Genomic DNA, 72,089 nt, shown 5'->3' with positions numbered 1-72,089 from the left:
ACTAAGATCTTTTTTGTATAGTTCTTCTGTGTATTCTTGCCACCTCTTCTTAACATCTTCTGCTTCTGTTAGGTCCATACTGTTTCTATCCTTTATTGAGCCCATCTTTGCATGAAATGTTCCCTTGGTATCTCTAATTTTCTTGAGATCTCTAGTCTTTCCCATGCTATTCATTTCCTCTATTTCTTTGCATTGATCACTGAGAAAGGCTTTCTTATCTCTCCTTGCTATTCTTTGGAACTCTGCATTCAGATGGATATATCTTTCCTTTTCTTTTTTGCCTTTAACTTCTGTTCTCTTCTCAGCTATTTGTAAGGCCTCCTCAGACAACCATTTTGCCTTTTTGCATTTCTTTTTCTAGGGGATGGTTTTGATCACTGCCTCCTGTACAATGTTATGAACCTCCGTCCATAGTTCTTCAGGCGCTCTGCCTATCAGAACTAATCCCTTGAATCTATTTGTCACTTCCACTGTATAATTGTAAGGGATTTGATTTAGGTCATACCTGAATGGTCTAGTGGTTTAAAGGAGTTTAGAAATCTTTTAATCTACCTCTCAATGCAGGAATCCTTTTAAGAATTCCAGACAGGTTGTCTTTTAGCTTTAGTTTAAAATCTTGTGATTTCAAAGTGATTGACTGAATCCCTCACAGGCCAGCCAGTTCATTCTATTGATGGACAGTTCTTGGTATTAGAAAGTTCTTATATTAAAGAGGGGTGTGGGGTTAGAATTTGTATCTCAGTGGCCTGTTTCACTGGCTCTTTAGAATTGAGGCAAATCAAATGAGCTATTAAAAGCACATGAGTTAAGATTCTAATTCTGCATTAATCTTTGTTCCTGCTCCCTGAATTATTAGTACTCCCACTACAGCATATTTAATCTCGTCTTCTAAATGAATTTTTAAAATTCACCTGGAAGCAACTATATATAAATATCCATGATGAAAATGCATGTATGGTACTTTGGATATCTATGGAGAAAACTAATTACAATTTGCCTGAAGTGTTTTTAAATATTTTAAATCTTAGAAAGTTGAGCTTGAAGAATCTATCATATACATAGACTTCACTCTCAGATAGTTGAAATTCTGCATTTTAAAAAGGCAAGAGAATAATAAGTTACTCTGGTGAAAAGGTAGCTTTCTTTCCCTTAAGTTCCATGATATCTCACAGATTTCTTAAAATGTGCTTCTTAACCTGAAAGTAAATAAGATTAATTTTTCCAAATGTCCATAAGGTATAGGTGAAAAGAGTCACACATCATATAGAATGCTGGAAACTTGCTCAACTTTCTTAATAGTGGGAGACATAGTCTCTCAGAAGAAATGTGTTAAATTGATACAGTTATTAACTGAATCCTATAAATTGACCAATAAGCTATAGTATGAAATTGGAGATCTCTGTGGCATTACTGACAAAAAAGTAAATTGATAACACTGGTTCACATCAGCCTTTTAGTTGACTGACCAGTCTACATTATTAGTGAGCACAGGAGTCAGAAAGCCTGACTTGTAGCTCCAGCTCTGTCACTGGCACTGTATGACTTTGGGCAGGTCACATCACCTCTCCGTGTTTCATATTTCCAATCTGTAAAACAGAGCTGGGCTAGGTATTTCTAAGATCCCTTCTGCATCTTAAAATTTTACTGATTCTGTAAAAACATCTGCCTTCATCTTTGCTAGCATGACAGTGAAAGTCATGATGACATTAAACTCCAAAAGGCTTCAAGAAAATATTTAAGAAATTAAGACAGCTTTCTATCTAATATTTTGATTCTTTCTGGCAATAAGAAATTCATTCTGTTTAGCCTCATCAATAGTTTCTTCTCTTCTATGAATTATGCATGCTTTATGATGAAATGTGGAAAGCTAATTCCCCCCTGGTTTCTTGTTTTGTGTGGAAAAATGATCCTCTCAGGAGTTCCATATTAATAACAAGTTCCACTGACAAAACACTCACCATAAAGTTTTCTTTCTACTATAACTACAGCTTGAGACAAAAAGAGAGATATAGTTTGTCTATTTGTTTCAGAGTAGCAAAGGAGACAGGGCCAAAAGCAACATCAACTATAAAAATTCTATCCCAATACACATTTGGAAGTGCTCAACAAGTACTAGAAAGCAGATAAACAGCAAAATAGCCTTTTCTTTTTCCTTGATAAGTACTGTATGGCTATGAGAAAAAATTTCTTCCTCTATTGCAGTTTAGTTGATTTCTTAGCATGATTCGTGTTTGATAACTCTCCACTGAACACAAATGAAAAAGGACATACCTGAAAGTCGCAAACAGCTGGTCCGTGACTTTGTGCTGAGGAAAGAAATATTTTGAAATCACATTATCCAGCAGAGGAACCTCACTGTAGTTTTCATTTCTAGTCCCGCTTTTCTGAGAGGAAAGGTTTAGTTTGCTTTCTTTATTTTTTTAAATTTAGTGGAGGAAAATTGATTTACCCTAGGTGTCCATCAATAGTTTGCTTTCTTAACTAGACATATTAAACTCTGCAGTGGTTTACATTGTCATATTCTTCTATAGTATTTTTATAAGTGTGAGGTCTTTGGAGAGAAAATTGCTAAGGCTAGCATGTTAGGGCTGTCAAGGGACGTTCAGCTAAAATTCCCTTAAACTTGATTTAGAATACATCCTCATGCCACATTGATTATCCAAGGTTTTAAAAACTTGTGTAATAAACAAAGCTGTTGAGAGCATGGGGAAAGTGGTATATGAATTCACTGCGGTGGATTCTTAATGTCCTTTCTGGAGGAAGTTTGAACAAATGAATGAATGAACGTGAAGTCTCTCAGTCATGTCCAACTCTTTGCGACCCCATGGACTGTAGCCTACCAGGCTCCTCCGTCCATGAGATTTTCCAGGCAAGAGTACTGGAGTGGGTTGCCATTTCCTTCTCCAGGAGATCTTCCTGACCCAGGGATTGAACCTGGGTCTCCCACATTGTAGGCAGACGCTTTACCATCTGAGTTCTGAAGGAAGTTTAGTATGTATCAAAAACCTTCAAAATGTGTACATCTTTTAAAACTTCTTTTATTTTTTTGGCTCTGCTGGGTCTTTGTTGCTGCACAGGCTTTTCTCTAGTTGTGGTAAGTGGTGGCTGTTCTCTAGTTGCAGTGCACGGGCTTCTCATTGTGGTGACTTCTCTCGTTGCTGAGCACAGGCTCTAGGGCATTCAGGCTTCAGTAGCTGTAGCCTGTGGGCTCAGTAGTTGCAGCTCCTGGGCTCTGTAGTATGGGCTCAGTAGTTGTGGTGCACAGACTTAGTTGTCCTGTGGCACGTGGGATATTCCTGGACCAGGGATCGAACCTGTATCTCTTGCATTGGCAAGCAGATTCTTTACCACTGAGCCACCAGGGAAGCCCCCAAATGTGTACATCTTTTGATATAGCAACTCTTCTAGGGATTTTTCTTAGGAGAAAATATAGGACAAGTTGAAATAGATGTAACATTACTGTAACATTATTTGTCACTTTGGAAAACCTAACATTTTTGACAAATTGGGCTGGGACAACTGAATATCCATGTGCAAAACAATGAAATTCGACTCCTACCTTATACCGTATACAAAAATTAACTCAAAATGGATCAATGACCTAAATATTAACACCTAAAGATCTTTTCAAGAAAATTGGAAATACCAAGGGAACATTTCATGCAAAGATGGGCACAATAAAGGACAGAAATGGTATGGACCTAACAGAAGCAGAAGATATTAAGAAGAGGTAGCAAGAATACACAGAAGAGCTGTACAAAAAAGGTCTTCACAACCCAGATAATCACGATGGTGTGGTCACTGACCTAGAGCCAGATATCTTGGAATGTGAAATCAGGTGGGCCTTAGGAAGCAATACTATGAACAAAGCTAGTGGAGGTGATGGAATTCCAGCTGAGCAATTTCAAATCCTAAAAGATGATACTGTTAAAGTGTTGCACTCAATATGCCAGCGAATTTGGAAAACTCACCAGCGGCCACAGGACTGGAAAATGTCAGTTTTCACTCCAATCCCAAATAAGGGCAATGTCAAAGAATGTTCAAACTACTGTATAATTTCACATGCTAGCAAGGTAATGTTCAAAATCCTTCAAGTTAGGCTTCAACAGTACATAAACTGAGAACTTCCAAATGTAGAAGCTGGATTTAGAAAAGGCAGAGGAACCAAAGATCAAATTGCCAACATCTGTTGTATCATGCAGAAAACAAGGAAATTCCAGAAAAACATCTGCTTCTGCTTTATTGATTATGCTAAAGCCTTTGACTGTGGATGACAGAAAAATGCAAAAGTATTAAAGAGATGGGAATACCAGACAACCATACCTGCCTCCTGAGAGACCTGTATGCAGGTCTAGAAGCAACAGTGAGAAATGGACACAGAACAACGGACTGGTTCCAAATTGGGAAAGGAGTATGGCAAGGCTGTATATTGTCACCCTGCTTATTTAACTTACATGCAGAGTACACCATTTGAAGTGCCAGGCTGGATGAAACAGAAGCTGGAATCAAGATTGCCGGGAGAAATATCAACAACTTCAGATACACAGATGATACCACTCTAATGGCAGAAAGTGAAGAGAAACTAAAGAGCCTGTTAATGAGGGTGAAAGAGTAGAGTGAAAAAGCTGGCTTAAAATTCAACATTCAAAAAATGAAGACCATGGCATCCGGTCCCATCACTTCATGGCAAATAGAAGGGGAAAAAATTGAAACAGTGCCAAATTTTATTTTCTTGGGCTCCAAAATCACTGTGGATGGCAACTGCAAGCCATGAAATTAAAAGATGCTTGTTCCTTGGAAGAAAAGCTATGACAAACCTAGACAACATATTAGAAAGCAGAGACATCACTTTACTGACAAAGATCCATATAGTTAAAGCTATGATTTTTCTAGTAGTCAGGTACATATGTGAGAGTTGGACCATAAATAAGCCTGAACACTGAAGAATTGCTGCTTTTGGACTGTGGTGCTGGAGAAGACTCTTGAAAGTTCCTTGGACAGCAAGGAGATCAAACCAGTCAATCCTAAAGGAAATCAACCCTGAGTATTCATTGGAAGGACTGATGGTGAAGTTGATGCTCCAACACTTTGGCCACCTGATGTGAAGAGTTAACTCATTGGAAAATACCTTGGTGCTGGGAAAGATTGAGGGCAGGAGAACTGGGCAACAGAGAATGAAATGGTTGGATGGCATCATTGACTCAATGGACATGAGTTTGAGCTAACTCAGATGATGAAGGACAGGGAAGCCTTGCACGCTGCAGTCCATGGGGTCATAAAGAGTCGAACACAACTTAGTGACTGAACAACAACAAAACCATTAAATTCTTAGAAAAAGAAGAGGGTAAATATTTATGACCCTGGATTTAGCAATGGATTCTTAGATATAGCACCAAAAGTATAAGCAACAAAAGGAAAAATAAATTGAACTTTATATAAATTAAGAACTTTTGTGAATCAAAGAACATTATCAAGGCAGTGAAAAGGCAACCTATAGTGTAAAAAAAATTTGTAAATCATATCTGATCAGGGTTTAATTCTGAATATGTAAGCAATTCTGATAGCTCAACAACAAAAATCCCAATTAAAATATGGGCAAAAGACTTCATGAATACACATTTCTCTGAAGAAGATATATAGATGGTCAATAAGCACATGAAAAGATGTTCAGCATTATTAGTTATTAGGGAAATGCAAATCAAAACCACAAAGAGATGCCATTTCATACATGAGGATGGCTCTAATAAAAAAGACAGAAAGTAGCAAGTATTGGTGGAGATGCAGAGAAATGGGACTCTTACACCTTTCTCACTGGAATGTAAAATGACACAGCAACTGTGGAAAACAGTTTATCAGTTCCTCAAAATATTAAACACATAGTTATCATACGATCCAATAATTCCACTCCTTTAAAACAAAGCCTTGAACAGGTACTTGTATGCCAGTGTTCCTTGCAGCATTATTCATTCATAAAAGCCAAAAGGTTGAAACAACTTGCGTCCATCACCAGATGAATGGATAAAATGTGGTATGTCCATACCAAGAACTATTATCCAGCCACAAAAAGGAATGAAGTTCTGACACATGCTACAACATGGGTGAACCTTGGAAACATTATAAGTGAAATAAGCCAGACACAAAAGGATAAATATTGCATGTCACCACTTACACAAATTCGTAGAAGCAGAAAGTAGATTACCAGGTTACCAGAGGGGGGATGGGGATTCTTAATGCATACAGAATATCTGTTTGAGATGATGAAAAACCTTTGGAAATATAGAGTGGGAATGTAATTGTGAATATAAACTTCCCAGGTAACACTGTTGGTAAAGAATCCGCCTGCCAGTGCAGGAAACACAAGAGATGCGGGTTTGATCCCTGGGCTGGGAACATCCCCTGGGGTAGGAAATGGTAACCCACTTCAGTATTCTTGCTGAAATATTCCATGCACAGAGGAGCCTGGTAGGCTACAGTCCATGGGGTCACAAAGAGTTGGACACGACTGAGCACACATGCACGCAATGTGCTGAATTGTATACTTCAATATGGTTAAAATGGCAAGTTTTATGTAAAAAACTAGAAACCTAATGTCTAACACTAAAGTATCAGTTAAGCCAGCACTTATCAGAGTGTTTTATAAAATATAAGTAAGTGTCCTGGAGAATTGATGAAGGGAGAGGCCATGGACAATCTCTGGTCATGTAAGTTTGGGGAACTCAGTTAATTCATTTCTTTAACATGTGGAAGCCCAAGAAAGGGAATATGGTATGGGGCATTTTAAACTATTTAACCTAAGTCCTATTTTTTTGAGGGTCATCTTGTAGAACTGATGTTATATAGAATGCCCTCTGGGAAACTTCGGGTAAACAAATTACAGTATAGTCATTCCATGGAAATGTCTGTACCTGTTAAGAATGATGTACCTGTTAAGAATGTTTATACTGTATTGTAAAGTAAAAAAGTAGTGTTATTAATGATATCTCATTTATGTTTTTTAAAAGTATATTTATATATTTTATAGTGATCTATAACAGAAAAAAGTCTGTAAGGCTATATGCCAAAATGTTTACATTTCTAGGAGGTGGAAGATGCATAATTTTGTTTTCATTTGTGTTTCTCTTTGCTTGTCTGTATTTTCATTTTTTTCACATAGCAAATCTGTTACTTGTATAATCAAGTAATAATAGAAGATAAATATGTTTTAGAAACTCATATGCAGCTCTGACTAATGTGAGGGAAAGGGTAAGAGCATCAGTGCTCCCTTACCACTATTGGATTCTTCACTTGTGTGTGTGCGTGTTAAGTCACTTCAGTCCTGTCCAGTCAACTCTTTGCGACCCTATGGACTGTAACCTGCCAGGCTCCTCTGTCCATGGGATTCTCCAGGCATGAATACTGGAGTGGGTTGCTGTGCCCTCCTCCAGGGGATCTTCCCAACCCTGGGATGAAACACACATCTCTTACATCTCCTGCATTGGCAGGTGTAAGAGGTGTAAGGTGCTTTACCTTTAGCACCACCTGGGAAGCCCCCATGCATTGGCAGGAGGGTTCTTTACCACTAGCACCACCTGGGACTCTTCACTTACTTCTATTTTAATTTTCATTGAAGGAGAGTCAAAGAGTCTTTCAACTGTTAGAATGTTCTGCTCATTAAAAAATTCCCCCAGATATTGAACTGAAATCTATCTTCCATTCTTTGGTCTTAATTTGTCATAGGGAATGCCACAAAAATAGGCAAAGTCTATCTATCACCTCTACCCTAGTGGCTCAGATGGTAAAGAATCAGCCTGCAATGCAGGAGACTCGGGTTCAATCCCTGGGTCGGGAAGATCCCCTGGAGAAGGTCATGGCAACCCACTCCAGTGTTCTTGCCTGGAGAATCCCATGGACAAAAGAGCCTGGTGGGCTACAGTTCCATAGGATCGCACAGAGTTGGACATGACTGAGTGACTTAGTAGCAGCATCACCTCTCTCCTAGGTGTAGACTTTCAGATATTTGGCAACAGCTACCATGTCCAGACAGATCTTTTCTACTTTATGTTTCCATTCTAGTCTTTTTTCTCTGAGATGGTTTCCAGGCCTTGTTACCATCCTGGCCATTAGCCTCCAATCTGTCAATATCCTTCAAGTGTGGCACCCACAAATGACTACAACAGTCCACTCTTGTTTTTCACATTTCATTATCAGTTCCTAAAAATTTGTGATATTATTAGATCCCTCTGATTAAAAAAATAACTTCAGATTATTTCCCAGTGCGATATGACTGTACTCTGAATCCTATCCTAAGACTGTATGTGAGAGATACTCAATTATCTATTTTTTCCCATCTTTTAATTTCTAAAGCTATATAGATGAATAAAATATTCCAGGTCAGTTCCTCATCAGATCTCTTGCATTTATTATAACCTTAATAGAATGTTTGCCAAACACCAAGAGGATAATGAGAGAGCTTCCACACTGATGGTGAGGGCAAGAGGTGCCCTGTAGTCTGGCCAAGGAATCTGAAGAACCTCTTGTCCTATACCATTTTCTACTCTTTGTCTCAGTCATTTGATATCAGCTTTTGGATTAGTCAAGCTTCATCCAGATTAATTGGCCTCTCTATTGAGATGCATTTCATAAGATGACAGTGACAAGCCAGGGTTCACAGTGATGTAGAACATCATATCTTGTCCTTAATCTGATCCCAGATCTCCCAACCATGGCAACCTACTCCAGTATTCTTGCCTGGAGAACCCAATGGACAGAGGAGCCTAGTGGCTACATTCTATAGGGTCACAAAGAGTCTGACACGACTGAGGGACTGAGCACGCATGAGCACTCCCAACCAACCTAGTACATATTGGTCTCCTTTCCAGCCTAGTGAATCCTTTGCCTTTTATTCCTTTTGCCATTCTCCCATATGGTAGGCACTATTTAAAAGAACCTGTTAAACTGTATATACCAGCTCCAAATAGCATTGGCTCTATGCCTTCTACCATGCATATGTTCCTTGCGCTTAGTTTTTTCAAGAGAGCGGTTTCCTAATTGTAGAGACTGACTCTTGGTCCACAGTTTACACAGGATACATATTACTTACACTTGCTAAGCAGATGTATCTTTAAATTTTCAACTTTTGAAGAGTTTTTATTTAAACAGTGTATGGTACAGTGAACTCTAGTCAATATTCTGTAATAACCTCAATGGGAAAAGAATTTGAAAAAGAAAAAAATCAACTCAGTTGAGATATAATTTACACACTTACTATAAATTTCACCTATTTTAAGCTTTCGGTCAAGATATAGACCCCTTCCATGGAAATGTCCACTGACCTTTCATCATTAATCTTCCTCTACTCCTACCACTGGCTCCAGGTTACCACTGATCTCCTTTTTTCATCACCACAGATTAGAGTTCTCTTTTATAGAATTTCATACATATGTATAAAATCATACAGTATATACTCTTTTGTGTCTAGTTGCTTTTGTTTAGAATGTCCTTGAAATCCATTCATGTTGTTTCCTGGATCAGTACTTCATCTCTTTTATTGCTGAGTTGTGTTTTGTTGTATGTATATGGCACAATTTTTGCTTATCCATTCACATTTTGATGGATAGCTGGGTTGTTTCCAGTTATGGGTTATTACAAATAAAGCTGCTATGAATATTTGTGTTTAAGCTTTTGTGTAGATGTGTATTTTAATTTCTCTTGAGTAAATACCTAGTAGGATTGCTATGCTATGTTATGTGAGTGCATGTTTAACTTTGTAAGAAATTGCTGATCTGTTTTCCAAAGTAATTTTACCATTTTATATTCCCACCAGCAATGCATGTTCATTTATGTGGCCCATGTATGTAGTTTGTTTAAATGATAGTTTGATTTTGAAATCCTAATTTTCAAAAGGATTTGTTGTGTTAAATGTTGCTTGAGATAGGAAAGCCATCAATGAGAGTGAGGAAATATGTTTACCTATGTTTATTTTATCAAAAATGCTCATCAGATTATATTTGCTTTCAAAGAATTTACCTTGTTTATCTTGGGTTTGGATATTTAGCCAAATACAATTATTCATTACTGTTAAGATGATCAGCTGAAGGAAATACTTCCTTCAAAAGATAATCCTATTTGACTTAGAAAATAAACTGACTTAACTTTCTCCAGAGGCTTCTAAGTCTCTTTAGGAATAGCTTCATATGACTTCTCGCTTTTAGTTAACTTCAATATAAATTCATAGATAAATCATAGTCAGTTAAAGAGAAGCTATGACTTGCTAAAGTCCCAGTGACATACTTAAGTGTATGTAGCCTCCCAAACTCACTCACTTACTGACAGGAGAAGAGTCTGACTTTCATAGGTATTTGCCAGTGTCCTGTTGGTCAGGGGGCTGTGGGTACTGGGAAAGCCATGAAGCATGGTATCAGCCTTTGGATCTTGATGAAAGAAAGAAAGAAAGAAAAAAAAGCAAACCAAATAGATGTACTTGGTCTATTTCATCATCTCTAAGATCCAAGGGTTTAATAGAGCACATGTTACCAAGCAACACGCTTTGCTAATTTCACTTTACCAAATAGGAACTCCAACAGAAGTGCCAGGATTGTCTGAGTCTTGTCTGGGACTCCTCAAATGTTGAGCAGGAGAAGGAAACTATTTGTGTACTAGAAATGTAGTACCACATTTGGCCATCAACTAAAGGGTTTTGTTCTCTCTTTTACTACATTGTGAAAGCAGAGGTAGTGTACTTACTTACCTTTAGGGATGTCTATTCCATTGTAGATGTAGTGGTCTGCACCAAGCAGATCAAACATTGTTTTCCTCTGTGACTCAGGACTCACACAATATCACATTTGGGGGTCATTAGGCAATGCTTGCTCGATGTCAGAGATAAAACCATTCTGCTCCTAGGTTTTTTTTTTATTTGTTTCCATGACAAGCTTTTCTTCAGTCTCTAATTTTCTCTAAACTATTTAAAAATATTGTTCACTCCATTCAAAGGCTTACTTTCCCTTTATAAACCAATACTGAAGGACTACATTACTACATTATCTTGAACTTTTCTTGCTTGTAAGCCTTTCAGAGAACCTGGGTTCATCTGTGTGATTTTATGGGAATCTCACTATAAAAAGAGAACTGAAACTAGGGAAAGAGCTCTCGGGTTCAGATTCTTAGGTTGAGTGATTCAAAGTCCCATATTATTTTTCATGAATGAAAATGGCTTTTTTTTTTTTTTGGGTGTACTGGGTCTTAGTTGTAGCATATGGGATGTATTTCCCTGATCAGGGATCAAACCCCAGGTCCCCTGCATTGGGAGTGTGGAGCTTTAGCCACTGGACTACCAGAGAAGTCCTGAAAATGGCCTTTTTTAAGAAACAAAGCTCATTTCTCAGGAAGTTGAATAGCAGTATTATGCTTTCAGAGACTAATCATGTTAACGGAAACTAGGCACTGTCTCTCTGCTGATGTATTATTTATCATGTTTATATTCTGTTTCTTCCCCCAAAGGACTTGAATTAGAGACAACTGAAGTTGAGAGTTTGTCTTTAGTTTTCTCCTACCTTGCTTTCTGTTGCCTCTTTCCCTCCAGCGACCCAAGTGCCAGTCTTCCCTCCCGGTGCTCCCAGAGGTTCATTTTCTTACCATCTTCTAATCAAAACTCCCATCCTAGCAAGTCTATAATCAATTTGGAAATTCTGATTAAAGTTCTTCGCAGGAAAATTAAAACGACCAATAAATTTAACTCTGAGGGAAGGTGTTTGTATTTTAAAGCAATAATCTAGCTCTAACCTCAGTCATTGGATTTTGGGGGTTAGTGGTCAGGGGATGATGTAGCTGGGAGCTTCTATTCCCTTCTATTCCTGTCCCCTCTCCCCATCTCTCCCAAGCATGACATGGAGTAAGCAGAAGCCATGGGCCCTTCTGTCCTATATTGCCTTTTTTATTTTTAAAAATTTCCCTTTAATGGTAAATACTCATAGAAAACTTGGGAAATCCAAAGAACTACAAGATTAAAAATTTACTAACAGTCTTTACTCTCAAAGATAATCAATAATATTTTGATGTACTTCCAGCCTTTTCTCCTATTTATATTTTTGAAATATTTTTGTGATCATGCAATATATATAATTTCATAGTTTTTGTTTTACTTATTAAAAAATTTAACAGTTTTTTATATCAATATAAATTCTGACCAGAGGCTATAAGTACATAGTACATGTGTATGTTTGCTTACTATCTTACCCTGACTATGATTTCTTCAATTAGATCCTTATTTGGGGGCATTTAGGTTATTTTCCCTTTAAAAAAAATGAAGTATTATTGACCAGAACACTATGTTAGTTGACTGTGACTCATTTATTTGTAACTGGAAGTCTGTACCTCTTAGTCTCCTTTACCTATTTTACTCATCCTCCCAATCCACCTTCCCCTCTGGCAACCACGTGTTTGTGCTCTGTATCTATGACTCTTTTCTGTTTTGTTGTGATTGTTCATTTGTTTTTGAGATTCCACATCTAAGTGAAATCGTACAGTAGTCCTTATCTGACTTATTTCACTTAGTACAATACCCTCTAGGTCCATCCATGTTTTCGATAAATGGCAAAATTTCATTCTTTTTTTTTTATAGCTGAGTAATATTCCATTGTGTATATATATCACATCTTCTTTATCAACTCATCTATTGATGAACACTTAGGTTGCCTCCATATCTTGGCTGTGTGAATAACATTGCATTGAACATGGAGATGCACATATTTTTGAATCAGTATTTTTGTTTTCTTTGGGGAAAATATCCAGAAGTGGAATTGCTGAATTGTAGGGTAGTTCTAGTTTTAATTTTTTGAGGAGCCTCCATACTGTTTCCCACAATGGCTGCACCAATTTAGATTCCCACAACAGTGCATGAGGATTCCATTTTCTCCACATCTTCACCAATGCTTATTATTTGTTGTCTCTTTTTTTTTTTTTGTTTCTTTTGATAATAGCCATTCTGACAGGTGTGAGGTGATATCCCATTGTGGTTTTGATTTGCATTTCCCTGGTAATTAGTGCTGCTGAGCAAATTTTCATGTACTTGTTGGCCTTCTGTATGTCTTCTTTGGAAAAATGTCTATTCAGATCCTCTGCTCATTTTTAAATTAGGTTGTTTGTTTTTTTGATGTTGAATTGTATGAGTTCGGTGTATATATCCTCATTATTGTCTCCATTTATTTAGGAGGAAGCTGAGGCTTGGGAGAGTTAATTGCTTGCCCAAATTTCAAATAGGTACCATAATGGTACCTGTGGCATAGAATTACTGTGAAGATAAAATTAATTATATGCAGCATGTAAAAATACCAAGTTAGCTGTCAAATAATAAGCACGCAGTTTTAAAAGTGCTGGTTGTTATTGTTCTCATATACTAACTAGTCTCTGTAATGAAGGGAAGAGGCCAGCCAGAGATATCATCCAGTATCCCCTTCTAGACTTTTGTGGCATGTAATACTGAGTTTCCATTTATGTTGGTGTTATAGACCTTCACTTAAAATAAATTTAGATAGGGAAAGGTAAGTTAATTTAAAGAAACCATTAGGTATCAGGTAGTATGCGGATATGGCACAGATGATGATAAATATATATGAATGCTAACCTCAGTGATTCCTCATTCCTAGAATACATTTAAACTCTGTAGTGCAGCAGTCACTCTATTTAATAGTGCACTGTGCAATATTAATATTAATTATTGATATTTAAGAACAACATATTATTATAGTACTATAATATCATAATTTCACTCATCCCCTTTAGCCTACTCTATCTTTCCTTTTTTCTTATTAACTTCTAACATTCTCTGTAGTTTGTTTATTACTTTTATTGTTTGTATCTCTTCGCTAGAATGTAAACTCCCCCAGGGCAGGAATGTTTTTCTGTTTTTGTTCACTAAGTGAATAAACTGCCTAAACAGTGCATGGCCTGTAATAGATAGTCACTGAATATTTAGTGACTGATTAGATGAATAAATGTGAAATTCACAGTCTTTTACAATCTGGTCCCAATCTATTTACAGGCTCACCTCTTGTCCTTCAACCCTCTGAGTATCACTGATACTAGCAGTTTCCAGTGCACACCATTTGCTCCCACATCTCTGTACATTTACTTATACTCTCTCCTTTGGCCTGAATAAATAATCATGAATTCAAGCAGATATTTAGTTATAAGAATGTTCTTCACCATCTATCAATGAAAAATTTGAAAACAGCCTCAATATTCATCAATAAGGGATAACTTAGAGAAATCACGGTAACTCCCACTTGAGGAAGGGCAATTTGGCAATATCTATCAAAATTACAAATGTGCAGAGCCTCTGAACCAGCAGTTGTGCTTTAGGCAGTTTATCCCACAGATATACTTGCTTGTATGTCAAATGAATATGTGTTGGTGAGTCACTGCAGTGCTTTAGTCACTCCTGTTAGACATAGCACTGACAGAGCTCATTACATTATTATGTAGAGCTATATTTATTGACGTGGGAAGATTATAATAGGTAACATTAATTCAACTTGCTATGTGTCAGGCACTGTGATAAGTGTTTTTATATATTTTTGTCTCACTGAATCCTCACAACAGCCCTGTGAGGTAGTTACTATAATAGTCCTCATTTTACACAGGAGGAAATGGACTCAGATGTTAATTTACTTACCCAGGGTCAGACAACTAAGAAATAGCAAACCTAAGATGTCTGTGCATGATGTGTGCTCAGTTGTATGCGACTGAGACCCCATGGACTTTATCTAGTCAGGATTCTCTGTCCATGGGGTTTCTCAGGCAAGAATGCTGGAGTGGGTTGCCATTCCCTTCTCTAGGGGCTCTTCCCAACCCAGGGACTGAACCTGCGTCTCTTGTGTCTCCTGCATTGGCAGGCAGATTCTTTACCACTAGCACCATCTGGGAAGCCCATGATGTCTGAAATACCGTATGACAGTACTTTGTGTATGATGATCCACTTTTGTAAGAAGAAATACATATAGATATCTAAACTTATATATGTGCATATAAAATGATTGGAAAGAAACACACCAAAATATTAACAGTTACATGGTGAATTATGGGTGGTTTTTATTTTCTCCTTTTTGCTTATCATTATTTTCTGAGTTTTCTGTTAAATTTTGGGGCTGACTTGGAAGAAGTGAAGCCAGGAGGCATGCATTACTTGTGTAATTTTAAAGATGGCTAAATTTTTAAAGTTTGTTGGTAGTGTGGAATAGTGACACAGATATGAGGGAAGTGTTTTTAGGCTGAGAGAGGAAAAACTAGCCAGGAGGGAGAGCTTGCCCAAAGGGAAAGAGGATGGCCAAGTGTAGGAGAAGGCAACAGAACCTAGTGTCAAGGACACAGGTGGAAGAGGAAACCTTGAGGAGGGAGTCCCTTGTTCTCTGGAGGCTGAGGAGTGGGGGATGAGCAGGCAGATGTGAAAATGCAGTGATCCAAGGACACGCAAGGTCAAGTACCAAGAGAATCGAGAGAATCAAGGGAGTTCCTGCTTGATGACCTATGTCCTGTCATTGAAACTCAAAGCTTGGCCCTCAGCTGAGGGGTTGGGGTCGGGGTGAGGTTGGGGTAAGGAATCTGAGAGGGAGAGGATTTGAAACAATCGCTGAGAGAAATTTGACACAGATATTTAAAAGGACTACCCTGTAGCCCTTGGGGCCCTGCTGAGGCTGGCTGGCCTGGCTTTGTAACAGAGCCAATCTCATGACCTTCTCCAGCAATAGTTAGCAGGCTGGGAGTGGGAGGTGGAGAGAATGGATGGTGGGGTTTTCACAGGGTTGAGGATTGGCAGAGCAGGTGCTACAGAAGGTCATGGGGAGAGTGAGTCCAGAGATCAGTGCTAGCATGGCTAAGATGGATGATCACAGCACCAGCTTGGAAGGAGGAAAGGAAGCCAGCAAGCTACTGATGCCTCTGGGCAAGGAGTGGGAAGGAAGGACAGCTGGTGGTCCCGGCAGCAGAGTGGTAGATGGAGACCCATACGAGGCTGAGGTCAGAGAGGGTGTTTCTGAGTTTGATACTGTATGTTGAAATGGTCCCCTTATAGTGCCACTTGGAGTAAGTGGAAAGGAGCAGAAAGTAAACTGCACGTGATACAAGGGTGAAGACAGCATTAAAATAACTACAACCTGATGAAGGGCCATTTGGCAATATCTATCAAAATTATGTGTGCCTTCCTTTTCATCCAGCAATTCAGCTTTGAGGCATTTCTCTTACAGATAGATACACTTACTTTGGCGTAAGATGAATGCATAAGGTTGAGTCATTCCAACACTGTATGTAACCTCAACGGATTGGAAACAGCCTAAAAGTCCCCCAAGAGTGATTTGGTTCCTTAAATGAACTGTAGTTCTTCAGTGGAATGCTAGGTAGCTGGGAAAGGGAGGAAGCTCTTTGTGTGCTGATACAGAATGATCTCAAATATTTTGTTAGCTGAAAGAAGCAAGGTACAAATCAGTGGGAATAGTTCTCAATCTCTTTTCTAACATGAGTAAAACATCCCAGAAAGGATACATAAAAAACTGTTAATGTTGATTGCCTCTGAGGAGGGGGAGCTGTTGGCTAGGTGACAGGGTTTGGAAGGCGACTTTTCACTTGTCCTTTTATTTCATACTCTTTCTATTTTTTTGCTTTATGGAAGTGTAACTACAAAATAAAAATTGTGTATATTAAAATAATACAACAGTATGTACCTTTTGAATTTTGAACCACAAGGACATATTACTGAGAAAATTAACTAAAAACATTATTTTATATATATATATATAATTTGAATCTCTTTTATAGATACTAAATCATTTTTTTAAAGCACAAAAAAGTCCCACTAGAGATTTGCTTCAAATTAGTCACTTTGCCAGGGTCATGGGTGGGAATTTGAATGAAATTAAATTATGTGTTGATAATCACTGAAGCTGGGTGTTGGGTATATGGGGGTTCATTTTCTTTTGAAACATGAACTTGTCATTTTTGTAGGTCAAAAATTGTCACATTTTGACAGTTTTATGTGCTGTTAAAGCCATAAAATGTTCTCATTATTAAGCTAATGCTGTTCTCATTATTTTTATAAATTTTCCATAATATAAAAGTTTTCAGCGAAAGGAAAAAAAAAAAAAAGAGCTCCAACCAGGCCCTTGGTAGGAACATTCAGGTACTTTCTCATCCTGGCCCCTGTATCTAATTATTGAGTGGAAATTCCCATTCCCCCATTGACATCTGAAACAGCAGTACTGCCTTGTTGATTTCCCTTTATTATGGAACCTGGTACTGTTCTCAGGATTTTTCCTATTAACAACAATCTCTCCCCATCCTGTTGTGTGTTAATTGGGTACTACCTTATCCTTATTGCTGGTAAAGTTCATCCTGTTCTTCAAAAATCACTTCTTTAGTTTCTTATGATCACTTAACATCCTCTTCCTGCCTCACAGTCTATTATTAGCAATCCTAACTAATTTGGGGCCATGCCTGTATGTATCCAGGCTACTTATATTAATCAATCTAGGGGCTGATGTCTCTAGGACATTCAGTATACCGCACCATAAAGTTCATCCTTGTGTTCAAGTGGGCTTTCAGCTTCTAGTGTTTTTGCTTATGCCTGCACTTCTTATGTTACCTCAGAGGCTATGGTGATTTGGGCCTGGTCCCTAACATCTGCTAATCCAGGCCTTTTTGTCTGCCCTCAGAAGGCAGGTGGCTTTCTCTTGCTGTCTACAGGTATCTCTTCTCTATAACCCACAGTCTATTGGTTAACTCTGCTTACATGTCCCATTGCCATCCCCAAACCTAATTAGTTCCCCCAACATTAAGCTTCTCCTTTACCTCCTCTGTAAAGAGCCTCCTCTGACCATCTCATCCTAGGAAGTCTGGTTTTAGCATACCTCCTCTGTGCCACCCTTTACCACACTGAATTGTTCTGGCCTCTTTTTTTGTCCTGCCAGCCCCAGACTGTGAATTTCTGGATTAAAGATGGAGACCATGTCTTGTTCTCCCTTGAATATCATACCTATCACAGCATCAGACACAATGGTTAAATGCCCGAAATAATATTTTTTAAATTTTAATGTGAAATATTACCAACTTAAAGAAAGTTGTCTGCAAAGAGAGTAAAAAGAAATTTCACATACTCTTGATGAAGATTTATCTATTGTTAGCATCTTGTTACATTTATCATTCTCTCTCTCTCTTTCTACACACACACACACCTTTCTGAAACACTGCAAAGTTGCAGACATGTCCCATCACCCCCTAATACTTGAATGTATTTCCTAAGAACATTCTTATATAAACACAGTTAAGTTAGTAAATTCAAGAAATATAACATTGATACAGTATACCATTACAGTTAGTTGTCCCAAGAATGTTCTTTTTTGCTATATTTGATAACCTTTTGAATTCTGTGGTAATAAGCCTGTAAGTCTGCAACTGATATTTTTCATGCTTCACACCTGATAAACTGATCAAAAAGCCACTTTGTCAAGACACTTAGTCACTGACATTAATTTTACTTGAGCTACATAATATTTGTCTAAAATTCTATTTGCACTAAATGTGGGCCTGTCTAAAATTGTATTTGCACTAAATGTGGGCCTGTTTTACTAGAACGGTGTATCAGGGAAGTAAAGAATCCAGCTGTTCCTTTCATACTGAAATGGAATGTTGATACACCTGGAAACTATAAACATGTAAATCAACTATACCTCAATTAAAAATATTTTTTTAAGTGAAAAAAAAAGCAGCAGTGGAGTGTTGATGTTCCCTTGTGCCTGCCCATTTTTGGGTCTCCATCAGTAGTCTCACTGAGGCAGCCAGGAAGGCACCATTTAACAATAGGGACTCATTAACAGTGTGCTCAAATAAAGGAGCTCTCCCAAGGAGCTTCCAGGCTAGGAAGTAATGTGGTAGCCACATAGGGAACAATGAGCAGAGCAAAGAGAAGGCTAGCATTTGCTAGGCACCTGTTAGGTGCCAGACACTTCAGAAACCCTGTAATGCAGGTATTATCCCCATTTGCCCAAGATCACAAAACTAGGAAACAGTAGAATTAGGATATGAACCCAGGCCCCTATGACTCAAAATAAGAGAATATGAGGCAGCTTATAGTCATGTGCTCTGGGCCAGATGAGATGAATTAAATAAGTCTCAGTGAGATGCATGGAACCTACAAAGGCCACGCTGGGGACTTTCTGGGAGATAGAGTGTGTTGGGATGCTGACAACCAGCAGCAGGTGCTCCCATCCCAAACCCCCTTAAAACCTGCCTGTTACGACTGCCTGTTCTCACTGAAGGGCTCAGGCTCTGTCCACCTCCACTTCTGGTGGACTTGGGGAGATGGGGAGGGGAAGCTGGTTCACATTTCTACATTCAACTCCAATGGCCCCCTCTCCAAGGCTAGTTGAACCGTTTCTCTTCCAAGTGCCTTGACCTCCTGGGGGCAATTTCTCTACACTTCTCAACATCAGAAGCACAGCTCCCTCTGAGCCGAGAGGAGCCTCTTGCTTTACCACAGGACCCCACACCCTCCTGACCTGTCCTCTCCCACCCACCTACCCTTATGCTTCTTTTTGCATGGAAGGTATGACAGGAATTTAACATGTTTGTGCTTTTTTTTCCATGACAGGGAGAAGAGCTGGCTTAGACAGATGTAGAACCGCCCAGTCTGCTTAAGGCATTACCAACTGAATAGCTTAGGCCAAAACATCAGTTCTGTAGATTAAAATTTGAAAAGGGACATATGCATTCTGACATTTTTTTCCCCAATGAAGAAACTAAGATGGAAAAGGAAAAGTTTGTTCCTAAGTCTGTAGTTCTAATCCTCAACAACCAAGGAATTATGGTGTGTGGGGGTGGGGTTCTCTTAAAAGAAAAATTGGATAAACGAAGGGTTTTGTAGGGTACTTAAAAGAAATGCAGGATTGTGCTTGGTTTGTTAACTTTTTTATTTTGAAATAATTATACTCATAGGAAGTTGCCCTTCACCGTCTGCCCCAATGATTACATCGCACATAATTATAGTTTCATATAAAGGCCAGAAAATTGACACAGGTACAATGTCTGTGTATAATTCTATGCTCTTTTGTTACATGTATAGATTCACCACAATCAAGACACAAAACTATTCTGTCACGACGAAGGTCTCCCTGGTGTACCCCTTTATAGTCACACCTACCCTGTCACCCTCCACCATCCCTAATGTCTGGTAACCATTAATTTGTTCTCCATCTCTATAATTGTGTGCTTTTAAAAGTACAGTTTCCTTTAGGAAATGGATTTGCACTCTAGTTTTCACAGAATCTTAGGTTTGAAGGAATAATGTCTCCAGGCCAGTCTCCCTTCCCATGCCCAAATTTTGTCTACCACCTCTCTAAGTGTCCAGCCAGCCCCTATGACATACAAACCAGAACCTTCTCCAGGATTTTAGAATGTTGAGATATTTCATATAAATATTTAGAGCAAGGATATTGTTTCTTTCCACAAATTTATTCAATTAGCAAAACTCTTACCTTTAGGTTAAATATTACAAAATGCCCTCTCACCTGCCAATTTTCCCATCACACACTGAAAGGAATGAAACACTGGAAGCCTGAAAGGCTCACAGAAAATTCCAGAACTCCTTTAACTACAGGTTAGCCTGGCTTCCAGCAATTGGGGCCGTTCCAATGTATGTGGTTCATGTGTGGAATTTGGGCTGATTGTGTGTTATCTCCATGGTATCTACAAGTGTCATTCTGTGAGAGAATCTTACTGTAGCCCAACTCCCCAGGACTCCCTTGTGGGGAACAGAGTTTTACAGGGCACCATATAGCTTGTTTTAAGAACATTAGAAAATAAGGACTCAAAGTAATGGTAAAACCAGAAGGGGCTGGCAGAAGTGAGGCCATGGGGATTCCACAGTTAGGATTAATTTGGATCCCCCACCTCCTCTCCCCTGGACAGTTTTGAAATCTTTTCACAAGTTTAACTTATTTCTTATAAAGAGCACTGTGCTCTCCTTAACTGGACAGTAGCACGTATATAAATCTAGACTCAGCCCCATTAGGATGTGCCTTTTGGAATAAATGACTTCAAACTACTGGTTCCCTCCATAGCAGCCCCAGAGGCAGGGGTGGGAGGGCATCTGACTTTGGCCCAGGAGACATCACAGTCTAGTGAATGTCCTCTTCTTGAAGCTGGAACAACAGTGGCCCAGTTCCCTATTCTCTTAATAGGGGCCCCTGCCTCCCACAACATTCCTGACTTCCCCTTGGGTGGGGAGAGTACAAACAGTGAGAAAAGAAAGGAGAGAATGCAGCTAGCTATGTGCTCCACCTCAAGTGCCATTCCTCTGGGTCCGCATCATAACTCACAACCCAAAGACCTTCAATACTCATGTCTCCATGTTTTCCCCTCATCAAATAACCCATGGGGGTAACTTGTAATTTCCAAAGTGAAAAGATATTTCCAATTAACTTAATAATCCTGGCATGTTCTCTGCTGCCTTAGTTTCTTTGGGGGGTAATTTTGTAGCTACTCTTCTGCTATCTTTTTCTTCAACCTGTGTTAAGAGAAGAGAAGACAAGGCCAGGTCATGGTCAGGATGCTGACTTTGGCAGTGCCCCTTCCTCCCTGTGGCTCAGATGGTAAAGTGTCTACCTACAATGCGGGAGACCTGGGTTCAATCCCTGGGTCAGGAAGATCTCCTGGAGAAGGAAATGGCAACCCACTCCATTATTCTTGCCTGGAAAATCCCATGGATGGAGGAGCCTGGTAGGCTACAGTCCATGGGGTCACAAAGAGTCAGACACGACTAAGGGACTTCACTTCCTCCCTGAGAGGCCTTCTTGTGGAAGGCAATTAACTTCAACTGCCAGAGCCTCAGTTTCCTCATCTACAAAAGTGAGATAAATAACTGCCCTCCTAACCTTACAAAGGTGGTCATTTAGATAAACAGATCTTAGAAACATCTTTGTGAAATTTTCAGAGGGGAAAATATAGTGATCAAAATCTTCAAATACAGGGCTTCCCTGGTGGTCCAGTAGTTAAGAATCTGCCTTGCAATGCAAGGGACACCAGTTCAACTCCTGCTCTGGGAAGATCCCACATGCACAGGACAATTAAGCCCATGAGTCACAACTACTAAGCCCACTGTAACTATTGAAGCCCAGGTACTCTAGAGCCCATGCTCCACAACAAGAGAAGCCACCACAATGAGAAGCCCAACACTGCAATGAAGAGTATCCCCTGCTTGCCACAAGTAGAGAAAGCCCACGTGCAGCAACAACAACCTACCAGAGCCAAAAAAGAAAAGAAATAAATAGATCTTTTAAAAAATCTTCAAATACAGTATAAAAAGTATGATTTAAAATCTTCTTCAATGTTTAGAAAAACATTCTTAAAATAACTTTTATAAGTCATCTATTTTACTTTACATGGCTTTGGGGACCTATTTTGATTCAATTCTTAGTATTCTTCAGTATATTTTTTAGCATGAGGGCAAGGTTGGTCATAAAATGTGATGAAATCTATTGGAATGTGGGATTTTTTTAAAAAAAAGAATGTGGGATAAAGCGATTCAAATAGGTGTTCGTAAGACAGAGAAGACACATTAGGAATTTGATTTCATGCACGTGGACAATGAACTTTGTTGAGCCAGTAGGTTTACTATTTTTCAGTAGGAACACTGTTTCACAACAGCAGGATGCGTCCTGGTCAGTTGGGTGTAAAGTAGAACGTCAATCAAAACCCCTGCGGCCCCCTCTCACCAGGCCAGTTTGCATGCCTCTTCACCTAGTCTTGTGAGGACTGCCCTGAACTAGATCCCTGGGGCTTTGAACCGAGAACTTCATCAGGTTTCTGCTAGAGGCTAATCATCAGATCAACTCATTGCAAAAGCAAGTGATCATGCTGATCCCTTAAGTCATAAGGCAACAGAAAGAGAAGGAAATGGCCTTAACCTCCTTCCAGGATTAGAGGAGAGAAGTTCCTGAGATCTAATGAACTTCTGCTAAATTTGGGGTGTGCTCCCCAATTGCGCTTTTTCTCTACTTTTTCCTGTAATATTCCTTTCAAAAAGCTACCCAGAAAACAAAGGGGCCTATTGCATTGCCCAGTGGTGCTCAGCCATTTAAGGCTCCCTCCTCGGTGTAAGCAGAGCTAAAGGCTAAAACTGCTCATCTGGTTGGAAAGTGAAACCTGCCTTTCCTGCCTATGTGATGTCAAACTGGCCTGATGGATTTTTTTAAATGCATGCACCGGTTATATGAGTCTATAGCACATCTTCTATCTGTTCTGGGAGAGTTTGTGGTTTGTGGTTTGGTTCATATTTCGGCCAACAGGTACTGTCAAGGGGGACTAACTTTGAAAAGTGGTCCAACTTTTTTTTCTGACCTCTGACCACTCTGAAATATTTACCTGTCTATATGATACCATAATAAGTGGTCTAAAAGTGAAAAAGTCTTTCGGGGGAGCAAGTGATTGTATGATAGCAAATAGCTTGGTTTTCTGTTGTTGTTGTCATCTGCCAAGATGAATGGTTGTTCCTGTGTTGTGTAAACACATACTGTCACCTCCTTTTCCTTTTTCACTGAGTTGACCCCAAAGTGAGCCACCTAGCTGGGAGACAACATGCTTTGAACGGTAAAATTATAAACTCTGAAGCCAAGCAGATCTAAGTTTAGCTGTGGAGGCCTTTAAAAGGCTGAATAATATCTCTGAGCTTTAGTTATCTTGTCTATCATGCCCAAGTTTGGGCATGATAGCATCTGCCTTGAGGAGTTGTTGCAGGATTCTTAGGATGCTATTGTAAATGTCTACCCTGGACCAAGGGGTCAGTGTTTCTTAACTTTTTGGTTACCTACAGATCACCTGGGGGATCTTACTAAACTGCTGACCCTGATTCAGAAGGTCCGAGGTGGGGCCAGAGAATCTTCATTGCCAATAAGCTTCAGGAGATACCCATGAGGCTGGTTCATGGACCACACCTGGAGTAGCAAGGGTCTAGGTAACATTTGCAAAGTACCTAGCACAGTTAATGCTTAATACATGGTCACTCCAAAATAATTCAATCACTTGCTTAAAAATCACTGAGAAGAAACTATTTTCCCACAAAGGTAATACCAGTCTGCCTATAGCTCCATTCTCATAGCCTTTGCAAAAGTGCCTCATTGGGATTGGCCATGGTTGGTAATTTCTGAAAGCAGATAATGGGTAAATGGGAGAGGTTCATTATACTATTCTCTCTGCTTCTGTACATGTTTAACATTTTCAGTAATAAGACTTTTTAAATGAAAAGAGATTTTTAGGGTAGGGATATCATTCTATATGATACTAAATATATATGATATCATAATGGTGGGTACATGGCATGAATTTGTTCATAGAATGGACAACAAGAGTGAATCCTATTGCAAACTATGGACTTCGGTTGATAATGATTTATCAGTGTAGATTGATCCATTATAACAAATGCACCTCTGTGGGATGTGGATGGTGGGGGAGGCTATGCATGTGTTGGGGGTTAGGACAGGGATATATGAGAAGTCTGTACTTTTTGTTCCATTTTGCTGTGAACCCAAAATTGCTCTAAATAATAAAGTCTATTAAGAAAACCCCACAAACAAGAACACCTGTTTTCTAACAACCTGTGAACAGTAGAAGATACAGGTGTAAAAGTACAGTCATTAGCTAAAAAAACATGTTTACTAGGGGAGAGGGAGCTTTTGTTTCAATTCCCCCGTATAAACCCATTCCTAACCTGGCCTGCTATGACTTAGGATTTTGCAAAAGTAATTAACCCATCCATCTCAGGGTTTAACACGTTTTTTCCCCCTTAATATTATCACAGTTTACACTTTATTTTGTCAAGATGGGTTTTGAATTGTTTTTCTCTACCTTGGTGGACTAAAATCTGTCTATGCATGCATGGCATCACTGACTCAATGGACATGAGTTTGAGTAAACTCTGGGAGTTGGTGATGGACAGGGAGGCCTGGCGTGCTGCAGTCCATGGGGTTGCAAAGAGTTGGACACGACTGAGCTACTGAACTGAACTGACTGATGCATGCATGGTCAGTCTCTAAGTTGTGTCCTACTCTTTGCAACCCTATGGACTGTAGCCCACCAGGCTCTCTGTTCATGGGATTTTCCAGGCAAGAGTACTGGAGTGGGTTGCCATTTCCTCTTCTAGGGAATCTTCCCAACCCAGGGATCAAACCCACGTCTCCTGAGCCTCCTGAGTTTCCTGCATTGACAGGCAGGTTCTTCACCACTAAGCCACCTAGGAAGCCCCAAATCTGACTATATCCTCAGGAAATAATTTTATTTATTCTTTTCACTTTATTGAATCAGGGCTTTTCCCCACCTGCCCAGCTTGTGTGTTCATTAAGTCGGTGATTCACAAAGCAACCTCCCGGCTAATTGTAAGATGCATTTAATGAGCTGGACATTCCCCATCATCATCTTCCTTGACCTGGGCCCAATTTTTATTAGGTACTGAGCTGACTTAGCTCAGGGTAGGTGCCACTTTAGATTTTTAGACATATTTTGATAACCAGGTGACAGGGGCAAATTAGAAACTAAATGAACAAAAAAAGGAACCAGCCAGCTTGAGTTTAGTCTATTTGCATTTCTTTGTCCTCTTGGTCACATGAAGCCTCTCCAAACCAGTGTCCTAATTGAATCTTTATTTTTCTGCCTATGGCTTACTTAAAGGGTCTTTGATGTGGTAACTGGACAAGGTGTCATCCCAGTGGCCCGAAGCTGGGTCAGCTCTTTGTTATTTTGTTTGGTATTTAATCCTGGAGAGTAATGTTCTGCTCTGGAATGTTGTTTATCACTTCAAGATTATAGGTGTAGCAAATATTTTCCTAATGAAATAATCACTAATTTGACATTCTGGTGCTGGGACAATACGGTGAGTTTCCCTCTATTTGAATCTTCTGCATGCATGCAAGTATAGCTACGAGCTTCCCAGGTGGCGCTAGTAGTAAAGAACCCACCTGCCAATGCAGGAGACATAAGTGACGCTGTTTCGATCCCTGGGTCATGAAGATCCCCCTGGAGAAGGAAATGGCAACCCACTCCAGTATTCTTGCCCAGAGAATCCATGTGCATGGTCTCAAGCCTGCCGTCACCTCCAATTTCCTTTAGGTCTATTTTAAATTGTTCCTTTTAGGCCTGTTCTCTCAAATGTCAGGGTTTTAGGTGCTACTTGAAATTTTCTATATCCTTCATAATAGCAAAACTTTGAAACCTCAGAGTTGTTTCCATGTTCTTGTCAAAACCCTGTAGGTGTCTCCTTGGCAGCTGTTATGTAGTCTTTTTAACTTAACTGTTCGTTGAATGAAAATATCAAGGAGATGCTCGTTTCCAGAATCCCTTCTTGAAACCTGAAGCTTTTCATGCTGACTTTGTTTAACTCCTTCTGAAGTGAATTCAGGTGGCAGAATTGTGACGACCTAACCATTTCAAGGTGGCAAAACACCTATGGTGACAGATAATTACAATTATTGCCATGCCTCTTGCTGTGCATTTCCTGTTTGCTAACTGCCTTCACGATGAATCATACTCATTTTCACGATGACAACTTCTTTACCTTGTTCCTGATTAAAATTTGTAATGCCAGTGGCCCCTTGGCAAACTTGGGTCTTTCCTCTCTAGTCTGTGTTCAGCCTCTTTAATCACAGCAGAGAAAAAGTTTTCTTCATAGTAGACAGGGAGTAATGACACACACATCACAGTCTCAAATATCTCCCCGGAAATTGTTTCAAAACAACTCGCCTCACCTCATGGCACACTCATCCCTACCTTTGTGAACCCAAGTCCTCTCTGTGTATGAATCAAGCCCATCATTTAAGGTCAGTTCAGGTCTCTCCAGCTGCGGCAGCATTTGTTGGGTATGCCATGCATTTCAGCATTGTATTGGATCAAAGGCTATTTTGAGGTGCATTTTCTTTTCTGCCCTTCTTCCCATGCCACCACACACTCAAATATGGACTGTAAATCCAGACAGTACAGACACGCAGTGTATGATCACTTGCCAGTCACCCAGTTTTTGTTAATTACAGCCTGTCAAATGCAGCAGATTTGAATTAAAAGGGAGAACTTAAGTGAGTTGGATCAAGTAATCTCTAAAAGGGAAAAATCCAGGTATTTTTATGATTCTGGGGATTTAACTTTGAAAACTAGTTTGGGGGGAGATGCTTGTATAAAACTAGGAAATTATACACTGAAGAGGGGAGGATAACTACTGTCAAGGGGTGACATTGATTACCAATTTAGTCTTTGATAGGAAATATTGTTACTGAATCATCAAGAATTAACCCAATCTGAGTTTGGGGAGAATGGATACGTGTATATGTATGTCTGAGTCCCTCTGCTGTCCACCTGAAACTGTCACATTATTAATCGGCTATACTCCAATACAAAATAAAAAGTTAAAAAAAAATAATAAAGAATTAACCCCTTCCAAGATTATAAAGAAATTAATTCTCCCATACTGTTGCCTAGCACCTTGATGGTTTCATCTTACATTTAAAATTTTGATTCATTTGGAGTTTATCCTGTTGGAATGCATCAATCCAATTTCATTTTTTTTTCTAGATGGCTATCCAGTTTTCATGCCATTTATTGGCCAGTATATTTTTTTCTCCACTGTTTGGAGATGACACCTTTACCTAAATTCCTGGGTATATTTGGGTGTATTTCTGTACTTTCAGTTCTTTTCATTTGGTCTGTTCAAGGACCTATGGCACATTATTGCAATTATTGAAGTTATATAAAAGTTTTAATTTCTGGAAAAATTTCTCCCTTTACTCTTCAAGATTTCCTAGTTTTGAGCATTTCTTCATATGAACTCTAGAATGAACCCATCTAGGTGGGAAAAAAATCAACATGGGATCACACTAAATTTATACAACTTAGAAAGATAGGAAATGTTTATGATGTTAGCACTACAATTTCCATTTGTTCAGGTCTAGTTTTGTGTTTCCCTGGATTGTTTTATTTTCCCTTATAAAGGTTTTGGGACTTTAAGTTTAAACCTAGGGGTTTTTTTCCCCTGATATACTTTTTTTCTTAATTGAAGCATAATTGCTATACAATATTGTGTTGGTTTCTGCCATACATCAACATGAATCAGCCACAGGTATACATATGCCCCTTCCCTCTTGAATCTCCCGCCCACCCCTCTAAAACCTAGAGTTTTTAAATTTTTTGCTATTGTAAACAGACTCTTCATTATATATTCTAACTGGTGCTTGTATGCATATGTGTATCTATGATTTGTTACCTTGGAGTGGGGTAGTGTTTTCTATGATTCAAAATCCAGAAGTCATAACAGATTCATAAATGCAACTACCCCAGAATAAGTTTTGCATGGTAAATACACCATAAGCAAAGTCAAAGAAAAATGATAAACTGAAAGGAAATATTTGCAACTTCTATCACAAAGAGCTCCTACAAGCCAGTAAGGAAGAAAACTACCCACTCACCAGAAAGCAGGGGATGGCGAACCAAAAATGTAAATAAATAGCTCTATGAAAAGATGGTCAACCTCACTTTTAAGTTAATAAAAATTAATAAGAATGAGGATACTCTTTAACTACTGATATAGAAAGTTCTTCCGAGATATAGCGTTAAGTGGAAAAATAGCTGGGTGCAGTATAGTATTGGGTTGGCCAAAATGTTTATTTGGGTTTTTCTGTAACAGCTTATGGAAAACCGTCCTTTTTGGCCAATCCAATATATAGACCATGTTACCATTTATATATAAAGCACTAAAATAAGAATCTGTATTTGGAGAAACAAAGTATATTTAAACTAATAAAAGTGGTCACTTGTACAGGGCTGAGTGGATTGGCAATGGGGTGGGCAGGGATGAGTAGAGTTTTCACTGTATACCTTTTTAGTTTTTTTATTTTTGAAGCATGTAACTGTTACCTATTCAAAAACTCTAATAACAAATTAACTCCCTTGGTAAATTAAAAACTTAAGACATTTTAGCTCACGTATTTCACTTCTCATTTTTGCTTATTTAACTCACAGAAACAGGAGACAGCTTTAAGATACAGGGCTTCCCTGATAGCTCAAGCAGTAAAGAATCTGCCTGCCAATGCAGGAGACACAGGAGACCTGGGTTTGATCCCTGGGTTGGGAAAATCCGCTGGAGAAGGAAATGGCTACCCATTCCAGTATTCTTGCCTGGAGAATCCCATGGACAGACAAGTCTGGCAGGCTACAGTCCATAGAGTTGCAAAGAATTGAACACGGAGACAAAAATTTTGAGTTCCTCAGAGACATACCCAAACAAAATGTGTAAATCAATGTGAAACTTCAGGTCTCCATTTTCTTTTATTTTTTAAAGTAATTTTTGTTCTTTACAGTGTGTGATCACACGCACACAGGCGCGCATGTGCGCCTGCACTCGCACACATACACACACACACGATTTGAGATGGACAGAGAAACAAGAAGGATAACCTTCAAACACAGACTTCCCTGGTGGCTCAGATGGTAAAGCATCTGCCTACAATGCGGGAGACCCAGGTTTGATCCCTGGGTCGGGAAGATCCCCTGGAGAAGAGAAATGACAACCCACTCCAGTATTCTTGCCTGGGAAATCCCACGGACAGAGGAGCCTGGCAGGCTACAGTCCATGGGGAAGCAAAGAGTCGGACACAACTGAGTGACTTCACTTCAAACACAAGGGTAATTTTTTTTTTTACAAAGTTCAAAATAGATTACATTTATGTGCTTTTTAGTCATTACACAATGTACAGACATGATCCATTTAATGATTTATGCTCCCCAAATGGTTAAACAATGAATATTTTCTATGAAAGAGTATACATAAAAGCTTTGACTTTAGAAGCAAAGTACTGTTTCCTGCAAAAACCAACATCAGGTATACATCTTGTGTTTATCCTTGAGAATACTACAGTAGCAGTGCATAAATTCATTCTGTAAAAAGATCTGGAACATGATTTTCAAGAGACTCAATGCATTGTGCTCTCAGATAAAAATCCTAAGTCAAAAGATCAATTACTACAACACTAACAGTTAAAACTGCATATATATGTTAGAGATTAGAAGAGGCTATAAAGAAATGTAAATAGTTGTGCTTCAGGGGACTTTTTTGGTAAAGTTGTTTTAATAATAAATACAAACTTATAAATACAACTTAAAAATGTCTCAGTGACTGGTATAAAATAGACAGATATCAAGGATTTTTTATATTGATACTTGGCTTAGAGTTTAAAGGTGAAAAATTATCTCCACATAAACCACCTGGCATTGGTAGCCCCAATCTGGGCTAGTACCTTACAGTCAGGCAGAGGGTTATGGAGAAAAGATAAGTGATTTTTCCTCCTATTAACATAAAGCATTATCCAGAGGTAAAGCTAGGGTGTACCAAGTAACTAAACAAATGTCTACCTTCCTTTAGAATTCTTAGACCAAATAGAATGGTCACCCTACTTCTTGGTGGCTGGACCACAACCTATTCTGCAGTTCATCAAATGAATTAAATATGTCTTCTGTGAGAGACTAAGATAAGCATGATCCCTCAGTACTTTATGCTTTTTATTACTCTCTACATATTAACTGTAAAACTTGTATTTTAGAAACACCATGGCAACTGTTTATAATGATAGAGGACAAGGCATAGTTTACATAGGAACATTGATGTTCGTACCTAGGAAGTAAATGTACTTTACTTTTAGGCTGGTCAGTTTGATCTTTTAGGCCTTTAACTTTGAAGGACACATGACTGCAACAATCAAAGTGAATTAGAAAAAGGATGAGAAAATAACAAATGTCTTAATTAAAGTCTTTTGCATGGCTGGCTTAGATATAAAAAGAATTTCTTCAAATAATTTCCTAAGTGTCACTCAGAAGCCTTCTTGCTATCTGTAACATAATGTGCTGGAGTCCTTGGAATAAAATTATAGAGTAATTTAAAATATATATTATACATTTGCAATGATTGTAAATCATTCAATAGTTTGTAGCATGTTAATGGGGTGAAATAGAGATAAAAGGCAGTCCACATTCATATTTTCAAGATAAATGTACTTCAGAAGTCAACTGAACTCCTTGTTCATGTTCTAAATATAGCCATTGTGATAAGACCTGAAAGAAAAAATTGGAGCACAGTTAAAGACACGCACTTTACAAAATCTTTACAGCACAAAGCCAGGCACTCTACCAAGAACTCAAAATAAATTTGAATTTTGATACTATACAGATACTATAATAGAAGATATCCAATATATAGTAATTGGCAGTCGTTGGATAGATTTAATTAAATCACTAATGTCTGGCCATAGCTAATTTTTTAACCATTAAATATCTCTCTCACATTTTCCAGTCACATCAGCTGTAATAATAGCAGACATGGCAGTTTAAAGTGTCAGTAAATGCAGCCAACTTTATCAACAAAAACAATGTAAGACTATTTGTATTCCAGTGTCCTAGAGCCACAAAGAGACAAAAGCATAGTATTTCTGCTTAGCTTGTTTCTTTTGGAGAGACTCCATACATAAGAATTTTAATAATATAAGAATATACTCGGTCCTAAATGGTTCTTAAAAAGTGAGTGATAAAGTACAGAGAAGGAAAATAATCACATAGGACTTGGGGCAAAGATGCCCCAAAAGGTTAAACTGAAGTAAGCCTAAAAGATGAACAGGAAAGACAGAAAACAGTAAGATGGGCAGGCATTTCAGGTGAGTGAATGGTAAGAACAAGGGCATGGAGGTAGGACTGGGGCTCCAGATGAGCTTTGGGGGATCAATAAATAACCTAATGGGCTCTAACCAAGGATGTATATAGGGAAGCAGCTAGACAAGATTAACTCAGAGAGGACTCAGAGCATGGAGAGTCTTCAGCGTCAAACTAGGGAGTTATACTTCATTCTATGGATTATGGGGAATCATTGAAGGTTGTTGAGTAGGGGGTGGTGGTGGTGAAACCAACACAGAATTGAAATCAACCTGACAGTAATGTGATGGATGATTTTGGTTGAGGGGGAAATAACGGGGATAAAAGGGGGAGGAATAGGAAGAGAAGGGACACAGATAGAAGTCAGGGAGACATCTCAGAAGACAATTTTGAACTTTAAAAAAAGTGAGCACACCAAGGAACTGAAAAGACTTGGCATCTCAAAAGAGGTGAGGGGAGACAAATGAGGAAAGAGTCATGCATCACCAGAATCCTAATCTTTGACACATGGTAGGTATTGAATAAATGTTTGTTCAGTTGAACTAATTAATTATAAGATTTCAAGCCAGGATGACTGAAAGAAATGATTCAAAAGCAGACAAGGGAATTAGTTTAAAGAGAAAGGATCACAATATTAAACAAGGTTGCCTTGTTCATCTTTATCACTGTATGTGCTTTGTGTGTTTCCCTAAGGTCAATTTCTAGAAGTGGAAATGCTGTAGAATGGAATGTATGCAGTTTACATTTTATACATGTTTTGCATGCATGCTAAGTCACTTCAGTTGTAGCTGACTTTTTGTGACCCCATGGACTGTAGCCCGCCAGGCTCTGCTGTCCATGGGATTTCCCAGGCAAGAATACTGGAGTGGGTGGCCATTTCCTTCTCCAGGGGATTTTCCAGACCCAGGGACGAACCTGTGTCTCCTGTGTCTCCTGCATGGCAGGCGGGTTCTTTACCACTAGCGCCACCTGGGAATCCCATACAGTTGTAAATCAGCAAAAGGACAATAATGGAATAAATATAGTATTTGGTACTAGATAAATAAGTTCAAAAGAACCAAATGTAAGCAAACAATTAAATCTTAAAATACACTTTACCTCAACATGCTTCTGAAGCAAATTTTTTTGTTTTTCTTAAAAAAAAAAAATCAAGCCACCACCGTCACCCCATATATACAAAAACCACCACTACCACCTCCAGGCCATACAAATTGCCTACATAGGGAGGGGCAACATAGGGGTAGAGGACTAGGAAGTACAAACTGTTGGGTATGAGGCTCAAGGATGTAATGTATAACACAGGGAATGTAGTCAATATTTGTAATAACTGTAAATGGAAAGTAATCTTTAAAATTGTGTTAAAATTTTAAAAAATTAAAAAGAATCAATTATAATCAATAGAACTTAGGTGAGCCATTTAAAGATTCTGGGCCTTGATTCATATTAGGAATGCTTGGTTTAGGTTTAATATTAGTGTTTCTATAACTTTCATGCTTTTACAATGTATACTTTAAGTGTTTAGGATACAACTTAGTCCAGAATAGATTTTTTAAAGAAATAATGGGATAATAAAGGAATAATGTATTGTTTTTTTCAAGGAAAAAAAAAACTGCCTATGCTATGCCCCAATGCATCTTTAAAACACTTACCTAAGATATAAGCAGCCACTAATTTTTGATTCACACTTAAGTGGAGGTAGAGAGGCACCAGCGATTCCACATCCCCCAGCGTGGGAAGCATCAGAGCTGCAACACACACCGCTCCCAGGAAGACAGTCAGTAAACTAGGTCCTGAGGAGGCAGTTCTGTTTTCTGTAAAAAGACAAGAATCCTTGAGATTTCTTCTAAAAACAACTTAAGATAAAAGTTTATTCATATAGACTGGCCACCACTCACCAGGATTCTGATTTTGTCTAACTTCTCTGATACTTTCGCCATCATTCCCATCCCATGGGACCTTATCTGTTGGACTTATCTGGAAGCCCATTACAGGATGGAATGTTCTAGTGGCCATCATCCTTTCCCCATCACCCCACTGGAATTTGTAGAAAGTGTTCGAGCATGTATCATCTGTGTATGTTTACAAATTACAGGCATTAAGTACTGTACTATTATGTTTAATATAAAATATGCAAAAAGAATTTTAATAGAATGGGCTAAAAACAGATAGAAATTGAAGTTCTAGCATTGTCTTCCCATACCCCTCATGCACTGCTTGTGTGTACTCCACCTTGGAGCCCACTGCAGTAGAGCTACACTACCTTCTGGGAGTATCTTTGGTAGACCTTGAGACAGGTTTGGTCCTAATAACTACAGCCTCCTGCTACCATTTTGGAAAATGTTAAGGCAGCAGAAAAGGTTCAACTTTAATGTTATTAAAACGTCCTGTGAAAATTCTTGCCCCCCACTCTACCTGCATTTATAGTATAGAAGAAAACAGCAGAAACAACATCTGACAACTATTCTGCTAAATGAAATAACTCAGTCACAAAAGGACAAATACTACATGATTCCATTTGTATGAGAAATCTAAAATAGACAAACTCATAGAGTCAGACAGAATGTTGGCTGCCAGGGGCCAGGTTGCTAATCAATGAGCATAAAAATCTCAGTTCTGCAGGATGAATAAGTTCTAAAGATCTGCTGTACATCATTGTGCCTACAGTCCACAATACTATATTGTACCCAAAAATTAGTTAAAAGAGTAAATATCATGTTGTGTTCTTACTATAATAATATAAAATTTAAAAACATTTATTATCAGGTCTGCCCTTCTACAGATCTGGCTGTACAGAACTATACAGTATTCATACCCATATTTTTAAGAAGCCCACCAGCATTTTCTGTCTTACAGCTTTTCCCACTACCCTTCTTTTCATTAAAAGAAATAGCCAACAGCAACACAATCTTTGTGTTTTATTAATGAAAAACACTGTTCATTTTATTATTAGATGCAGCTTTTCTAAATTATTAATACCTTAGCTGTTGTGTGAAGCTTAATTGAGCCTCACCAAAGCCAGATAGCTGAAAACAAATTCAAAGTTTACAGTGGTTATTGCTTGAGATGAAACAATAGCATAAATGCCTAAAAACAAGTCTGTCTTGTGCTAATGAATATAGTACTTTTTGTACTTGTTGCAAAGGTAAGTTTTCAAGGCAAATGTTTGTGACAACTACACTGCTCAATGCAAACCCAGAGTAAAGATAATTTCAAGGAATTTTTACTGTTTAGAGAAATTTCAAAAACATTCACATAAATGCTTGACATTTTTCAAAGTGGAAAGTTTTTCTGATACTACAGGGTTGTAAAAATTTTACAGATACAGAAAAAAAATAAGGGTTCTTCTGTAATCCCATCCTCTTAGAGATAACACTGTTAATAGCTTGGTATATAGATCCTTGCAGATTTTACAAATGCCCATATAAACATGTAAAATGATTTTTTACTTAAATGAGACCATATTATACATACCGTTCTGAACTTTTTCCTCTCACTTGGAAAAATATTTGAATCTCTTTTTATGTCAATATAGGACCATCTATCATTCTATTGCATTGTTGTTTAGTCACTAAGTTGTGTCTAATTCTTTGCAACCTCATGGACTGAAGCCCGCCAGGCTCCTCTGTCCATGGGATTTCCCAGGCAAGAATATTGGAATGGGTTGCCATTTCCTTTTCCACAGGATCTTCCCCACACTGAGCCACCAGGGAAGCCCATTCTATTAAACCCTTGTAAATGTCTGCATGACATTCCATCTTTTGAATATTTGTAATTTAATCAATCCCAAATTTATAGACTTTTAGGTCATTTTCAATTCTTTATTATTATAATCAGTAATAAAGAAAGTAGTTTTCTTAAGCCAAAGAGCACTAGCTCAAACCTGGCATCAGACATAGCAGTTTTTTAGTAATATAATTAAGATAAACCCACTAAAATTCAGGTGAATCCTTTTAAAACACCTTTTTAATGACCTGGGCTTTGGTATTTTGTGAAAGTATGCTTTGTGGGTTTCTCTTCAATTTCTGTTAAGTGAAATATATATATATATATATATATATATATATATATATATACACACATACATACACACACACACATATATAATTATATGCTCATAGACAAGGTCTAGAAAGTAACACAGAACACATAAAGGCAGATTTGTTAAGTGTGTGGGATTATAGGTATTGTTTCCTTCCTTTAATTTGTTACTAAGATGTCTTTTATACAACACATAAACTTGAGAAGAATCTCTCATTTTTACTGCCTTTCACTACATTTTAAGATCCAAATATCTTGAGATATAGCCTCTAACCATTTTTCCAGCAAAACTCAAAGAGAGAACCTCACAATATTGTTGTGCCTATAACATACCTAATAAACATTTTCTACAGCTAAAGACATGCAAAAATAATGACTCCCATAGAACAATCACAATTTGTTTCAACATTTTGATTCAGAGAAACATAATGAAAAACCTAGACTTCCATATACTGGAAACCACGCATGATTTACTATTGATTTAATAAACAAGAGAAGCTAAAAATATCACTTTGTGAGCCTAGATTGAGTAAGTTACTGTTATACTCTACTACTTTACTCAATTTCCTGCCATATTATTAGAAGCATTGGGGTAACTACCCACAAATGGGATCGTGGGGATCTCTACTGTGGTATTACCCTTGCTCTACAAAGTAGCAGGAGCCTTGGGAACTTTGTAAGATAAAGAAAAACAACTTAACAGACTACCAGGTGAGAAGCCCAGCCTTTCTACTGAGTCCCATGCACATATATCCTATATAACTACTCTGTGCCGGGCACTATGCTAGGTGCCAAGGACATAATGATGAACCAGACAAATAAGGTGCCTGCCTTCTTGAGCTTCCTGACAAGGAAGGCTTAGAGAGGTGTTTTCCCCCAAAAAACAGAGACTACCATGTACTATGCCAATATCACCTATGCTATTCATCTACTTATTCCAATTTTACATTTAGAACAATTCTCGAATGTACCTGAGATACAAAGGTTCATTATAAACATAAAATAAGAATAAAATGTTCAATTAATACACATTTGTATTTTAGGATGATTTTCACTTGAATTCTAACAAATTTAAAAATAAAAGAAAAAATATATGTAAAACACTAAACCCTCTTGGGCATCACACCAGTCTGTTAAATACAAAAGTGATCTCCAATGACCACTTTACTTTAAATTACAAAATTAACACCCAAAACCAAACACTCAGATGGCCTTTCTTCTTCTATAGAAGGCATTTTAAAAGAGGAATCTTGCATTTCACATCTATTTTTAAGTCAACTTCACAGTATTGATTGGACATCAAAGTGACATTTGACAGAGATTCTCTTTCAGCTTCAAAACATGAAAAACTAGTCCTGTCAGTTAATAACAGTTGCTGAGAAGAAAACAATCTACTAACTACTACCTAATTCCTAATCTTGGTATCACCAGTGAACCCGGGCACTCCCTGCATGGAATGAGAAGACACTTGCCTCCAGCGAATGCCTGTCTTGTCAAAATAAACATTCTAAGATGAACAAACTGATAGGGATTTATGAATTAATGTAATGACAAGTAGATGGTTTTTATTCCCTCATATATAATGTTGTGATTTCAAGAACAGGTGCTATCACATTCATATATCACGATCAAAAAGTCTCCATTCTTTTCTATGGAAAATTTTCCCTTCCTCCCTTTATAATAGGGTTGAAGGGAGATAACGAAAAGATCAAAGGATGGGGGAATGATGTCCAAAGAGTTGAATATGAGGATAGTGTCGATGTTGAAAGAATATATCATAACACTCCTGAATATCTAAGCTGGAAGGAAATGAGGAATGGAGAGGGATTCAATTAACAGCCCACAGGGGAAGGGGATATTATAATCTACTTAGTTTAATTAACTTCAACTTTAATGAGTTTTCTTTTTTCAAAATAATATGAAAAGTGCACCAAGCTTGGCCTACTGCCAAGCACAATTTCTCTCCTTTTTTGAATTAATTCAATGAGAAAGGATATAGGAAAGTCACAGAAACAAAAGTACAGAATTGCCAAATTGTGCTAGCATTGTAAAGTACAGTGCCTGCAGTCTCAGGTTTTATAGACTGAAAAGCTTTGGCAATGACTGCCCCCTGCCTTACAGCCCCGTCTAGTGGAGTTATTTTCTCCCCTAAAAGGCCAGCTTGAGCCTTGTTCAATTCTAGGTACCTGAACTCTACCTTCACTTTTGAAGTAGTCAACTAGGTTTAGAGTGGCAGGTTATTGTTCTAGTAATTATTCTTTGCTCCCTGATTCATTTAAAGTAAGAAACATATAAGACCTCAAAAGGACTTTAAAAACAACCCAAAGTAAAAAAAAAAAAGAAAGAAAAGAAAAAGAAAAACCAACACAACTCAAAGTACCTGGTTGAAACGACTGCTCAAAAAATAAACTTTCCGTTAAATGTTCTTTTATTCTTTTTTCCTCCTCTTCCTTTTGTTGTTCTTTTGCGGACGGGAGAAGAGTAGCCACAACCTCTTTCCTTCCTAAAGCCTTCCTCTGGCTTTGCTCGGAAACTTGGAGACGGAATTTGTCTATTACACCATAGTGACAGGATCTGACATCTCTATGACGAATTACACTGAAACATTGAAAAAGAACAAATGCAGTTTAGGTTTCAAACAGAATTCAGCAAGAGATTTCATACATATTAACTGAGTGTAACCAAATACTCAAATACAGAAACTTGTTAATGATTAAAAAAAAAAAATCACAGTATAACCCCAAAAGAGATGGGTAGTTCTTAAATATTTGATGAATAAGAGCCTAAAATAAAAGGATAGGTAAAGGAAATTCCTTTTCACAATGACATTTTTTCCTGGATATCTCTGTGTAGCAATATTCACTAAAGAGGATATATGAAATTGTTTCTTCCCCACAAAAGCCTCAAAAATTCCTATTGCCACTTATTTATTGTTCAAATAACAAAAAAACAAACCTCACTCTAGACTTCAATTAAAATTGAAGTCCATGCACAAAGGCAAAAATAAGCAATCGAATAAGTAGGTAATCCAGTAAGACCAATGCAACAGAAGGCTAACAATACATTTCTGTATTTCTCTGAAAAGAGTATAAAGCAGTGTAATTTTTTATGAAAGTTATCTTCAGTGCCATTCATTTTTACTTTATTCTTAATAGAGAACACAAAGCAATTAGGTCAAAGGTAACACATTTATGGGGCAAGATACTATATTTCTTTGTAATACTCCTTGCTTATCATGTACACAATGAAAATCAAGGAAATATGCAAAAAAAACATATCATCAAAGATACATCATTTTATGGCTCTGAGATGATGAAAATATATGCAGGAGAAAGGACTTCTGCTTCTTATTCTCATGGAAGATTTAAAGCAATACAGTTTACTTGGTAGCTTAAATTAAGGGCTGGTCATTAGATCCATCTGGTCACCATTAGTTTTAAAGTGAAAGTTAAATATGAACAGCTTGAACAAACAATCATTTATCTGACACTTTAAGACCAAATTATCTGGAAGAGCTCAGCTAACCTTTTCCAGATGAGTAGTTATACACTTGCTTCCTGTTTGCATAGACTAACTTTCAGTTTTATTACTGAATCATTTCAGATGAATTTATATTACTATTGTTCTCAGATGTAGCATTATTAGTCCCTCAAATGTCACTATAGTAACAAGATGTTCCAAAGAAGGCTAAATTCCCTATTATAGCTAGAGAAATGTACAGGATTAAGTTAGAACTTTAATTCCATAAATCTCTCTGCTATGACTAAAAGCACAACCATGAGGAAATGTTCATGGAAATATTAAAACACACCTTGGCTCCAACATAATGAATTATTATGTTGCCAACCTGTTTAGAATTTCTGAGAAACTTCTTAAAAAGAATGTTGATAGACAAACTCTCAGCAAAAATTCAAAATGTAATAAGTGCCAAGGTGGAGCAGCTTTAAGAAAAGATTTTTTGCAAGTTAAACACATAAATATCAACACACTGAAAACATGTTACCAGGAAGTGATTTTGACTTACATATCCATACAACACTGAGGCTTTACTGCACCTGCAGCGTCAACGACAACATACTTATTTGGAGTAGTACACAAAACTGAAAGAAAAAGTCACAATGGCCATTAGTGATTTTAAAAAAATTAGTTTTTACAAGTCAAAAATTAGTAGGGAGTAGTTCAAATCCATACAATAGACCTAGGAGACTCACCTTTGAACTTCAAGGCAAACTCATAGGGATTATAGAGTGTCAACACTTGCTTATGTGTTGACTGGTCATCTGCATAAAATATTAGCTCTGTGGGAAACACAAAGACAGGAAGATTTCCTTCCACTAACTCTGGCTGTCTTTTTTGTTGATGCATTGGCACTAAATCCCCCTCGCTGAGGCGTCGGTTTTTACAGTCTCAAATCTATTTGGGGTTTTTCTTAAAAATCAGTTAAAAACTCCAAAGCATTTTGGCAATCTGGAAAGAGAAGAGAGAAAGCAAGCTGAGTGATAACTGTTTTTCATGAGCTAGCTGTGACTAGCATGGTTAGCATACATTAAAACAGTCCCCATGCCTTTTGACTTACGTATACAGGTTCTACTAAACTCTGCAAAGAAACTTACACATGCTCCTTTCACATTCAGGATATCAACCTACGATAAGTTACTTACAAACTTGAATACAGGAATAAAGAAGGCTTCCTATTTAATCACCCTCAAAGAGGTGCGACCAAAGGGTTGTATTTTAAACCTCAAATTAAAAAAAAAAGAATACATTCTGTTACAGCATATTTTATGTGAGCCAATCAGAATTCTTAAAGAAGAAAATAAAGTAAGCTTCCATGATTACAAGGGAAAAACACAAGACTCACTTTTTTAACACTCATTATTCAGTCGCTAAGTCATGTTCGAATCTTGGTGACCCCACGAACGCAAGGCTTTCCTGTCACTATCTCCTGGAGTCTGCTCAAATTCATGTCCATCGAGTCAGTGATGCCATCCAACCATCTCATTCTCTGTCACATACTTCTCCTCCTGCCCTCAATCTTTTCCAGAATCAGGGTCTTTTCCAGGGAGTCGGCTCTTCAAATCAGGTGGCCAAAGCATTGGAGCTTCAGCATCAGTCCTTCCAATGAATATCCAGGGTTGATTTCCTTTAGGATTGATTGGTTTGATCTCCTTGCTGTCCAAGGGACTCTCAAAAGTCTTCTCCAGCACCACAATTTGAAAGCATCAATTCTCCTGTGCTCAGGCTTCTTTATGGGCCAACTCTCACATCCATACAAGACTACTGGAAAAACCATAGCTTTGACTATATGAGCCTTTGTCAGCAAAGTGATTTCTCTGCTTTTTAATACATTGTCTAGGTTTTTCATAGTTTTTCTTCCAATGAGAAAGCTCTTTTAATTTCGTGGCTGGAGTCACTGTCTGCAGTGATTTTGGAGCCCAAGAATATAAAATCTGCCACTGCTTTCACTTTTTCCCCATCTATTTGCCATGAAGTGATGGGACTGGGTGCCATGATATTAATTTTTTGAATGTTGAGTTTTAAGCCAGCTTTTTCACTCTGCTCTTTCATCTTCATCAAGAGGCTCTTTAGTTCCTCTTCCCTTTCTGCCATAAGGGTGGTGTCATCTGCATATCTGAGGCTGATCTTTCTCCTGGCAATCTTGATTCCAGCTTGTGCTTCATCCAGCCCAGCATTTTGAATGATGTACTCTGAATATACGTTAAATAAGCAGGGTGGCAATATACAGCCTTGCCGTACTCCTTTACCAATTTTGAACCAGTCCGTTGTTCCATGTCTGGTTCTAACTGTTGCTTCTTGTTGTGCATACAGGTTTCTCAGGAGACAGGTCAGGTGGTCTGGTATTCCCATCTCTTTAAGAATTTTGAACAGTTCATTGTGATCTACACAAAGGCTTTAGCATAGTCAATGAAGCAGAAGTAGATGTATTTCTGGAATTCTCTTGTTTTTTCTATGATCCAACAGATGGCAATTTGATATCTGGTTCCTCTACCTTTTCTAAATCCAGTTTGTACATCTGGAAGTTCTCAGTTCACGTACTGGAGAACAGGAACACCGAAGAAGTTCTCGCATTATTGCTGATGTTCTAGGCCCCATATTAGATTTCCCAACCTGGGGATCCAGCAAAGGGACTGGAAATAACCAGGGAATCTGACTTTGGAGGTCAGCAGGCTTTGATTACAGAGCTTCCACAGGACTTGGGGAAACAGAGACTCTTGGAGGGCACAAACAAACCTTGTGCGCACCAGGAGGCGGGGGAAAGGAGCACTGACCCCACAAGAGACTGAGCCAGACGTGTCTGTGAGTGTTTGAAGGTCTCCTGCAGAGGAGTGGGTAGGCAGTGGCCTATGGCGGGGACAGGGGCACTGGCGGCAGCAGCAGTCCTGGGAGGCGCGTGTTGGCATAAGTCCTTTTGGAGGTCACCTCTAGCCCTTCCACAGAGCCTGTAGACTCCAGGACTGGGCCTCCTCAGGTCAAACTAATAGGGAGGGAGCACAGCCCCACCTATCAGCAGACAATTGGATTAAAGATTTATTGAGCATCGGCTCTGCCCACCAAAGCAAGACCCAGTTTTCCCCATAGCCAGTCCCTCCCATCAGGAAGCTTCCACAAGCCTCTCATCCTCACCCATCAGAGGGCAGACAAAAGAGTCAAGAACTACAGTCCCACAGCCTCCAGAGCAAAAACCACAATCACAGAAAGCTAACCAAAATGATCACATGGATCACAGCCTTGTATAACTCAATGAAGCTATGAGTCATGCTGTGCGGGGCCACCCAAGAAGGACAGGTCCTGGTGGAGAGTTCTGACAAAATGTGGTCCACTGGAGAAGGGAATGGCAAGCCACTCCAGTATTCTTGCCTCAAGAACCCCATGAACAGCATGAAAAGGCAAAAAAAAAAAAAATTCATCATTACAACAATGCTTTAGTTAGTGCCTTCTGGCAGCATGGGTGGGACAGTTCTCTTAATCTTTTTTCTATTGAAACCCACAAACAAAAATGTCTTGAAAAGAAGCCGAATATCCAAGTTTTCTATGCTGAGTTTTCTATGAAAATTCAAGTCAGTAAGCAAGCCTTGGCATGCAAGTGGCACCATGCCTCCCCTCCTACATCAGTACACAAGCTTTGTGAGAGCTATTTTCTTCCAACTTCAGAGACCTTTTTGGATTCCTTCTGGGGCTCTTGAATATGTTCCAGAAAGTTGTAGCTGGCAGAAGTCTGCCTGTCTGATAAGTAATGTTTCTGCATTTATTTCCTAATCTAATTTTGATCAACAACATTCTTATTTAGTTAGTGCCCCAAATATATCTTTGTAAAATAAAATGTGAAAGCAAAAATATACAATCACAGAAAATGTCTGAGTTTCACCCTGTAGATCACAGCTTTAGAATAGGCCACAAACCATTTAATACTTTGCACTCAGGTTCTCATACACTCAAAGAGAAATATTAACAAATGATTACATTGTTTGGTTTCTACCAGCTATCAGGGCTGTGATTCTGACTAGGGCTTTGTCCACTTTTATAAAATAGGATACTGTATAATCATGTATGCACATTTTTCTTCTTTTTTCCCAGCTGAACATTGTTGTTGTTCAGTCGCTAATTCATGTCTGACTCTTTGTGACCCCATGGGCTGTCTTCCAACATCTCCCAGAGCTTGCTCAAATTCATGTCCATTGAGTTGGTGATGCCATGCAACCATCTCATCCTCTGTCGCCCCTGTCTCCTCCTGCCCTCAATCTTTTAGGTGAGGAACTATGTCAAGAGCTGCACAGAGATACAAAAATGAATAATGCACTGGCCTTGCTCTCCAGAGACTCTAGTCTAACTGAAGAGACAAAACAAATAATTAAGCTACCTTTATTATAATGCATACTGCTGTATATAAAGTGCTAGGGAATTAGAAGACTACCTGGATAATTCTACCTGGAAGAGAGGCCAGGAGATAACATTTGGGGTGGCCCTTAAAGAAAAGAAAGGCTTCTGTGTTGAGGGGAGTAAGCAGGGAGGGCATTCATTCCTGGGGATCAGCATAAGCAAAGACACAAGAATGTGAAAGTAAGGAAGAACCTTGGAAAGTCAGCATTCACAGGCTGCCCCAGATCCCACTTTCTATTTGTACACTTTACAGCATGCCTGTAGCTCATATGTGTTAGGTTGTTGTAACCATTTTGACCAAGCTCAAAGCACTTGACATTTTTATTAATAATAATATTTTACATCTGTTTAATTTACAACAGATTACAAACTTCTTATTAATTATATATACTGAATGAATTGACACATGTAAAGCCTTTAGCACTTGCCATAGGCAAGGTGCTACTCTAAGTATTCGTTGCTATTACTAAATTAGGGAAAGACCAAACAGATAAAAAATGCCAGAAGGCCTCTCTTTGTCCAGTATTCTTTCCACTATACCAAACTAACTGTCCATTTCAATAAAAGAAAACTAAAGTTATTCTGAAAAGCATTTGATAAAATTATTTTACTTCTGAGTTTTTATTTGCCATGAATTTCATTCCTTTGTTAAGAGCTATACACATTTCTATTTGGATAATGTACTCCTGGAAGTTTGGGAAATTTTTTTGAATAGAAAATGATAAGCCCTACAATTACTTTCTTAATAAGCTTAGCTATCAGGAATAGAACAACCACATTTGGCATCACTAAATAATATTCAACATCTTACTCCAAAATTCAAGGTGAGAATTTAGCTTATGATAAAAGGTAGCATCTCTAATTTGTGGAACGTATTCAGTCAAATGTTGATAAAATCAGGTATCCACCTAGAAAAAAAGTTGATTTTATGCCTCACTCCTTATAAAATTCCAAAATTTAATTGTGACAAATCTGAAATGGAACAAAGTTTTAAATGTATTTTTAAAAACATAAAAGCACTAGAAACCATGGGAAATCTGTTTTTATATAATCTTAGGCTCTCTAATAACCAGAAACCAAAAATTAATAAATTCAACCATACAAAATTTTTTAAAGTTCTGCATGGCAAATAAATTTTATAAGTAAAGCTGAAGGAATATTTTCAATTCATATCATAGGCAATGTGTAATTCCCCTACTATATATAGAGGACCCACAAATCATTTAAAAAAAGATAATGCAATACAAAAATGAGCAAACACTGCAAAATTTTATAGAAAACGACATACAAATTGTTTTTAAAGTTGCAAAAGTATGTGTAACTTCACTCACAAGAGAAATACAAGCTAAATCTATATTGAAATACATGTTTTTACCTGTCAAATTGGCAAAAATAAAAATTTTTGACAGTACATGGTGGGAGCAATCAGGCATGTTCTTACATTGCTTGCAAGGATATAAATATAAATTGGCACATCCACTATACCTGTTAAAATTAAATGCACATAACTCTCAGATCTAGAGATTCTACTTCTAGGAATGTGTTGGGCATAAATATTCCCAAATATTCTCCTTGTGTGAAATCCTGTATGAGAAAGGTTTGAGGGATTTTTTTTTGGAGGGTTTTTTTTTCTTGGAGCACTAAGTATTAATAAAGTAATTTATGTGAGGCACATAGAATGAAGCTTGGCATGCAAGAAGGGCTAGTTGTTGCAACAGCAAAAGATTGGAAATAGCCCAAATGGTCATTAATAAGAGATTCATTAAGTATGATATAGTCATTTGTTGGGATACCAGCTATCTATCAAGAAGAAATGGGAAGCTCTTTTGCAGGGTGCAATGCAGACTGTAGGGTATGCTACTATTTGTGTGGAAAAGGGAGATAAAAGACTATGTAAACCTATTTTCTTGGATATGGGTAAAATATCTTTGGAAGGACGGCTAGGGCTGCCCCTGGAAAGACAGACTGAATGAAAGGGAGTTTTCTCTGAATACTGTTTTATATCTTTTGAATTCTGAACCACATGAAGACCTAATTTAAAAGTAAAAAAAAAAAGTTGAATCTAACAACAACTCTACTAGAGGCTAATTTGAGAAAGGTGCCATTTTTGAAACATAAGGAATTTAGAAACCACATGTGAAAAATCTGTTAACTGTTCTTTCCAATTTATGATCTTTTAATAACATTGAAAACCTTAACCTATGTGTTAAATAGAATGGTTTTAATTATTTAAGATAAGTTTATATGCAACAGAAACTCAATACAATGAGAAAAAGTAAGATTTATTTAAGATGACTTGCAAACCTAGGAAAATGTAAAACTTTGTCACAAAGGAGTATGAGAAGGTTTATAAATCTGACTGAGAAGTCAAAATTAAACACAGAGAACAAGGGCTAAACTCCTGTTTCTAACCTCAAGAAGTTAGTTGGCACAGGTCAGAGTAGATTATTAGCTTTAAATGATGGCTTAGTAGAAATTCTTATTTTTGAATTTTGAAGCACTCTTTATGAGCTAAATAGTTTCCCATGAATCGTGAATAGGCTGTCTGTCTCCTGGTCACCATTTTCAGCAGTTTACTATTTCTTTTCAGATTTCTGTTGCCATTTTTCACCTATCTTGGCTAAGATATAAATTGCCTCCCAAACTCCAACCAGTGGAGATTAGGGAGGAATTAGCACCAGGTCACCAGTGCAATATTATAGACTCTGCCAACAAACATGATGGAGCATGACACCTGCCTTTAATTAGTGGTTTTCTGGAGACTAACATTTTCTTTTTGCTCCAGTTAACACTGCAAAATGATAAAATGCAAAAATTCTGGGGGCAGACTATACATTAAGCTGGTAAAACCTCATGGCAAATTGGTTAATAAGGTTGCTTTTTGAAAGTCAACCCTTCTCATTTTACCAATAAGAAAAGCAGGCCCAGAGTGGTTAAGGGTCTTACCCAAGGTTGCACAGGATATTGGTGGCAGAACTCTGGTCTTCAGACTCACACTTCCCTATACAATAATCATCTCCTCTGTGTCTCAGTTCAAAAATCCTGCTTCCCTGATGCTGATGGCCATTCATGCCCTCGTCTCTAGAAAATTCCCCTGCTTTTCCACAAAAGAAGAATTCTCAAAGGATGATCCAAAATTCAAGTCTTGATGCATGTTTCCTTTTCAGTTTTATCAAGAAAAAAAAAAGAGAGACAATTTCACTTACTAAGTTGCACATACTTTCTTTTCCTGATTGTGAAAGCAGAGCTATGGCTGTCAGTAACCAAAGTTTGAGCTTCCTTTGTGGCTCAGATGGTAAAGAATCTGCTTGCAACGTGGGAGACCTGGGTTCAATCCCTGAGTTGTGAAGACCCCCTGGAAGAGGGCATGGCAACCCACTCCAGTATTCTTGCCTGGAGAATCCCCATGGATAGAAAAGCCTAGTGAGCTACAGTCCACGGGGTCTGAGTCGGACACGACTGAGCGACTAAGCACAGCACAGCACAACCACACTTTACTTTATTCTTCCTCTCTGGACACCAAAATTTTACACATTCTTCAAAGCCTACTTCAAATATCCCCCCTTTGTTGACTTCATCTACTGCTCTAATCTACAAGGATCTCAGTAATTTTATTACATTATTTTTTAATGTACTTACTAGATAGAGTGAAAAATTTGACATTTGTTTTATGTGGAGTAATTATGACTCTCCAGATTTCAGGCATAATGCTGTATTGTTTTTCTCTGGGGTTGTGTTTGTTTGGTTTTGCTGTTTTGTTTTTAGCATCTGAAGACTAGAGATCAGTGTTAGACATTAGAAGACACTGAACTCAGCAGTTAACCTACAGGTGTCCACTAATAACTGGCCCCTCCATCAGCTCCCTTTCCCCATAGCTGAACACCCTTTATCCACAAAAGACAGGTAACCGATCCCAATTAGAGGGACTGTAAACCTATGGTGGCTACTTGCCATGGGCTGGGGTAAGAGAAGAACGGAGAGCATCAGCACTCCCAGTTGCCTCTCCCCTCCTCCCTCCCTCCCACTTCCCTCTCCTCATCATCCCTGCCTCCTTCCTCCTTGCCCAACTAGGCCAGCAGGGTTTAGAAATCTGAGGCTCTGATATACCCCTGACCTTACGGAAAGACAATACCACTGGGAGCTCCTGGTACCGGAAACTGCCTCATCCTTTTCCTCTGTACCCAAAGCACAGAAATGCAAACATGAATGAAATTTGAAAGAAAACCTTATGTGTGCACACCACCTTGTGACCAGTTTGCAAACTACTCTCCCTCCAAAAAAAGAAAAGAAAGCCTCAACACACTGAAATCAGCACCTATACTTTCTACCCTCAGTTCTGGGAGGAGACCAGTACTCCAAAGTGTGGCCATTTTCTGTCTTCCTCACTTAGGATGGACCGGAGGAAGGGGAAGACAAGGCTCTGAGATACACAGGGAGTTTGCCCTCCCCACCCCCTGCCCTTTTTGCGGGGGATAGGAGGCTGCAAGAAAAATGAAAAAAGTAATTCCTGGGGATTCTTGTATCAAAGTGATTCAAAGTTTGAAGCAGTTAAGGATGATTCGAAGTACAGCCTGCCCCAGAAACTAGTGACCCATCTGCTACAGTGCACCAGCTACTTACTACCTGTCCCTGGCTCTTGTGTTTACTGATTAGGGTACCCAGCTCCACCTTCAGGCCGGTTCCCTTTTATCTGGGCATAGGGGCTATCTCATTCTTCCATACATGGTGCAGTCCCTCCCAATGGCCAACTGAATAGTATATAGTGAAGAGCAATATGTTCTTTTACTTTACTCTCACTGGTATTAAAACCTCTCTTTCCTTCCCATTTCATAAAGTCAGCTTTCCTCATCTCTGAGCTTCTAGTATTATCTATTAGGCTTTTTAATGGCTGGTCTGTTCCTAAAATTGACTCTTTCACAAGCAGTGTTCTAATGTTCATGCTATATTAGATGGTTCACTGCTCAATATTAGGCAATTTTGTTTTTATGCACTTTCTAGTTTTTTTGTATAATTTGATATCTTATAAGATTTACTGCTATAAATGATATGTATTGCTAGGCTATTACATATTTAAGATGTAAAAGTTGAGTAGTGTCTGTTTTAAGGTTTAAAAGAAATAAGGATGGGGAATTCCCTGGTGGTCCAGTAATTAGGCCTCTGTGCAGGGGGCACAGGTTTGATCCCTTGTCAGGGAACTAAGATCCTGCATGCTGTATGGCATGGCCAATACATTAATAAATAAAAGAAATAAGGATGCCCTCCAGTAATGTCTTTTTAAAAACATTTCTTTCTAACTAGTTATTTGTAACCTTTGTTTTACAAAATCCCAATATGTCTTCAGTTATTTCAAGATGTATGTACAATTCTCAAAGTCCATATATCCATATTAATTAACTATATGAAATACATATGTTGCTATGTAGAGTACTCTCAGAAGTTTGAGGATCACAAATTATTTCAACAAACATTTACTGAGCACTTATTATATACCAGGCACTGTGCTAAAGAATATGGAGAAAAGATGAAATCATGGTCTCAGCCCTCCAAAAACTCAGTCTAGTAGGAAAAAATGGATATACATAGTAATTAGGATAAGATGTGAGAAGAGTTAAAATTCTGATAGATACAAAATGCTCTGGGATCATAAAGGTGACAGTCTGCCTTAAATAGGGGTTTGCAGTAGGAGTGGAGGGAGATGGGGGTGAATTCCAAGGAAGAGTATTTGTGGAGGCATGAAAGAGACTCTTAAAATGAGCTTTAGCATTGCTTATAGTTAAAAAATAGCATGTGTGGGGGAGCAGCAAAAGAGAAGGCTGGAAAGGTAAGCTGGAGGCAGATGGTGAAAATCTTCTAAGCCAAGTTTGAGAGGTTTAGACTTGATTCTGGATGCCAGTGTTTCTCAAAATGTGGTACCAGACCACCAGCAGCAGCTTCACCTGGGAACTTGCTAGAAATGCAAATACTTGGGTCCCACCTTAGACTTAGTGAATCAGAAATTCTGGGGTTGGGGCCCAGCTACCTGGTTTTAATAAGCCCTCCAAATGCTTCTGATGCACACAATGCTTTGAGAACCACTGCTGCAGGCCAAGGGAACCTTGGAAGGATTTAGAGCAGGGAAGTGACTGGATATAATCAGAAGTAGGAGACTGGTTGCCACTCACCACTCAAGCACAGGGCCTGACTCCAAAGTAGCTACCATAAAAAATAAATAAATATTAAATGAATGTGGCATGGAGAGGTGAGGGGCTACACTAAGGTAGGAGTAATGGAGAAGATTTTAGTGATGTTTTTCAGGTGGCTCAAGTTGAATCAGGTGACTAGGATATATCCATACAAGTGTGACCAAAATGGTTTTTATATAAAAAGCAAGCTATAATCTTGTCGACTGTATCAATTACTGAGTGTTTTAAGAAGTGAGCCACACAGACTCTAGAAAAAAGGGAGGTCAAGAGCAATTTCTATGTGTTCCCACAGGGTCAAGAGCAACGGGTGCCCTGGCATGTACATGAATCTTCTGATCTGCTTGGCGGTTCTACATCTCCCTTGAAGTTAGTAAACTGGTATTCATATTAACATAGAAATCTTTTGTGAGTTTGGTTAGTATGAATCAATCCCTGAGACTGACTGACAGTTTCTGAATGTGCTGGCAAAATGCAATTTTGAAAACCTGATACTTGTTCTGATGATCTAATCAAGGTACTGCCAAGGTGAAAACCTGCTATAGCCTTTTTATTCTAATTTCATCACTGATCACATAGACCATTTAATTCAGGTAGAAGCTGGAATGAGTGAAAGAATCAGACTTTGTACTATGCCCTGAAGGTCAAGAAAGTCAAGTGGAACTGTTATTTCTAATTTTGGAGGCAGGATTTAACTGAAGCAATCTTCAATTTCCTGACAGAGAGGAGGGAGAGAAAGGTATGATCAACCTACATGGTTAACTTACCTAATTACCTAATGAGCATTTTGCAGAATGTGATTCCTATTTCTATTAGGACCCTAGATACTTCTTGTTACTTACTGTATGTTCCTCTTACTTGATACCAATATCTTGGCTTATTTAATCAGCTTATTTTATCCAAGAATAGTGCCCAATCAAAAACTGCACTATTTTGTGGACTTTGAGAGCTATAAGGGGCTCTGGAGATTAAAACAAAATTTTCACATTACAGATGAAGAAATGGAGGGCCTCAAAGAATAAATCACTTAATCTATTTATTGTAGGGCAAGGTTCTCCAGAATGCTACAAAGTGGCAAAACAAGATTCAGAACACTAATAATCTATTTCAGACAAGATTTAAAATTTCTCTTTCATTTTAAACTTTTTAAAATCAGAAAAAAGAAGTAATTACTTTATTGAGCTATTAGAGACATGGGAAGCTTTTCTTGCAGTTTCTTTTCTGCTTTTCAGAAATTGGAGTTAAATGTAAAAGATCCATGAGAAAAAAAAAAATTGAAAGTAAAAAATTTAGGAAGAAAATGTGCAAGAACAATTTAAGGGGAGAAACATGCGTTATAAGCTATTTGTTCTATTTTCTATCTTTGCCTATAACATGGTAATTTTGTACTGAATACTGTCCATTACATTTAGATATATTTTATAAATAAAAGGAATTCAAAAATTTCAAAGATCCTGGTGTGTGAGTAAAGGTCTTATTCTGAGAGTTCTAGAAATGCTTCAGAAACTAGCTTAATCTTGTTTGGATAGGTAGACGTGAACAACTTGAAAGGAACATTTGGCCCCGTTTCCTGTTTTCCAAACTTCCCACTGCTTTGTAAGCAAATATACGGGTAATCTAAAAGCTGGTGTCCATCCCCTATTCAATATCCTGTATATGATATTTTCTCTGCAGAGATTTCCCAGCACTTAGAGGAAACATGTGGACAAGAATTTCATCATCAAGAATGTATTATTCCCGTGTGTGCCCTGCCTGAAGAAGTAGATTTTCCCCTTCTGTCTGGAATTCACATTAACACAATGCATTCTGAAAGTACACTACTGTTTTTTAGGCAAGATCCAAAGGACCCAATTTTTCAGGTTTCTGTCCTCTTTAGCGCCCTCAAAGATTAAAAAAAAAATCCGGACTCTTTCCCCCCAAGTTAGGTCTCTCCTCGATTCTGCTGGGACAGAAATGCTACTTCAGTCCAGAGAGGAGAGATGTCAGCTACTTTATCCAGGGGGGACACCACAGAGCATTGACGAAGGGTTGGAAGGCTGAGCAGGGAGATCAAACGGTCCATCCTAGGACTTCAGCTCCACCAGGTTGGGGCCCTGCCTTTCCAGCCCTCGTCCCCACACCGGCCGGCTTCATGTGAAACCGGTCATGTGAGCCTGTTTACAGCCGAGCAGCTGGTGCAACCATCAGGATCCGTGCGGAGGTCCAGGAAAGGAAAAGATACAGGCCACGTACCCCTTACCACCCCCCCCCCCATTATTGATATTTCAAGAAGGCGTTTCCTGTCACTCCCAGCCTCTCCGCCCCACTTTCATCGCCCTCCAGCGATCCCGGGACGCCTCGCTCCAGCCCAGCCGATTTCCTTCCAATTGCTCGCCGCGGGGACGGGCTGGGCTGGAGGAAGGGCGAGGACTATGACAGCCCGAAGAAGGAGTCGACCTCCCTCCCCTAGCCCTCCTCGAAACATCCGCTAAAGAGTTGTCCCTGGAGTCGCATCCCCGGGGCAACCGAACTCTGCCTGGCGGGCACCGGGAGGATCCCGAGCCAGCTGCCTCCGCCCGGGCAAAAGCGAAACACACACGAGCCGGCCCAACTCTGGGGCGGAGATCCGCGATCGGCGAGGCAATTGACAGTCAGAGATGGGGCAGCAAGGACTCCATCTGCCTTCCCCCCACCTCCCACCCGCGTCCCGGCGCCGCGGAGCCCGGCTGTCAGTCACAGAGCCAAGCTCCGGGTTTGGGTACAGCTCATTCTTTCCGCGGGGTCTCTCGGCAACGTAACTTCCACGTCTTCCCGAAGTCGGAGAAAGTGGGTGACGGGACGGTGGGGGACTCTCACCTCGGCAACACCGGCTCCTCGGAAAGCAGCTGCGATTGCTCCCTCCGGTCCTTTGTCAGCATCTCTAGGCTGCACTGCCTGCTGGGATACCGGAGGACTCAAATACCACCTCTCTCCGCCCTCGAGGATGAGCTGCAGTTGCGGGGTGGGTGGGAAGAAGGAGAAGAGGTGGAGTCGGGGGCGGGACCGGATCCAGGGGCGGGGCTTCCTTGCTTGCCACCTGGTCTCTGGGTTTCTCCCTGCTCTCTCTGACCTGCCCCTCCTCTCTTTCCTGCTGCCCCTTGAAGACAATGTGAACTCTTGCAGAAGACAGTCTCTCGTTGCACTTGTTAGGCAGTGATCCTTGACTTATTCCCCTACACACACACACACACACACACACACACACACACACACACACACCGAGGACGGAGGCTATTTAATTCTACCTCTGAGGTGTCTTATTAACTACCTCTTTCTCCACGCCATCCTTAGTGCTACAGGCTCTGTTTCGGCCCCATGATTTTTTGATTTTACCATTGCAGTAGCCTCCTGATTAGACTCTCTCCTTCCACTCTTGTCTTTGTCTAAACTACCTCCCAGACAGCAACCAGAGAGATTTAAGATGTATATGCAACATATTACTCCTCTGCTTAAAACCTTTCAATGTCTCAACAGTATCTATATCCCCTTAGCATTTTATATGAGGTCCTCTGCAATCCTTTTCTGATAACTCAATACTTGAGCCCATCAACTGCCATTCACGGAAGATAATAGGGCCTGGTACAACTCAATCAGCACCAGTTCCCCCAAATACTCCCCCTTGAGAGGCCACACTGTTAGTAATGCTCATAGGCCCCTTTTGTTATTTTTCAGTTGCTAAGTCGTGTCTGACTCTTTGCGATCCCATGGACTGCTGCACACCAGGCTTCCCTGTCCTTTACTATCTCCTGGAGTTTGCTCAACCTCATGTCCACTGAGTCAGTGATGCCATCAAACCATATCCCCTTGGAGTATCATTAAAGAGAGAATTTTCAAAATTAAATTTTAATGATGTCCATTAAGGGGAATAAGGTACAGCCACTCTGGGTCCCCTCCCCACAAGTATAAGGCGCAAAGGATTTCTCCCAATTGTCCTATCCAAGCAATGGTCTGCCAGTAGATTTCCCTTGGGCTCAGGCTTCGGATACCTTTGCTCCCAGATTCCCACAGTTACAATGCCCTTCTGTCTTTGCAGTACCTATCTATCTTTCAGCACCCAGTAAAAATGTCACTTCCTCCAGCAAACCTTCCAGGATTGACCATGATCACAATTAACTCCTGCCCCACCACCATATAATGTTACTTATTCTGCTTTGGAATTCGTCCTGACTTAGGTAATCACTGGTCATGTATATGTCTTCCTTTCTCTCCTGCCTAGACTAAGAATTTCTCAAAACCCACCCATAGCTGGCAGCAGAATGCCTGATCCAGAAAAGACATGATACAATTGGATGAAATCCTTCAATTTCACTGCGTCTGAAGCCGTAGGTAGGCCTAGAAAGGATCCCAGGCAAAACCTCATATAACCACCACCCTCCCTTTACTAGGACATCTCCATCTTGACCGGATCACGTGTCATTTCGCAAACACAAACTGGTTAGGCAGCAGAGCATTGCAAAAGGACCAAAGCTTATACCTCCCTTGCAGGTCAGACTGGTTTGTGGTACAGTATGTAGTTGTGGAAAATGTAACTGGTATAGTTCACATGACAATGCAGTGTAGAAAAACTTCATGGTGCCATAGAAAATAATTGAGTTTCCAAATACAGATATCTGTACCTCTTACTCTGGGGAAGCTTCAGACTCCTATCTGCTTCAGTCTACTGTTGGGTTCCATCCACATCCCTTCAGACCTTCTAAACCATGTTACAAAGTATCCTTTTACAAAAGCAGGCATCTTACTTTGTGTTGTCCTTGCATCATTTAATACATGTTTGTTTTCTCTCCAATTACATTACAAGCTACACTCTGGTGTGGTTTCCTCATCCTTAAAATTGGGACAAGAATCCTTGGCCTACCCAGTTTACCAGGCTGCTAGGAGGTTCTCATGTGCTAATATTTATAGTATAAGTGATAATGTAATTATGGGATGCTCTTCCAGAGTACTGTCTATTTTATTATTATGTTTTAAAACCTTTATACTTTATCACTCAGGTATGTATGTTTAATATTCCACATTAGGAATCAAAGCCTTTACTGTGAATTCCTGGAGACAATGCTTTAAATCATGGTTTCCCAAATTTGCCTAAAGAATTACCGGAAACTTTTTTTTCTAAACCCGAAGCTCTTGACTTAAAGAAAGACATACAACATAAGAGTTGTGAGTTTAAGTTTTATTTGTTGTCTTGCTGAGGACTATAGTCAGGGAGACAGCCATTCACTTAGCTCTGAGGAAAATGCTCCAAAGTGGTAGGGGTGAAACCAGTTTATCCACAACTTTCAGCTAGGAGACATGGGCAGTCAAGCATACATTCTTGGTAAAAGATTATTGTTATTCACAAAGAATGGATATCTCAAGTTAATGATTTTAAGTATGCTTATGTATGAGAGATGCAAGAATCTGGGGTCATTGACATTCTTCCTGAGACATGCATCTAAATATCCACAGTGTCTGCTTGTCCAGAGCAGAGAGTGCCTCATTCTGCTCTAATCCTGATTTCATCTCAGGGTACACTGTCCATCAGCAAATGCAGTGGGTTATGACTTAACCCTTGTTAAACTCAGTGGTGAGCAATGCTCTTTGTTCTACTTTGTTCACAGAGCCCTTGATAAAAAATGGATTTGCAGAGTCATACAGAAATTCCCCATTGGCTATTTTACATATGGTAGTGTATATGTTTCTGTGTTACTCTCTCCATTTGTCCCACCCTCTCCTTCCTTCCCCCCCACCTCCCATGTCCATAAGTCTGTTCTCTATGTCTGCATCTCCATCTCCATTGATGCCCTGCAAATAGATCCTTCAATTAAAAATAAATTTTAAAAATCTCTAGGAAAATACACACACACACACACACACACACACACACACACACACACACACACCACCACCACCACCAAAATCAGACTTCCAGAACATACCCAGACTTACTGAATAAGAATTCCCAGGTAAGATTCTGCTCCAAAAATTCTCAAGTATGGGCTTTTCCACACCACTGACCAATTGCCTGACACCAGCTGGGTGTCCTATAATTCAATCCCACTCTGACACTGTCTACCCACAATTCAACTCAACTCTGACACTACCTACCCAGAGATCGTGTCAGATGCCACAGGTTAAGAGATCAGTCCCATAAGACCACGCTCCACTTCAGATATCAATCACAAGTCCAGGTTATCACCTGTACTTCTCACCAACTGGCTATAAATTAGAGGTTCCAATGACCCCTCCTTTGGGTTCAATTAATTTGCTAGAGCAGTTCACAGAACTCAGAAAATCAGTTTAATCACTAGATTACAGATTTATTACAAAGGATACTAGAGAATATAAACCGATGGCCAGATGAAGAGATACATAGGGCGAGGTCCTGAACAAAAAAGAGGTCCTGTCCTCATACAGTTTGGGACCCAGCATGGTGGCACATGAAAATGTTCTGGTTCACCAACCTGAGAGTCCTCTGAAACCTGTCCTTTTGGGTCTTTATAGAGGTTTCATTATATAATCCTGATAGACTAAATTATTGGCCACTTGTGATTGACTCAACCTCCAGCCCCTCTCCCCTCTGGAAGTCCCCATCCTTAGGAGTTTTCCAAAAGTCACCACATTAACATAAACTCAGATGGGTTGAAAGAGGGTTGTTATGAATATCCAGACAGTTTTATTGCTTTCATCACTTAGGATATTTCAAGAGTTTTAGGAACTCTGAGATCAAATTGCCAACATCTGTTGAGTTATACAGAAAGCAAGGGAATTCCAGAAAAGCATCTACTTGTGCTTCATCGACTACTCTAAAGCCTTTGACTATTTAGACCACAACAAACTGTGTAAAATTATTAAAGAAATGGGAATACCGGACCACCTTGCCTGTCTCCTGAGAAACCTGTATGCACAAGAAGAAGCAACAGTTAGAACCGGACCTGGAACAATGGACTGGTTCCAAATTGGGAAAAGTGTACGTTAAGGCTATTATATTGTCTCCCTGCTTATTTAACTTATATGCAGAGTACATCATTTGAAATGCCAGGCTGGAGGAAGCACAAGGTGGAATCCAGATTGCCAGGAGAAATATCAATAACCTCAAATATGCAGATGATACCACTCTAATGGCAGAAAGTGAAGAGGAACAAAAGACCCTCTTGATGAAGGTGAAAGAGAAGAGTGGAAAGGCTGGCTTAAAACTCAACATTCAAAAAACTAGGATCATGGCATCTGGTCCCATCACTTCATGGCAAATAGAAGGAGGAAAACTGGAAACAGTGACAGACTTTATTTTCTTGAGCTCCAAAATCACTGCAGATAGTGACTGCAGCCACGAAATTAAAAGAACTTGCTCATTGGTAGAAAAGCTATGACAAACCTAGACAATGTATTAAAAAGCAGAGAAATCACTTTGCTGACAAAGGCTCATATAGTCAAAGCTATATTTCCAGTAGTCATGTACGAATGTGAGAGTTGGACCATAAAGAAGGCTGAGCACCAAAGAATTGATACTTTCAAACTGTGATGCTGGAGAAGCCTCTTGAGAGTCCCTTGGACAGCAAGGAGATTAAGCCAGTCAATCCTAAAGGAAATCAACCCTAAATATTCATTGGAAGGGCTGGTGCTGAAGCTGAAGCTCCAATGCTTTGGCCACCTGATGCGAAGAGCCGACTCACTGGAAAAGACTCTGATGCTGGGGAAGATTGAGGGCAGGAGAAGAAGGGGGTGACAGAGAATGAGATGGCTGGGTGGCTTCACTGACTCAATGGACTTGAGTTTGAGCAAACTACTCTGGGAGATAGTACAGGACAGGGAAGCCTGGCATGTTGCAGTCCATGGGGTCACCAAGAGTCGGACATGACTTAGTGACTGAACAACAATAACCAGAAATGGGGAGGAAGACCAAACATATATTTATTATAAGTTACAATATCACACCACAAGAAAAACAAGATCAAAAATACAATTTGGAATGACACCAGGTGATACTTACTCTCAGACAATCTGGGAGGCACTGCTCTTACCAGTTGTTCGCATAGAATGTATTTATCTAAGCTTCTTTCTGGAAAAGGCCTTTCAGATAAGGAGAAATTGCAACTGGAACAGATCCTGGGAGGAGGCTCAGGAAGGGCAGACAAACTTTAGTTTGCGTCACAATTGTGCCTGCAACTAGAAAAGCAAAAGCTTCCCCTGAGTTTCTTTGTCCTTGCTCCAAGTGTCCAGAAACTGGCCTGAGGCTTTGTGGCTGGCAGCTAATCTGATTTCTCAGTGGAAGCACAGAACAGGGACCTTTACTGCTTCCATCCAACTGGTAATTTTCCAGGACTTTCTCGGTGCATTGTGACCAACACTCCCTTTAGACCCCTCTCTTCAGAGTTCCCCTAGCTCCCCAAGCAGGTCTCTTTCCCAGCAGTTAAACCCATTACTGTTACTGTTTTCCTGTGTGTCTGTGAGGTGGTGAGTGCTGGACGGGGTCTCATCCACCTTCTCACCCCTGTGTCTGATGTATTGTTGGGGCCTCTGTTGCACTGACCGACGGCATTGTTTAGTGTCTGCTTCACCTACTTGACTGGGAGCTGACTGAGGGCAGCCACATTTCAACCCCGTATCCTCATGTCCTAGCCTTGTGACATGCACAGAGTCATGGGTCGGCAAATGTTTGTTGAAGAGCAAATGGTCTCCCTTTTGGTAGAGCCTACGTGAGCGACTTCAGGAGAGAGGCTGTCAGCAAGGTACTGGTGCTGGTAGTCTTGGGATTAGGATTTGGGCATGTAGCCTTGATGCACACTTGCTCCTTCTGACCGGAACTGAGCTTGAGAAGGGCCTTTTCCAAAATAATTTTTAAAATATTTATTTGGCTGCCCTAGGTCTTAGTTGCAGCACACGGGATTTTTAGTTGTGGCATGCAGTGAACTCTTACTTGTGGCATTTGGGCTCTAGTTCCCTGACCAGGGATGGAGCCTGTGCCCCCTACACTGGGAGCATGGAGGCTTAGCCACTGGACCACCAGAGATGTCACTGAGAAGGGCCTTTTGAAAGGAGTGGGGAATATGGCCTAGTTCTCCCAACACGTTGAGGCAAGCACTGAGACTGGAAGATGTGGCTAAAACAGGACTGAACACTAACAAGGTTTCAGCAGTATTCTCATTCACTGACAGTCCAGACACCTGTCAAATGCAGGCATACAAAGGTATTAAAGGCCATACCGTTCATCCCAGATTGTTTAGCCATGTTCAGCTATGTTGTATTGCTATCCCATTTTGGAAACCTTTGCCCAGAGCTCCCCTCCTGTTCTTGTCATAGCTCATTTTGGAAAAAAAATTAAGCAATAGGAATCATAATTGCAGGCATTTGGTCGTGGAGCAGAGACAGAGTTTTAATTGCCTAGAGCACTGTTTGCAAAAGAAGGAACTGTCCCACTAACTAGCTCTATGACCGCAGGCCAATCCTTCCTTCAGCCTGGGCCTCAAAACTTGCCCATTTGTACAATAAGGTTGCTGGACTATGACGAGTCTGTGGCAGGCCTAGCAGGCCTGGCCAGAAATCTTTGTTCAAAGCCCAGGAAATAGATCTTCTCCTGCCCTGATTCCCCACATAAACTTACAGAATCAACCACAGAAAAATTGTCCTATATTTATCCTCCACTCTACCCCACAATCCACATTATAAAAATAAAAATTACTAAATTACCTATTAGTCAAGACCACCCACTCCAGTATTCTTGCCTAGAGAATCCCATGAACAGAGGAGTCTGTGGGCTGCCATTCTTGGGGTCACACATAGTCGGACACGACTGAGCAGCTAAGCACACACACGCACACAAGACCACTTAGTTAACTACCTGCTAGATGTCAATACTATGTATGAATGATTTTGTTTTATTCTTTAAATAGTAGGAGCATTTTCCATGCTCCAGGAGCTGGAGATGGCCTCAGTGATATCAAGAGGAACCTATGACTTAGTGAGTCTGTGGGCAGAGGTAAGGATAGTTCGTAGCTTCTGTCATGGCAACCAGGGTACCTGTATTCTTTGCACCTGTTGGGTTACAACAGTTGACAAGGGTCTCTATTCACGATGCTAGAAAAAAATTGACCACGATAAGGAGATGATGTTAGGCAAAGTGTTAAAGGGAAAGAAGCAAAAGTCAGCAATTCTTTTTGAAAATAGAAGACAGCTGTGGGATGAGACATGTGAGGCAGTGTACTTTAATAGAAGAAGTATGGAGTCATGAGCTATGGAAACTGGGGTAAGTTGCTTATTAATAACTTCTCTAAGCTCAGATCCTTCAGCTATAAAGCCTTTTTTCAGATGTTGGCCTGAATAGAGGAAATAATGCATGGATGTAAAGAGCCTAGAACATAGAAGGAAGGCACTCAGTACACATTAGTTATCATTGTGAAGAATCTGAGGTCTGATAAAGAAAGGCCACTGCCTAGTCAACTTTGTTTCACAGATTCAAAGGGAGTCCATACTGTCTAATGATGGCATAACCCAGATGTGGGCTTGGTGTACCCCCAGTTCCATCCCTCGCCTCTCCACTCTGCAGAGGATTTCTGTGCTTTTACATCTGCATACTTCAATGCCTCCATGCTCTTGGATACTTGTGCCTGCCGTTTTGGTTGTCCTGTGTCCAATCCAGAGAAGTTTTGCCATTTCTCACAAGAAATCCAGATATTCAGCATTTTCTAAATTTGGTAACTTAAACTGAAATTGTTCAAGGTTGTCAGGGAGGTCCTACCTCATGTCCTGGGTAGCTATCTGCTTTCTCGTCTCTACCCTTTCACTCTGTTCCATTCCAAAGCCTATACTCCCCACAACCCTACGCTTCATGTTTATCTCTTCTGAGGCTTGTCTCATAAATGGTAGAGTGAGCTGAGATTTTGTATCTAGTAATCTTGTAGGTGCTCAATGAAAATATATTTATATTTAAAGCTTAAAACTGCATTAAAACTTCTGGGACACCCTGTTGAGGGACTATGCCAATGTTGTTGTTCAGTCGCTAAGTCGTATCTGACTCTTTGCAACCCCATGGACTGCAGCACACCAGGCTCCTCTGTCCTCCACTATCTCCTGAAGTTTGCTCAAACTCATGTCCATTGAGTCAGTGATGCTATCTAACCATCTCATCCTTTCCCTCCCCCTTCTCCTTTTGCCTTCAATCTTTCCCATGGGCAGCACTAAAATTTCGTCAATCATCCAAGATGTATAACTTATCACACTCACCTACTTATCTACTCATTTCATGGGCAAACTTGGAAAGCAGACTGAACTCATATACCTGAAAACAATGTTGAGGTAAGTATGCATGCCACAACACATCTGAGAATATTTCATCGTAGAAGCATAGATGATTTCAGTGACTGGTATGAGTAAGCCATGGCAGGGAGATCCTGAAATAACACATACTTAAGATGTAGCTTGTATATAATCATACTTCACATCAGCCCATGTGATTTTGTACTTCAAAAGTGACCAACCCTATAATCCAGTTTTAAGTATTTTCCAAATGTCCACACAGAAGACAGATATACTGTACTAAAGTGCAGTGGTTTAGGAGTGTGGATAAGAAGCATTTAGATCCGGGTTAAAACCTCATCTTTGACACTTACTAGCTGTGTGTGACCTTGGGCAAGTATGTCTCTTGTAGTTTCAGTTTTCTTATCTGTGAAATGAAGTGATTATATAAATGTTGAGGTTCTCAATATGACTATACAAAATGCATTTTTAATGTTGACATTTGGAATAAAATCAGAGTCTAGATATATGTTCAGAATCAGTAACTTTACTAAAAAAGTGAAATTCAACATTTAAAACACCCAAGCTCCATGTTTAAGAAACCAATTCTAGTTTAATATGGTTACACACACCCAAACAAGTTCCTAGTGTTTGAGGCAACCTCCTCCCAAATAAAACCATACTTAACCAATAAAATCTGTTACAAATGATTGTGTCATCAAAATACACTTTGATTGGCCGGTGGTACTTTTAAGCTGGGCTATTGGAGCTTGCATAACTATATTCATAGCAGTAATGGAGAGCCCATGATGGCAAAGAACCAAGGAGTTTTGGGTTCAGTGGTACTCCTCTTTGTCTCTAACACGAGGCAAGCCTCTGACAATAGCCAAGGAAAAACTGCTATGGCAATTTTTCCTATCAGCAACTGAAACCACTTCTTTGCCTTTAGTCAGCTGCCAGTGCTGCAGGCTTTTAGGTAAAACTGACCCCAATGGAAGTGACTAGCTGTAGTCATATTGCCTTAATACATGACAAACCAAGAGACATTAAAACTGTAGAGATAGGAGAGATAGGTATATGTAACAAACCTCTTTATTTTGTTTGGAGCAGCATCTTTAAATATTTAAACCAAGAACAAACCTGGCTCTTTTTGGTCCCATTAATAATAGTAATCCCATAGTCTCTCTTGGGGCTTCCCAGGTAGCTCAGTGGTAAAGAATCCACCTGCCAATGCAGGAGCCGCAGGAGACATGGATTTGATTCCTGGTCAGGAAGATCCCCTGGAGGAGGAAATGGCAACTCACTCCAGTATTCTTGCCTGGAAAATCCCATGGACAGAGGGGCCTGGTGGGCTACAGTCCACAGGGTCTCAAAGAGTCAGACACAAATGAGCTCGTACGCATACACACAGTCTCTCTTTTTAAACTAAATTTGTGTTCTGTTTATAACACTTGATAATGATTCTTTGTAAGTAAATAGATGCTTTGGTAGAAGCCCCTACAATTTTAAATAATTTAAACGGGATGGTTAGAAACAAAAAGTTTATTTCAAAGCTGCAAGCACTTTCCGTCTCTTAAGAGGTATGGATTTGCAGATTTTGAGGCAAACATTCCTTTGTTCTGAGGAAAAAAAAAAAAAAACTACCTGAGGTATCCTTCAGTCTAAAAAAATATAAGACCATGAGGTCCTACCCATCCCATCCCATCCCATCCCTAGTATCCTCAGGACTTGATAACCTTGTGGAGTTATTGTTGTTTTCAAACCTTAGTTGAATTCTGGAAGTCTAAGTCTAGTGTTCCCAAAGGCCAGCAGAACAAAATCTAGGGTAGTTGACAGGCTTATGTTCAGAGGTGTTTTCCCAACTCTAACCCCCTCTAGTCAAATATTCCCCCATCTCCCAAGTATTGTTGTTGTTCAGTCACTAAATCATGTGTGACTCTTTGCAGTCCCATGGACTGCAGCACACTAGGCCTCCCTGCCTCTTTCATGCTACCAGAACCCCCTTTTTTCCACTATTCACCCCTCAGGGAATGTGACTATATTCACCAGTTTGTGGTAAATCCTGATTAAACTAAAAGGATGATTTTCAAATTGTGGTCCCTAGAGGTCCCTTTCCAAGGTCTCACAAGGTCAAAACTGTTTGTATCATCATCATCATCATTTGCCTTTTTTCCCTATGTGAACATTTTCACTGATGGTGCAAAAGCAATGGTGGGTAAAACTGCTAGTGCACTGGCACAAATCACAGCAGTGATATTAGACTGTACTAATAGTCCTTGTACATTTCATCAGTACACATCTGAAGGAAACAAAATTCTATTTTACCTGAGGAATCAGTACGAGGTATTAATGTTATTCAATCTCAACCCTTGAGTACAGGACTTTTTAATATCCTGTGTGACAAATAGGAAGTATGCATAAAGCACTTCTGCAGAAAAAAGTATGATAGTCATCTCAAAAAAAATTAATTTGCCCTGTTGAGTTATGAACTACACTATCTACTTTTTTCATGGAAATCCTTTTTTATTTGAAAGAATGATGGGCAATTTATGGTTATTTAAACTTATTATTTGGCAGCTATTTTTTTCCATAACTGAGTGAAGTGAGCCTGGGACTTCAAGAGAACAACCTTTGTTTTCAACTGCAGTCAACTGTAATAAATGCTCCTGAGATATCAGGGAAGATGAGAATCAAAAAATGCCCCTTAGGTTTAGGAACATGAATGTCCTGCCAACCTTCTCAAAAGATTTCAATGGATGGTAAGGATGGGATACAGACTGAGATAAATTGAGATGTGCCTGCTTAGTCGCTCAATAATGTCTGACTCTTTGTGATTCCCATGGACTATAGCCAGCCAGTCTCCTCTGCCCATGGGACTCTCCAGGCAAGAATGCTGGAGTGGGTTGCCATTCCCTTCTCCAGGGGATCTTCTTGACCTAGGGACTGAACCCAGGTCTCCTGCATTGGCAGGTGGATTCTTTACCATATAAGCCACCAGGGCAGCCCAAATTGAGAAGTGAGTGGGAAGTAAAAAAAAAAGATGGAGGCAGTGAGAACAGACAACTCTTGGGAGAAGTTTAACAATGAGGAGGGAAAAGATAAAATAGCTGAAAGGGGAGGGGAGGGGTCAAATAAAATTGTTCTAAAGATGGGAAAGGCTTGAGCATGTATAGGAGATGATGGAATGGAGGAAATAAAGGAGGAGTGAATGAAGAAAGAGGAGGGGGAATAGTGGACAGGAGAAGAGATTGGGATCTAGGTCTCAGTGGATGATGATGGTGGTGGTGGTGGTGGTGTATGTTTGTGTATTGGCTGAATAGGAATAAAAGAAGTTTTGAAGAGGGTGGAGAAAGTGTGAAATTGTCATTTCAGAGAGTGGGAGAGCAGACCAGAGAAACAACACAGTCTTGCAGGCATTGTTGATGTCATCTACACCCCTTGTTTCTACCATTTCTATGTTGCTGGTTCCCAGATCTATATCTCCAGTCCATGCATGTCCTCTAACCTCCTTGTGTCCTTGTGTTAGTCGCTCAGTCTTGTCTGACTCTTTGTGACCCCATGGACTATAACCCTTGAGGTTCCTCAGTCCATAGGATTTTCCAGGCAAGAATACTGCAGTGGATAGCCATTCCCTTCTCCAGGGGGTCTTCCCCACCCAGGGATCAAGCCCGGGTCTCCTGAACTGCAGCCAATTCTTTACCATCTGAGCCACCAAGGAAGTCACTTCTAACCTCCAGATCCACGTATCTAATTGACTACTGGATAACTTCCACTTGTGTATCACACAGGCATGTTACTCACTGCATCCAAAATCACACTCATGATCTCTCCCAAACTGGGTTCTCTTTTAGGGTTCCTTATCCATCATCCTTTTCATACTGTTCATGGGGTTCTCAAGGCAAGAATACTGAAGTTGTTTGCCATTCCCTTCTCCAGTGGACCATGTTTTGCCAGAACCACCTTACCTGCCTCCTGAGAAATCTATATGCAGGTCAAGAAGCAACAGTTAGAACCAGGCATTGAGCAATGGACTGCTTCAAAATTGGGAAAGGAGTATGTCAAGGCTGTATATTGTCACCCTGCTTATTTAACGTATATGCAGAGTATATCATGCGAAATGCCAGGCTGGATGAAGCACAAACTGGAATCAAGATTGTCGGGAGAAATATCAATAACCACAGATATGCAGATGACACTACCCTTATGGCAGAAAGCAAAGAGGAACTGAAGAGCCTCTCGATGAAAGTGAAAGAGGACAGTGAAAAAGCTGGCTTAAAAGTGAACATGCAAAAAACTAAGATCATAGCATCTGGTCCCATCACTTCATGGCAAACAGATGGGGAAACAGTGGAAACAATGACAGACTTTATTTTCTTGGGCTCCAAAATCACTGCAGATGGTGACTGCAGCCATGAAATTAAAAGACGCTTGCTCCTTGGAAGAAAAGCTATGACCAACCTAGGCAGCATATTAAAAAGCAGAGACATTATTTTGCTGACGAAGGTCTGTCTAGTCAAGGCTATGGTTTTTCCAGTAGTCATGTATGGATGTGAGAGTTGGACCATAAAGAAAGCCGAGCACCAAAGAATTGATGCTTTTGAAGTGTGGTATTGGAGAAGACTCTTGAGAGTCCCTTGGACTGCAAGGAGATCAAACCAGTCAATCCTCAAGGAAATCAGCCATAAATATTCATTGGAAGGACTGATGCTGAAACTGAAGCTCCAATACTTTGGTCACCTGATGCGAAGAACTGACTCATTGGAAAAGACCCTGCTGCTGGGAAATATTGAGGGGATGGAAGAAGGGGACAACAGAGGATAAGATGGTTGGATGGCATCACCGACTCGACGGACATGAGTTTAAGCAAGCTCTGGGAGTTGGTGATGGACAGGGAGGCACTCCATGGGGTCGCAAAGAGTCAGACACAACTGAGGGACTGAACTGAACTGACTGATCCATCATCCATCTTGTCATGCAAGACAGAATCCTCGGAGTCATCTGTGTTTTACTCATTCAGTCATCAAATGCTATTGATCCAGTTTCCTTAGTGTTAGTCACTCAGTCATATGTTACTCTTTAGGACCCCATGGACTGTAGCCTGCCAGGTTCCTCTGTCCATGGATTCTCCATGGATTCTCCAGGCAAGAATACTGGAATGGATTACCATTCCCTTCTCCAGGGGATCTTCCCAACCCAGGGACTGAACCCAGGTCTCCTGCATTGCAGGCAGACTCTTTATTGTCTGAGCTACAGGGAAGCCCCTATTGATCCAATTTCCTTAGCCTACCTTCAGTCTTCCAACCCCCTATTTACCACTCTAGTTCAGGCCAGTATGACCTTGTATCAGACTGTTGCCAAATCCTCCTTCCTCCCTTCCCCCCCACCTTTTATCTTCAGTAAACAGAGTGATCCTTTTCAAAAGCATGTATCCTGTCACACTTCTGTTTAAAACCCTTCAAGAGCATTCCACTGTCCCCAGGCTAAAGAACAGAACTTGTAACTCCCTCTTTCCTTCCATCCTGACCTCTGCCTTCTATCACACCGTTTCTATTCTCAGTCCCCTCGTCTTTCTCCTTTTTTTAAATAGCACTTATCACCTTTTTACTTATTATGACTGTTTATTCTGTCTCTTCCCTCCTGGAGACCCCCTTCATGAGAACTTGCATCTCTTTTTTTGTGAACAGCTATTATCTGTTATGGGCTGAACTGTGTCCTCCCTAAACTCCAAACACTGAAACCTAACCCCCAGTACCACAGACCATGGCTGTTTGGAGGGAGGAATTTAAAAGAGGTCATTAAGGAAAAATAAAGTCAGGTGGGTTGACCCTAATCCAGTATGACTAGTTCCCTCAAAGAAGAGGAAACTAGAACACAGACACATATAGAGGGAAGATGATGTGAAGATACAGGGAGAAGACCACCAACTAAAAGCCAAGGAGCGACGTCTCAGAAGAAACCAACACTGATGATGCCCTGACTTCTAGCTTCCTGCCCCTAGAACTGTGAGAAAACAGATTTCTATTGTTTAAGCCCCCCCCCTGCCCCCGCCACCGCCCCCAGGCTGTGGTACTTTGCTATCACAGCCCTAGTGAATTTAAATAATCCCAACCACCTAGAACAACTCCCGACAAGTAATAAGTGAAAGTAAAGTGAAAGTGAAGTCCCTCAGTCGTGTCGGACTCTTTGCGACCCCATGAACTGTAGCCTACCAGGCTCCTCCGTCCATGGGATTTTCCAGGCAAGAATACTGGAGTGGGTTGCCATTTCCTTCTCCAGGAGATCTTCCCTACCCAGGGATTGAGCCCGGGTCTCCTGCATTGTAGGCAGACGCTTTACCTTCTGACCCACCAGGGACGTCCCTGACATGTGATAAGCACTCAGCAAATATTTGCTGAAAGAATAGATGAATGTGAGGCCCCATGTGATCTGGCCTCTGCTGCCCTCTCTGACCTCATCTCCTGCCCCTTTCCCCTTGGATCTCTCCTTCCAAACAGGACTCAACTCCTTCCAAACAGGACTTTTCTGAACTCCTCAAACATGCCATACCCTTCCACCTCAAACTTTGCACTGTTCTTTCTCCCTGGAGTTCTCTCTTCCCCAGCCCACCACTGCTCCCCCCAGGTCAGCACTGCAATTTCACACTATTCATTCTTCTGGTCTCAAATTCAATTTTTAAAACTATTTTTCAAATATATTAACTGAACTAGAATGGACATACAACAAATTACACATATTTAAAATGTGCAATTTGATAAGTTTTAACTTATATATATACCCATGAAATCATCACAATCAAGATATATGTATAGATATATAGATACATGCATGCATGCATACTCAGTTGCTCAGTCATGTCCAACCCTATGGACTGTAGCCCACCAGGCTCCCTCATCCATGGAATTCTCCAGGCAAGAATACTGAAATGGGCTGCTGTTTCCTTCTCCAGGGGATCCTCCCTACCCAGGGATCAAACCCACGTCTCCTATGATTCCTGGATTGGCAGGTGGATTCTTTACCACTAGTACCACCTGGGAAGCCCCATATAGGTATATAGATAGATATATATAGACATATATCATGCCTTACGCCCCCAAAAGTTTTCCCATAGCCATGTTTATTCCCTGACTCCCCACCTTACCCTCCTCTCAAGTCAACCACTGATCTGCTTTTAGTCACTGGGAACTGCATTTTTGCACTTTATTGAGCTATGATTGAATTACAGAAAACTGTACACATTTAATGTCCAGAGTTTGCACGTTTAGTTTTATATAAATGGAATCATATGCTATGTCTTTTTTATTCGGGTCTGGCTTTTTTTAAACTCAGCATAATTTTGATATTCATCTGCATTGTTATGTGTATCAGTAATCCATTCCCTTTTATTACTGAGTAGCATTCCATTGTATGTATCACAGTTTGTTTCTCTGTTCAGCAGCTGATGGACATTTGTGCTGTATATAGTTTGCAACTATTACAAATAAAGCTGCTCTGAGCATTTGTGTACAGCCAGCTTTATTCCTATTCTTTTCTTAGGGAAGTATTTTCCGTCTTCCAAAATAAGTGAGGCCCTCCTCTCTCTCGTCTATTCATTTCCTTCTGTGTAAGTATGTATTTGCTTAGGAGGAATGTTCTGTTAGTTTGGAAGAATGATTTTGATAAATTGCTCAGGAGAGAGAGCGAGACCCACAGAGAGACAAGAAGAATTAACTTTTCTCTTGAGTGGAATGGGGATAAGGAGGGTGGAGAGAACAAAATCTTTGGATGCGTCTGTTATAGTTTGATGCATACATACTTTTGTTACAACTTCAAGTGTATTAGGCTTTGTTTGAGATATTGGTAAGAAACAATAAGATCAATTTTAAATTGATATACATTATTTTAGTTAAGAAAGGGTCTAGTGCTGTGATTTCTGCTTATTATGGTGTCCTAGAATTAACACAATTTCCTTTATCCTTTGTTCAAATAGCCACTAGCTAAGACTTCTGCTCATCTCATTATCCCTGCATTCTTTCCCCCAAAACAAAGAAACTCCATCCCCTTTTACTATTGCAGCCTGCTCCTCTCAAAACTCTCTCTCCTCTTCCATGACTGGCTGCTGGATCTGACCCAGCAATTCAAGGACCTAGCAACCCAGTGGAGGTGAGAGACCCACCCAGCAGCCTGACTCAAGTTCCAGGCATACAGAGCCCTGTTTCCAATCCTGCTGGTCCTAAAAATATCCCAACCATTGGCAGGTGGCTAGGCTATTTTCAACCTTGGGGGCCTCAGGAATCAAAGGATCTTTGCCAGGCCAGGAAGCAAAAGAGCAAGTTCTTATTGGTGGGCTTCAGATAAAAACAGCTGTCTATGGCATTGGTTCAACTCATTCTCAAATGTCTAACTGGCATTGCCAGTTGTTTCGCTTTTTAAACTCAATCATATTTTCCATTTCCACTCTAAAACATGAACCCAGGACAGCACATGCAGATATTGGGAGGATAGGGTGGGAGGCCAGAGAAATGTTTCTTTCTTCAACTTGCCCAACTCTATGTTATTTTCGAGTTACAGAGGAACTCTGAAATAAGTTACAGAAGAGCTCTAAAGTTTCTCTACAGTTTCAGCCTTAAACATCACACACATCTAGAAAGTGGGTCATGGTGTCTGCTTCTTCTGCTGGCAAAATTAAAGTACTATTATTATCCCCATTTTATAGAGGAGGAAACCCAAGGAATAGAGAGGTTAAATAACTTGCAAACTAGAAACTGGCAAAGCCAGAGCCAGGAAAGAAACTCAGATTTTTTGGACTCCAAAGCTTATGCTCTTAATCGCTAGTGTTTCCAATGATGTGGTCCTGAGATGCCTCCCAGAATTGTATTAAGTGGATGACCACTTTATAACCAAGTCCTGTCATGCAATTTCAGCATCGGAATTTGCATTTCATTTACAATCATAATAGTACAAAGAGTCATCTTTTACATCTTTTGGATCCAAGAGAAAAGAACAGAGGTGGACCTAATGCATAAATGATGTATTTGTTCCAAACAAAGGCAGATATCATAGTTACTTCAGAGGAAGTGTTTTAATAATGCACATACCAGTATTCACATTGAGTAAAGTGATTTAGTTTCAGAAAAGCAACATCATCCATCATATTAAATTAATGTTTATGATTTGAATTTTATTGATTTTGTAGTTTTGCTTGCATTTAATATGCAAAATCATTCCAGTTTTATCGTAGTTTAACTACTATAAGTTTATGTCTCATATTATGCTACCATCTATTGGGTTGGCCAAAAAGATCATTTGGGCTTTTCCATAACAGCTTACAAAAACCCAAACTTTTTGGCCAACATTCAAGTAATATAATAAAGGATCAACATTGAGGTTCTGAAGGAATTTTTTTCCAACAGAAAGTCTTCACACATTGCTCATATTTGACAAAGTGCTGAATAGGCAGTTGAAGACTGTAAAGAGCTGCATGACTATCCTGGGATTCCTGTTATTGGAATTTTGTTCTTGTTGCTGTTATTACCTTTGAGACAGCTCAAAGGTTCAAAGTGACACTGGCCTCCCTTTAACCACCTGTGCATGTATGCAACAAAGCTGTGTGTCTTTGGCATTCCTTGACTATTCAGTCTAGCTACTATATCTTAGTCATTTGTGTTTTATGCCATTGTTAGTAGATTGTTTATACTATTTTCTCAGTTGTTTCCCCAAACAAAAATGATGCAGTGACAGGACTAGAGGCAAGAAAAGAGAAAAAGAAAGGAAGAGCTCCTGTTTTCTTTCACTTCCTCTAAGTTGCCTGTTACTTCCTTTCTCTCTACTTCTATTTTCTTACAAACCTGGAAGTAGTTATGAAATTGAGCCACACGTGGTGCAGAATTATTTTCTAGCGCAGCATGTGGTGCAGAATGATTCTCTACTCCCTACCTTCCTCAAAAAGAAAAAGACAGAAGCAAATCAAAGTTCTTTAAGGAAGAACTGGAAAGCCCCATTCCATCCCAAAAGTAAAGGGAAATAAATGTTTGGGGTGATGCAGACTGTGACTCCAATTCTGGCTTTGCAATTTATAAGCTATGTGATCTGGAGTCAGTAAAAACCTCACTGAGCCTCAGTTTTTTTATACCTAAGATGGGAAGAAGATAATATTTCCAACTCAATAGAGTTGTCATAAAGATGAAAGTAAATGATGTAATGTATGAATATCATCTAGAGAGTGCTTTTAGACCTCTTCAAATCTCCTCCCCCAGCAGCACTGCACAAACCTTTTATGAACTTAAATTCCCTCTAACCTACAGAGCTGATTTTATTCTCTGTCCTCATTCTTTCAGGGCAGACACATGGAAAAATGTTTAAGATATAATGTTAAGCCAAAAAAAAAAAAAAAAACTGAGGGGAAATAAAGGTACAAAGTACATGTACACAAGGCTTGCAACCAGGGCTGGGACTTTGTTGCAAACTCAGTCCCTAGATCAGTGAGTGACTGCTGCATGGTATGGCCTAATAAATACCTGTGGAATGAATATACAAACTGTGGAAAACTCTGGAAGCAGGTGAACAAGGACTGAAAGAAGCACCTGGGAATGAAAAATATTGAGGTTGGATTAAACCAGAGATTTTCTCCCTCCCTCCTTTCCTCCCTTCTCCCTCTCTTCCTTCTTTCCTTTTTTCTTTCCTTCTTCCTTCCTTCCTCTCCCTCTTTCTTTCTCTCCCTGAAAAACTCTTATGTTATGTTTCCAAAGAAAACATGGGAAAATAAATGACAATTCTGTTGGCCTTACAGAAAAATACACATTAGATATCTCAGTATGTGTGTTCCGTTGCTTAGTTGTGTCCAACTCTTTGTGACCCCATGGACTGTAGCCTGCCAGGCTCCTCTGTCCATGAGATTTCCCAGGCAAGAATATGGAGTGGGTTGCCACTTCTTCCTCCAGGGGATATTTCAGTAAGGCACACCAAAGGAGCCACGAATGTATTATTAAATTATAATCCAGTGCTAAGCAGGCTTTACTGGGAATGTTCCTTGGTCCTTTAATTGTGCTCTAAGGAGGAAATATGCAGAACATTTCAAAGCAT

General features: G+C 39.6%; 1 protein-coding gene across 1 annotated transcript; it reads right to left on the bottom strand.

The window, feature by feature from the left end:
• Positions 1–29,304: 29,304 nt before the first annotated feature.
• Positions 29,305–52,792, bottom strand: MOSPD1 (motile sperm domain containing 1). Its single transcript, XM_043459372.1, has 6 exons — positions 52,641–52,792; positions 39,939–40,194; positions 39,752–39,827; positions 38,108–38,325; positions 33,339–33,500; positions 29,305–31,098 (listed from the first exon to the last, which is right to left on the bottom strand). The coding sequence occupies exons 2-6, from the start codon at positions 40,090–40,092 to the stop codon at positions 31,067–31,069; spliced, it is 642 nt and encodes a 213-aa protein (XP_043315307.1). The 5' UTR covers positions 40,093–40,194; positions 52,641–52,792; the 3' UTR covers positions 29,305–31,066.
• Positions 52,793–72,089: the final 19,297 nt, after the last annotated feature.

Source organism: Cervus canadensis, chromosome X, assembly GCF_019320065.1.
Source record: "Cervus canadensis isolate Bull #8, Minnesota chromosome X, ASM1932006v1, whole genome shotgun sequence".
Classification (NCBI taxonomy): domain Eukaryota; kingdom Metazoa; phylum Chordata; class Mammalia; order Artiodactyla; family Cervidae; genus Cervus; species Cervus canadensis.
The sequence above is the reverse complement of the archived record's forward strand: the minus strand, read 5'-3'. Positions and strand labels throughout refer to the sequence as shown.

Coding starts and splice junctions, on each gene's coding strand:
- MOSPD1 (XM_043459372.1), bottom strand. CDS start 40,092: ATGCATCAACAAAAAAGACAGCCAGAGTTAGTGGAAGGAAATCTTCCT. Junction 39,828..39,938: donor GTTTGCCTTGAAGTTCAAAG/GTGAGTCTCCTA, acceptor TTTTTCTTTCAG/TTTTGTGTACTACTCCAAAT. Junction 38,326..39,751: donor CCTCAGTGTTGTATGGATAT/GTAAGTCAAAAT, acceptor TCAATGTTTCAG/TGTAATTCGTCATAGAGATG.